Source organism: Emys orbicularis, chromosome 3, assembly GCF_028017835.1.
Source record: "Emys orbicularis isolate rEmyOrb1 chromosome 3, rEmyOrb1.hap1, whole genome shotgun sequence".
Classification (NCBI taxonomy): domain Eukaryota; kingdom Metazoa; phylum Chordata; order Testudines; family Emydidae; genus Emys; species Emys orbicularis.
Genome location: NC_088685.1, coordinates 112,890,208 through 112,952,010, shown reverse-complemented (window position 1 = coordinate 112,952,010; position 61,803 = coordinate 112,890,208). Strand labels below are relative to the sequence as shown.

Genomic DNA, 61,803 nt, shown 5'->3' with positions numbered 1-61,803 from the left:
TAATAAGCAATCCCTTGTGTTTAGCCCTATCTAATCTAATCTCAAGATTAAGTACACTTACTAAATGGATATTCTTGCCATAATTTTTATAATCTATCCTGCACAAAATAGACCCTTACGTCATAAACCAGCAGCAAACAGTTACAGTAACCTCTGGAGTTATTATTTCTGCTATTTATGCAATAGTTCAAAACATTGTTGTTCTCTTTATCAACAGAGTTTTATGTGATAACTAGCTTCTTAATTTGCTTAATAGTCTTCCCCCAGACATCGCATATAAAAGCTAAATTCTCCACTTCTTTTCTCTGTTATTGTGGTATCATTAGATTCGAGCAAACAGAGATCTGAAACAGTTAAGTCATGCAGTTAGATTTTAATTACAGGAGTTGGGTCTGTGCCTCATTTATTGGTTTAGGCAGTTCATTAGCTTCAGTTTCCCATTATTAGCATAAGCATTTTAACATCATATTTTAAATCCCTGAGTTCACTTTGTGATGTTTCTTTAAAAAAAGAAATAATGGTTGTAGAAATTTTCAGCAAAGAATCTTTCTTTGATTCTGGGTAGTGCTGTCCAATTAATTTATGCATCTAAAATCAAACATATAAATTAGACAAATACATTTGCATTCCTCCTAAAAGAGTGTGTTTTAGGTATAGGATGTATATATATATATATATATATATATATATATATATATATAAAGTGTACTGTCTCTCTTCCAATGGTCCTTGCCCACTTGCTGGAATTCAACTGAACATTCCAAGATGGTTCCTAGCAATCAAAATGCATTTACAGAGTCCTCACATGTTACCTCACTGTCTCATGTCCAACCACAGGCCTCACTTCCCCTATAACTCTGTATATAAAATAACACTAACTGAACACATTACCTAACATTCTCCACAGGCACCAATCCTGCAAACATTTCTAGTGTGAGTAGGTGTTTGCAAGATTGGGGCCTTAAACTGTAAGCTACTCTGTGTAGACACTATCTCTTTATTTGTATGTACAACACCAAGCACAATGGGGACCTAACCTCTACTGGAGTCTTACAGATTCTGTAGTATAAACAGTAATGTGAGCAATGCTATATTAAAAGGGGTAGTTGGTTACAAAACCAATATCTTTCTATATGAGGAAAGGAATAGGTATTATTTGTTTGACCTTGCTCAAACCTTTGTTGAAAACTTTAGCTGTGTATGTGATCGGTAGCCAAGGATAAAAGATATCAGGTATATTGAAGATATAGGGATGAAATATAAGTTAATTTATGCATAAGCCTCAGGCTTGTAAAATATTTAGCATAGCCAAATTAGACCTTAGTATAAGTTAGCTATATTAAAAAGTTAAATTAAGAACATAAGAACATAAGAAAGGCCGTACTGGGTCAGACCAAAGGTCCATCTAGCCCAGTATCTGTCTACCGACAGTGGCCAATGCCAGGTGCCCCAGAGGGAGTGAACCTAACAGGCAATGATCAAGTGATCTCTCTCCTGCCATCCATCTCCATCCTCTGACGAACAGAGGCTAGGGACACCATTCTTACCCATCCTGGCTAATAGCCATTTATGGACTTAGCCACCATGAATTTATCCAGTCCCCTTTTAAACATTGTTATAGTCCTAGCCTTCACAACCTCCTCAGGTAAGGAGTTCCACAAGTTGACTGTGCGCTGCGTGAAGAAGAACTTCCTTTTATTTGTTTTAAACCTGCTGCCTATTAATTTCTTTTGGTGACCCCTAGTTCTTGTATTATGGGAATAAGTAAATAACTTTTCCTTATCCACTTTCTCAACATCACTCATGATTTTATACACCTCTATCATGTCCCCCCTTAGTCTTCTCTTTTCCAAACTGAAGAGTCCTAGCCTCTTTAATCTTTCCTCATATGGGACCCTCTCTAAACCCTTAATCATTTTAGTTGCTCTTTTCTGAACCTTTTCTAGTGCTAGAATATCTATTTTGAGGTGAGGAGACCACATCTGTACACAGTATTCGAGATGTGGGCGAACCATGGATTTATATAAGGGCAATAATATATTCTCAGTCTTATTCTCTATCCCCTTTTTAATGATTCCTAACATCCTGTTTGCTTTTTTGACCGCCTCTGCACACTGCGTGGACATCTTTAGAGAACTATCCACGATGACGCCAAGATCTTTTTCCTGACTCGTTGTAGCTAAATTAGCCCCCATCATGTTGTATGTATAGTTGGGGTTATTTTTTCCAATGTGCATTACTTTACATTTATCCACATTAAATTTCATTTGCCATTTTGTTGCCCAATCACTTAGTTTTGTGAGATCTTTTTGAAGTTCTTCGCAATCTGCTTTGGTCTTAACTATCTTGAGTAGTTTAGTATCATCTGCAAACTTTGCCACCTCACTGTTTACCCCTTTCTCCAGATCATTTATGAATAAATTGAATAGGATAGGTCCTAGGACTGACCCTTGGGGAACACCACTAGTTACCCCTCTCCATTCTGAGAATTTACCATTAATTCCTACCCTTTGTTCCCTGTCCTTTAACCAGTTCTCAATCCATGAAAGGACCTTCCCTTTTATCCCATGACAGCTTAATTTACGTAAGAGCCTTTGGTGAGGGACCTTGTCAAAGGCTTTCTGGAAATCTAAGTACACTATGTCCACCGGATCCCCCTTGTCCACATGTTTGTTGACCCCTTCAAAGAACTCTAATAGATTAGTAAGACACGATTTCCCTTTACAGAAACCATGTTGACTATTGCTCAAGAGTTTATGTTTTTCTATGTGTCTGACAATTTTGTTCTTTACTATTGTTTCAACTAATTTGCCCGGTACCGACGTTAGACTTACCGGTCTGTAATTGCCGGGATCACCCCTAGAGCCCTTTTTAAATATTGGCGTTACATTAGCTAACTTCCAGTCATTGGGTACCGAAGCCGATTTAAAGGACAGGTTACAAACCTTAGTTAATAGTTCCACAACTTCACATTTGAGTTCTTTCAGAACTCTTGGGTGAATGCCATCTGGTCCCGGTGACTTGTTAATGTTGAGTTTATCAATTAATTCCAAAACCTCCTCTAGTGATACTTCAATCTGTGACAGTTCCTCAGATTTGTCACCTACAAAAGCCAGCTCAGGTTTGGGAATCTCCCTAACATCCTCAGCCGTGAAGACTGAAGCAAAGAATCCATTTAGTTTCTCCGCAATGACTTTATCATCTTTAAGCGCTCCTTTTGTATTTTCATCGTCAAGGGGCCCCACTGGTTGTTTAGCAGGCTTCCTGCTTCTGATGTACTTAAAAAACATTTTGTTATTACCTTTGGAGTTTTTGGCTAGCCGTTCTTCAAACTCCTCTTTGGCTTTTCTTATTACACTCTTGCACTTAAGTTGGCAGTGTTTGTGCTCCTTTCTATTTGCCTCACTAGGATTTGACTTCCACTTTTTAAAGGAAGTCTTTTTATCTCTCACTGCTTCTTTTACATGGTTGTTAAGCCACGGTGGCTCTTTTTTAGTTCTTTTACTGTTTTTCTTAATTTGGGGTATACATTGAAGTTGAGCCTCTATTATGGTGTCTTTAAAAAGGGCCCACGCAACTTGCAGGGATTTCACTTTAGTCACTGAACCTTTTAACTTTTGTCTAACTAACCCCCTCATTTTTGTATAGTTCCCCCTTTTGAAATTAAAGGCCACAGTGTTGGGCAGTTGAGGTGTTCTTCCCACCACAGGCATGTTGAATGCTATTGTATTATGGTCACTATTTCCAAGCGGTCCCGCTATAGTTACCTCTTGGACCAGCTCCTGCGCTCCACTCAGGATTAAATCTAGAGTCACCTCTCCCCTTGTGGGTTCCCGTACCAGCTGCTCCATGAAGCAGTCATTTAAAGTATCGAGAAATTTTATCTCTGCATTTCGTCCTGAAGTGAAATGTTCCCAGTCAATATGGGGATAATTGAAATCCCCCACTATTATTGGGTTCTTAATTTTGATAGCCTCTCTAATTTCCCTTAGCATTTCATCATCACTATTACTGTCCTGGTCAGGTGGTCGATAATAGATCCCTAATGTTATATTTTTACTAGAGCATGAAATTTCTATCCATAGAGACTCTATGGAACCTGTGGATTCGCTTAAGATTTTTACTTCATTTGAATCTACACTTTCTTTAACATATAGTGCCACTCCTCCCCCTGCACGGCCTGTTCTGTCCTTCCGATATATTTTGTACCCCGGAATGATTGTGTCCCATTGATTGCTCTCAGTCCACCAGGTTTCTGTGATGCCTATTATATCTATATCCTCCTTTATCACAAGGCACTCTAGTTCACCCATCTTATTATTTAGACTTCTGGCATTTGTGTACAAGCACTTTAAAAACTTGTCCCTGTTTATTAGCCTGTCTTTTTCTGATGTGCCAGATTCTTTTTTATGTGGCTGTTTATCATCTGATCCGGCCCTTACATTTTACAAATTAGCATAAGTAAGTTAATAATAAACTTGCTGAGCTTTTGCCTGTTTGTGATATACTGATATTTTGAAAATAACTCTGTTTGGATAATTGTGTCTACAAAAGATGACTGTTAGTAGCTAGGGTGAAATGTTAGAGACTTCCTTAAGGTAAACTTCCTGTGATGATAAGATGACGTAAATGTTAATAAGGGGAAACTCACAAGTTGACCTATGGAAAATGGGGAACCCCAAAGTAGTGGGGTGTGGAGGTTCAAGTAAGGAAAAGGGGTTAAAACCTCCTTAAATATATATGAACCTAACACATTATAAAAGCTGTATCCCAACCTGCGTGCCTTGAGGGGGAGATGGCAGGATCACAACAATGGTGTGGATGATGACTAACAGAGGATTTTTCCAGAAGATAGCATGCAAGTAATGCAAATACTAGACGCTCTGTATTGATCTCTCTGTCCTTTACCGGTTTGCTAGTAAAGGTGATCATTATGAGCAGACCTGAACTGTGTTGTCCCTGTTGCGGCCCCAGTCTGTTGATAACTTCTCCACTGTAGTCAGTGCTGGCGCGGAAGTCTCCCAGAGTGAGGTAGGTGTTCGCCCTCCCCTGGGGGTGGGTACCAGGTTGCAATCACCCACCGCCACAGAGAAGGCTGCAGCTCAGGATCTGTTGCAGAAAGGGCTGGCAGCAGCCACAATTTCACAGAGCTAAACTGCGCTCTGACAGCGCCTGACCCGCGTGCCCAGCGCCGCTCCCCGCGGTGGCAGCGCGCAGGGCTCCGCACCGCTCAGCAGCCTGCTCCGCCGCCCCCCGCCCAGGGGTTCTCTTCTCCTTCGCCCTGCACCCTACACGCGCTCACACCCACACTTCCGCCCTGCGCATGCGCATGAGGCGCGGCGCCCCGTGGCTCTACGAGTCACGTGCTATCTCCCCGCCCCTTTCGTGCCTCGCACCCATTTGCCAGCGTGCCACGCGTTTACGTGATGACGACATAACCCGGAAGTAAGCGGGGGCTGTGTGGTCCCCCTGGCGGCCGGGAGGTGATAAATCACTCGGGGACTTATTCACCTTCCCCGCGGCTGGGAGCGGGCCGGCCGCTGCCATGTTGTTCCGCTTCGGGGTGGTGCTGCCGGCCGGGCTGGCCGAGGGGGGCGTGGTGCTCATGGTGGCCGGCTCGCGGCCGGAGCTGGGTCACTGGGACCCGCAGCGCGCGCTGCCCATGAGGCCCGCGCGCCCGGCGGCCCCGCTCCCTGCCCAGGAGCCCGCGCTGTGGCTGGCGGAGGCGGCGCTGCCGGACGAGGAGGCCGCGGGCACCTTCTGGTACAAGTTCCTGCAGCGCCGGGGCGCGGACACCGTCTGGGAAGGTAGCGGCGGGGCGCGGCCGCCGGGATCCCTTCCCCCCGCGCTCTCTGCTGGCCCCTGTCCCGGGCGGCGGCGGCTGCTGCTGCTGCTTGGCCCGTGGGGGCGGGGGTGGGGTCAGCCAGCCCGGGCCGCGCTGAGAGCAGCCGCTTTGCGGGAGCGGGCGCTGCCCGCCTCCTTGTCGCTCCCGTTGCGTTTCGGTTCTAGGGAGCTTAGAGTCTCACACTCACACCGGGCTGTGGGGCGTCCTCCTGCTGCTCCCCCTCCGCCTGCACTCAGACCCACCTCCCCCGCTGCTGCACGATCCCCCGCTCAGCCTGGGGTGAGCAGCTCTGGCGGGGGCGAGCGCCCAGCGGCAATGCCGATTTCTAACTAGGGTGACCAGATGTCCCGGTTTTATAGGGACAGTCCCGATTTTTCACATTTGCTGTCTGGTCACCCGATTTGTAACCTAAGGCCTAATTGCAACTAAAGACTAGTTTGACCTCACTGTTTCACTCCAGGCTGCGAGCAATGTCACACAGTGTCACGCACTAAGGGTGTTGAGATGGCTCGGTCGCTGCTGGAAGAAGTCTTCCAATCACCTATGGATCAATTACAGCGACGGAAAACCGCCTTCCCTCCATACAGGAGGCATCTGCACTACAGCGCTGTAGGGGCACAGCTATGCCACTGTAGTGTAGAGGTGCCCTATGTGCCTAGGAATAAGGAAGGAGAGGGAAGAAGTACAGGATTTGGGGTGGGCATCAGCACTCTGTAATCCCTTTATTGGGATGTGTCTCATACACTCTTGTTTTGCACGTGTGAACAAGCTGTTCAGCAATGAAGAAGTTAAATTTCATTTATTGGATTATACCGTCAATGAAAGATGTCAAGAAAGGGAGCCATGTGCAACCACTTGTATAATGGTAAAACACCTTCTGCTGTACACCTAGGGTGACCAGATGTCCCGATTTTTGGATCTTTTTCTTATATAGGCTCCTATTACCCCCTACCCCCTGTCCTGATTTTTCACACTTGCTGTCTGATCACCCTGTGTACACCACAAAGTATTCAGTGTGTGTCCAGTACAAAGGCCAAGAGAAATCAACCTGTTAAGAGCTTTATCACAAAGTTTACCTTTTACAGAAGGAAATCAGCACATAGTGTAAAATTTGCTACCTAACATAACACAACAAGTCAAACTGCTATTTATAACCGTGGCATATCAAAATGTAGCTTTCAGTCAAACAATTAGTTTGACTGAATTGTTTAATCATTTTGTAATTATTATTTGTCCTGTGATAGCACCCAAAATGTGCTAGGTGTTTTTACAGAGAGAGTCTCTTCCTTGAAGAGCTGAAGACGCCAGACACTGATAAAAGGTGGGATTCTAGTAACATAGTAAATCACTAAGCTCAGTGTTTGACCCAAATAAATCTCTCAATTTATAAGAAATATACTTCCCTGGTAATCAGTATTTATTTAGAGCCCCGTTCTAATAAAACTGTCACTGTGGCTCAGATTTTATCCAACAGGGTTATAGCAGTCTGCCCCCAAAATATATAAATATGTCAATGTAGCTGGCTCAGCTTTCTTTGGAGCAAACTTGCAGCTTTATTTTTCTTGTCAAGGAAAGTTTTAGTTCAGAGGCGGTAAGCTTCTCAGTATTTTTCTCTTGTATATTATGCGAAACTCTGAGATTGGTTCCGAGTCCAGAGAAATACAGTAGGAGCTTTTTTTTCCTATCAGATCACTTACTTTACAGGCAACTTTAAGGATTCTGTCTTTATCGTGTATGTGTGAGGAATCCAGAAAATATGTGGTATGGTAGTAGTAAAGCCTTTCTGCCTTTATCAACCATCTGATTGCTTGAAAAATGTGGGTTTTCTTTATAAAGTGGAAGGATTTTGGTGCTCATCTTCTTGAAGGTATTAGAATTGTAGCTTCCACTTTTTTTCATGTAAACATAGAATAGTTGAATTATGTATCCACAGAGGATTTTCTAGGATTTCAATTACTTGCAATCTTGTTCCCTTTAAATTGGTAACAGAAAAAGTCAGATAAAGCATCCTCTTTTCTAGATTTTTAAGACTACCAGAAAACAATTCCATTTGTCATTCTTCCATATATTTTTTCTTCCACTTTGTGCATTCATAGAGTTTTAATGCAACAGGGGAAGATTATGATCATCTAGTCTGACACAACACAGGCCATAGAATTACACCCAGTAATTCCTGCTTCAAGCCCAGGATTCATTAAAATTTTTAAAATGAACTCAATATCTGAACTAGCGTGGTGGCCTTTCGTAGCTGGTGAGCTTTTCCATTAAAATAATCAAAGGCAGAATTGGAAAAGACATGTTACATCACTTTTTCTATTCTCCTGCCAATTCCCTGCACCATTTTCTAGTGCTTTAGGCAATCTAGTGTTTAAGGGGACTTTCACTTCCCTTAGGTTATATCTACAATACAAACCTGCAGTGGTGCATGTCCACACTACCCTCCTTGTGTTGGTGGTGTGTGTCCTCACCAGGAGAGCTTCCACTGACCTCAGAGGGGCAGTGTGGGGAGCTCAGAGCCTGGTCTTCCATGGGCTTCCAGTGGGCTTCCCCCCTTCTCCCTGTTCCCCACCAGGAGCAGGTGGAAGCAGCCACAGCCTCTGACCACCGGGGAATGGGCGGGGGGGTCGCTCGGGCTTCTCGCCCCAGTACCCAGCCTGGAGCGGGGTCCGAAGTTACCCCAGCTCCCTGCCAGGAGCAGGGTCCAAAGCTGCCTCAGATCCCAGGGGAGCCCTGGTTTCTTGTCAATTTCATGGCTCCCGCAGTGAAATTGACAAGACAGCAGATGTAAGGGCACAGTGTCTACACAGACACTGTTACCCTAACTACACCGACATAAGCCTTAAGCCTCTCGGGGAGGGTGGAGTTATGATGTCAATGTAGTAGTGCACTTGTTTGGGTGGGAGGAAGGCTGTAGTGTAGACACTGATATAATTAGGTCGTCATAAACTTCCTTATGTCGACCTAACTGTGTAGTGTAGACCAGCGGTTCTCAAACTTCATTGCACTGCGACCCCCTTTTGACAACAAAAATTACTACATGACCCGGGGGGGGAGGGGGCAGGAGGGGCTGAAGCCGGAGCCGAAGCTCCGGCTTCAGCCCCGGGTGAGGGGCTCAGGCTTTGGCTTCAACCCAAGGCCCTTGCAAGTCTAACGTTTGTCCTGGCGACCATTAAAATGGGGTCTTGACCCACAGTTTAAGAACCGTTGCCTTAGACTATTTCAGTGAATTTCACTGTAATATCTTGGACACGAGAGAATGGGCACTTACTTGTTTGCTTAATCTGCTAAAGATGTGATTCTGTGCCTTCTCAGTGATGGGAGCTTGAGACTTAGGCCTGGTCTACACTAGGAGTTTATGTCGAATTTAGCACCGTTACATCGAATTAACTCTGCACCCGTCCACACAACGAAGCTATTTAGTTCGACATAGAGGTCTCTTAAATTCGACTTATGTACTCCTCCCCAACGAGGGGAGTAGCGCTAAATTCGACATGGCCATGTCGAATTAGGCTAGGTGTGGATGGAAATCGATGATAATAGCTCCGGGAGCTATCCCACAGTGCACCACTCTGTTGACGCTCTGGACAGCAGTCCGAGCTCGGATGCTCTGACCAGCCACACAGGAAAAGCCCCGGGAAAATTTGAATTCCTTTTCCTGTCTGGGCAGTTTGAATCTCATTTCCTGTTTGGACATCGTGGCGAGCTCAGCAGCACTGACAACGATGCAGAGCTCTCCAGCAGAGATGGCCATGCAATCTCAGAATAGAAAGAGGGCCCCAGCATGGACTGATCTGGAAGTCTTGGATCTGATCGCTGTGTGGGGCAATGAGTCCGTGCTTTCCGAGTTGCGATCGAAAAGAGGGAATGCAAAGATCTACGAGAAGATCTCAAAAGCCATGACAGAAAGAGGATACAGCCGGGATGCAACGCAGTGCCGCGTGAAAATCAAGGAGCTGAGACAAGGCTACCAGAAGACCAAAGAGGCAAACGGACGCTCCGGATCCCAGCCCCAGACATCCCGTTTCTACGAGGCACTGCATTCCATCTTGGTGCGGCCGCCACCACTACCCCACCACTGACCGTGGACTCTGAGGATGGGATATCGTCGACGGCCGGTTCCTCTGAGATGTTAGCGGACGGGGAAGATGAGGAAGGAGATGAGGAGGACGAGGCAGTCGACAGCGCTTACAACGCTGATTTCCCCGACAGCCAGGATCTCTTCATCACCCTTACAGAGATCCCCTACCAACCATCCCCAGGCGTTAACCCTGACCCAGAATCAGGGGAAGGATCAGTCGGTAAGTGTTTTAAACATGTAAACATTTATTTTGAACAGAACAGGAATATTAACAATATTAACAATGGGTTTTTCATGATTACTTTGCCCTAGGCGCTTAACGTTTCAGTCCTTGGCAGTGCAACTACTGAAAAAAAATCTAACAATGTCCGGTTTAGCATGATTGTTTTGCCCTAGGCGCTCTACTGTTTAGTCCCTGCCAGTGCAGCTACAGTAAAATCCGGTCTATATGTCCGGGGATAGAGCAGAAATCCTCCTGAGACATCTCCACGAAGCTCTCCTGGAGGTAATTGGAAAGCCTTTGCATCAGGTTCCTGGGGAGAGCGGCCTTATTGGGTCCTCCGTGGTAGGAAACGTTTCCGCGCCAGGAGACAATCAAGTGCTCAGGTATCATTGCCTTGCAGAGCATGGCGGAATACGGCCCTGGTCTTTGCAGGCTTTCCCGAAGCATCCTTTCTTTCTCCGTCTCTGAAATCCTCATCAGAGTGATGTCGCTCATGGTGACCTGCTTTGAATTAGGTAGGGGAATGTTAGTATTGGGACTGCTTGCCTGTTCCTTTATAGAACTGTAACCGGCGGTTTACAGCCACGCGGTGGAGGAGGGAGAGGAGCAGCATACAGGGATCTTTCCCTGGGACAGCCACGAGGGGGTGGGACAGGGGCAGAGTTCATGCTTGCCGGATTGCTGGCAGCAGGGACTGGCATTGCTTTGAACATGAAAGGAGGCCAGTGCTGCTATTAAAGTTTTAAGCAGCCACAAGTCTACGGCTTACCATGTCAGCCTGTTACCCAAATTCCGCTGTCCTGTCCCGCTTGTCTGATCTGCACTGCAAGACCCCAGGCACTGAATGCGAAGGCCGAAAATTCGACCTTGTCCTGAGTGCGCATGTGATAGGTGCTGTGCATGGTCTTGTTCACAGAGAAAGACTATGTTCTTTGTTCACAACTAAATTTATCTTTCTGAGGAATTCACTCCCTTTTTCCCATCCCACAGCTGCGACTGTCTCCCGACCTACCCTGGCATCACACTCCCAGAGGCTAGCGCAGATTAGGCGTAGGAAGAAGAGGACACGGGAGGACATGTTCTCGGAACTTATGGGCTGCTTCCGAGCCCAGGCAGCCCAGCAGACCCAGTGGAGGAAGAACTTGTCCCAAATCCACCGATCGCACATGGAACGGGAGGAGAGGTGGCGGCAGGAAGACCAGCAGGCGACTCAAACGCTGCTTGGACTAATGAGGGAGCAAACGGACACGCTCCGGCGCCTTGTGGATGTTCTGCAGGACCGGAGGCAGGAGGACAGAGCCCCGCTGCAGTCTATCTCTAACCGCCCTCCCCCGCCACAAAGTCCCATACCCCCCTCACCCAAAGTCCCAAGAAGGAGGGGCGGCAGAGTCCGTGAAAACTCTCACTCCACCCCTGCAGACTGCTCAAGTACCAGAAGGCTCTCATTCCCCAAAATTTGATAAGTCCTTTCCTTACCGCCTCACCCAAGCCCCCGTCCCAGTTTCATTCCCCAGTTTCATGTGTAGTTGCTAATAAAAAATACGTTTCTGTTAATTACTGTTTCCATCATGTTCTTTTAGAGGAGAGTCTGTTTGAAGGGGGGGAAGGGGGTTGGTAATTGGACAGGACAGTCACCTTTACCAGGGTACAGACGCGGGGGCAGGTTCAGCAGCAGGGCACACACATTGCAGTCACTAGTTACCCTGGTCAGTCTGGGAGGTGGTTTTCATGTTCTGTGTGGGGGGGGCTATGTGACTTTGTGGCGGGGGAGGGCGTTTAGAGATCTTATGCAGCGGTCCTTATCCTGGATCACAGAGCCACGCAGCAGGGGATCTGTAACCGTCCTCCCCCTGCCACAAAGTCACATAGCCCCCACACACAGAGTCCCAAACAGGAGGGGTGGCAGGCTCCGTTGAAACAACCAGTCCACCAGTGCAGAGCCTGTCATTCCTGGAGTTTAGAAGCGTCCTTTGCATCACTACACTACACCCGCTCCCCACCACAGTCTGCATCCCAGGTTCAACACTTTACCGCAAAAACAGTAATAAAGAAAATGGTGTTCATTAACAAATTTCAAGTGATTTTATTTTTAAATGTGTGTTGGAAGGGGGTGAACGGGGTATGTAACTGGAGAGGGTAGTGAACATTTACTGGGTAAAGAAACGGGGGCAGTTTCAGCTTCTCTGTAAACAAACTTAATAGTCACAGGTTACCCTGCTCACTCAGGAACCTAGCTTTCAAAGCCTCCCGGATGCACAGCGCGTCCCGCTGGGCTCTTCTAATCGCCCGGCTGTCTGGCTGGGCGTAATCAGCAGCCAGGCTATTTGCCTCAACCTCCCACCCCGCCATAAAGGTCTCCCCCTTGCTCTCACACAGATTGTGGAGCACACAGCAAGCTGTAATAACAATGGGGATATTGGTTTCGCTGAGATCAGAGCGAGTCAGTAAGCTTCTCCATCTCCCCTTGAGACGTCCAAAAGCACACTCCACCACCATTCTGCACTTGCTCAGCCGGTAGTTGAAGAGTTCTTTTTCACTGTCCAGGGCGCCTGTATAGGGCTTCATGAGCCAGGGCATTAGCGGGTAGGCTGGGTCCCCGAGGATGACTATAGGCATCTCCACATCCCCAAGAGTTATTTTGTGGTCCGGGAAGTAAATACCTTCCTGCAGCCGTCTAAACAGACCAGAGTTCCTGAAAACACAAGCATCATGAACCTTGCCCGGCCATCTGACGATGTTTGTAAAACGTCCCCTATGGTCCACCAGTGCTTGCAGCACCATTGAAAAGTAGCCCTTTCGGTTAATGTACTGGCTGGCCTGGTGGTCCGGTCCCAGGATAGGAATGTGAGTTCCATCTATAGCCCCACTGCAGTTTGGGAATTCCATCGCGGCGAAGCCATCTATGATGACCTCCACGTTTCCCAGGGTCACTACCTTTGAGAGCAGTAGCTCAACGATTGCGTTGGCTACTTGCATCACAACAACCCCTACGGTAGATTTGCCCACGCCAAAGTGGTTTGCGACTGACCGGTAGCTGTCCGGCGTTGCAAGCTTCCAGAGGGCTATGGCCACTCGCTTCTGGACACTCAGGGCTGCTTGCAGCCGGGTGTCCTTGCGCTTCAGGGCAGGGGACAGCAACTCACAAAGTTCCAGGAAAGTCCCCTTCCGTATGCGAAAGTTTCGCAGCCACTGTGATTCATCCCAGACCTGCAGCACTATGTGGTCCCACCAGTCCGTGCTTGTTTCCCGGGCCCAGAATCGCCGTTCCACAACATCAACATGATCCATTGCCACCATGATGTCCTCGGCGCGGGGTCCCATGCTTTGTGACAGGTCTGTGCCACTCTCAGACTTCAGGTCCTCACCGCGCTGCCGTAGCCTCCTCGCCCGATTTCTCAGCATCTGCCTCTGGGAAAGGTGGATGATAAGGTGCGAGGTGTTGACAACGGCCATAACTGCAGCGATGGTCGCAGCGGGCTCCATGCTCGCAGTGCTGTGGCGTCCGCGCTGTCACTGACCAGAAAAGTGCGCGAACTGATTTCCTGCCGGTGCTTTCAGGGAGGGAGGGCGGGAGTGACGGTTGGATGACGACAGTTACCCAAAACCACCCTCGACACATTTTTTTCCCCAGAAGGCATTGGGGGCTCGACCCAGAATTTCAATGGGCAGCGGGAACTGTGGGATAGCTGCCCACAGTGCACCGCTTCCAATGTTGACGCTTGCCCCGTTAGTGTGGACTCACAAAGTCGAATTACTCTCCTTAGTGTGGACACACACGTTCGACTTTGTAATATCGATTCCACATATTCGATTTAAGTAAAATCGACCTACTCTCGTAGTGTAGACATACCTTAGTGTAAGGGGAAAAGATGCATTAAAGGATATTATCTTTTTAAATAAGGAGCAACTTGTATTTTAAAATGTATAAACTACTACTAAAGTTTAATTCTGTGCACAGAGGAAGCAAATGACAATACAGCTGTGCTTCGCACATTAGGGAGGATACATATCAAATTTCAGTCATCTGCACATACAGGTTATGGAGGAAGACATGCCATAATTATATACCAAGGAAAGCAAAATAAATAAATTAAAAAAGAATATATAGCTAACAATCTGTGTCTTTGAAAACAACTTTTGATGTTTTGATGTATTTAGGACATGTGACTAATGAAATTTGTTATATATAACAACTAAATTAGACATGCTCAGCCTGTTTTGACAATTTTTTTCTTTTGCAGAAGTCCAGGAAAGGTGAACTTACGAAATCAAAATCTCTCATCCATCCAAAGGAGCAGTAAATGAGGCCCTTTTCTAGAAGGGGCAAAGTCCAAAATAACTCATTACCTTATCAATGATGTGTGTAATGAAGGTGTGTAGGAAGGCCCGGCAGACTTCCACTCTAAGATTACACAGTATATGACAAGCAATAAAGATAAGTGGTTCAAACTTGCTTTGGTGTCAGTCTGAAGTTGTTATTCTGGAGCTTGAATGAGAAGAGACGCTAGGAAAGCGGGGGCAACTTTATCACCAGTTGTGTCAATACTTTTACAATGATTGACTGCTAATAATCAGGATAGGACCCAGGGCACATGCAAGAAATGTTCAAGTGAGGCTTTTGGGTGACTGATTTTGGATGATAGAATTTAGCTGCAGTGAGGCTAACCTGTACTTATTGGGAAATGTTTCTCCCCCTACTCTTTTACATTGTGAAAATGTCTTGAACTAATTTACATGCAACCATGGAGGCCCAGTTGCTGTCCAGTTCAGACATATGACAATATAAAAGCTTCTGTTAATCTCTGGGTGCTTGTTTAATGGGTGGTGTACTTGCCATAAATATTCCTTCAGGACTAACCTGTATGGAATTTTATTCTTTATCATGGTGAGTATTCAGCAATCTGAACTTCCTGCCTGGCTGCAAAGGTAGAAAACAGTCTGTGGATTGTCAACATACTGCTGAGCTTTTATGGTAGTCATCAGAGTGGTTCCTCCATTCTCAGTCACCAAAAATGGTTAGGTCTTTAACCCTCAGATTCCTGGATATCATTGTTCTTGATGATAAGGTGTGGAAAGGAGCTTAACAAGAGGTTTTCTCCTTCCAATAATTAAAAAAAGAACTGAAAGACACTCCTGTGTCAAAGATGGATCAATAAAAACTTTGCCTATTATATCAGTGATCCTCTGTATTCTGTTGTAAAAATTACAGTTTGAAAACAGATCTGGATTCTTTTCTTTAAAAAAGGTTTATAAAATATAAATCAACATGTCAGATGTTCAATACCATCCGTGTTTAAGGTGAAAACGAACCAATTCTCAGGAAAACATTTATAACACAGTTATTAGAATATCTGCAACTCTGAAGGCACACTCACAATCAGTTATGATGTAATGCTTATTTGTTCCACATTGACAGGTAAGAAAACTATTTTGAAATAGGATTTTAATCTGATAATGTTCCTTAAAATATACATCAAAATACTGTGTATAATACTTATTTACATCTTCAAAGTATATTGCAAACATAAACTTAACTAATCCTCATAAATATTCCTGCAGGATAAGTAGGTATTATCACTATTTTACAGATGAAGAAACTGAGGCAGAGAGATTATGGTTCTTCCAAGCCAGTATCAAAGCTAGAATTAGATAGATTTATAGATTTGTGCTTAGACCACAAATCTATATGCATTGTGGCCAAAATAAGGCTACTGCAGGTATATTATTTTGCTGAGCTTGCTTGTTATGGCCCTCACCCTCTTTACGTTCAAGTCTCTCCTGAATATACACCTCTGCCAAGATGCCTATGGAAAAATTGATGGCTGACAATGATAAGCTGGAGAAGTAATTTTGAAAAAGTTTGTTTCATATAAATTTATATATATATATTTGCCCATAACTATATATCCTGTGTACCTTCTACACTGTTTGTCTGCCTTTGTATTGAAAGCTCCTCAGAGCAGGGATTGTGCCCTTTTCAGTTTGTAAAGTGCCAGCATATTGTGGCTGCTACCAGAAACAAATAGTAATATTTGTGTTTATAGTTTCAGTCTTAACATCATACTAATATAGGGTTTTTTTTTTAGTGAATTCACTTATTTAAACAGTAGAGAATGGGCAGGGTCGGTTTACTATAAAATGACATAATATACACTCAAAGCACTTAATAAACACATTTTGGTTTTCCCAAAATAATTAATCTTGTTCACATTAATCTTCCCACTTTTGTTTTCTAGGGATTCTCTGGGTTCCAAATGAAATCTTGACGATCTCTCATTTTTCTAGCTTTCAGGAACAGCTGATGCCTTATGGCAAACCTTGAAAAACAATTCTATTTAAAAACAATTATGCTACAAAGCCTGGGGTGAGCATGCTGCCTCGGCAGCATCCCAGCCCCTGCCAAGTTGGGTTAGGCAACTGAAGTTGGATTTTTCTTGCTTGGGAAATGTACATCTTCTGAAAGCAGTTCAAAAAGTTTTGTAATTTCAGTTAGACTTAGTTAGTGTTGGCTAATAAAGTAATATAAATAGTGGAAAAAATAACTGAAGTAAAATATATTCATAATTTTCAAGTGGCTTGAGAATTTAATGGTCTGAAAATAATAGCAGTCATATGGCACATTACAGCTTAAATAACAGCAAACTGCATATTTATAGTGAGTACACTTTTTTCTAGTGCAGGAGCATTCAAGCAGGGTTGGCAACTTTCGGACCTATACTTGAGCTCCTTCCATTAAAATGTACTACTACTTCTGTCAGTATGGAATAAAAAGAACTCTCCATAAATGGTAGTGGATTCTTTGTCTTTTAAAACCTAGTTCTGTTGGCTACTGAAGAGAAGAGTGTACGCTTTCACATTAAACTAATTGGTTAAGTGTCAAGATGCTGGTGTTAGTGCCTACATGCCCGGTGCTTTAAAAGCACTGAGAACAGCCATGCCTGTGGGTTTAATTGTTGCTCTTCTTCAGACTCCAGTGAGACTTCTTGCTTCCCACTGCTAGGTTTGTTTAGTCACTATCTCTTATCAGTGCTCTGCTCCCTATCTTACTCAGCATGAATTATCAGTCCAAGTAGGGAGTGCTCCTGTGAGCAGTGCTCTATTTTTTTCTCCGGATTCTGTTGGTGTGGTTCTCAATATTTTGTGTCCACTTCTTAGTAGGTGTCTTGTTAAGTTACTCAAGCCCGGGCAATAGTACAAGTCGCTGCATTTGGATTGCCTAATTATATCCCTCATCCAGTCATCGTGCAGGGATTTGCTTTGAATGACTGTGTCCATTCCATTTTGAGTTAATGGGTAACTTCTAGATAAAATTGCAGTATTCCAAAAACATTTTCAAAGACTAGTTTTGGTTTTCTTCTGTTCTGAGCATTTAAGCAAAGGACTACATCAAGAAGTAGTTCCCAAACTTATTGTAGTCCCCCTTGCGATGGACTGGTGAATCCCCTTTAACTTCTCCCTGTTGCCATGTGCTTTTCTCTCGCCATCTCTCCTTTCCTTTTCTTCAGCTGTTTCATTCCCATCTTTCCTTCTCTTTACTTTCTATTATTTCATTGATTATTGTAGCTCCCCTCTTTCAATTTTCCCCCACTCAAGGGGAAAAAATTCATGCTGCTTGGAACAGGTGGTCTCCACTTTTGGCTCTGAGGGGCCAGCACACATACTGTCATGGCTGATTGAATGTTACAAAAGAAGATGTGCGAAGGTGCGGCCTCTGGGATTCTTTCTGAGTTTGCAGAACTCTGGGTGTGTGCTGCTTATAAGGACTCATTAATTTACTCATGGCATTGTGTTGACAGTGTGGAATTTAGTGACACTAGATCATGAAACTTTATTTAAATCTACAGTTTGTGCAGGTTTCTTCTCTCTCAGTGCTGTAGCAGAAGGCTAGTAGAACTCTCTGAAAGGGTAGACTTTTCAAAGGAGTGAAAGGTAGTTAGATGCCTAATTGCCATTTGTGTCTTAAAATCTCCTTTTATTTTAATCCTTGAGGGCAGTAGTAGCAGTAGAGCACAAGTAAGAATCCTTCATGATATCTCTAAGGAAGCAGAATTTCAGGCAAATAATTCTTTCTTCCCTGCCCTATTAGTCCTTTCTGGTGAAATGCACATCTCCTCCTTCCCCCAAACTAATATGTTGATCCCCTGAGTGGGGGAAACAGCTGTAGATTTAAAAAAAAAATTAAAAAACAAACAAACTTCTCAACCCTGATTTTAATGTAGATGTTTTACTTGCTGATTATTACTTCCACTAGGTGTCACCATTTTACTTGTATATAACAAATACCTCCTCAACCCTTGCAGAAGGCAGCTACATAGGAATTTAATCAATACCATAATTTATTTTGTTTTTTAAGGCAATGTAGGACTTTATTCTTTCCTCCCACACCGAACTTATTTTTCAATGAGTAATGTAAGGGAGGGAATATTAAGTATAACTGGATGTTGATGTTGACTAATTAATACACAATGGTTTACTGAGAACCTATTGCTTTGTTGAGAGAGAAAATGTTAGCTATATTAATGCCTTTCAGTTGTGAAGAAACATTATTGATATGAGTAAATAGGAATCAATTTGAAATCAGCCCCAGAATCATACTTTCCTTTTTTTTAAGTGACTGCATTTAAACACAGTTTCTCAGTAAATTTGTGCAACCACATTTTCAGCTTACAATAGCATATAGTGTTTTATCTTGTCCACCTAAAATATCACTGTGACTTAGTTATGACATGATTGGGAACTAATTTTCATTGATTGCTTCATATCAGTTTACTATATATCAGTATGTCTTGTAAGTCTTTAAGTTCTGATTCCAGATGGTAGTGGGGGTGGTTGTTTAAACTGATCCTTAAAAAGGAGGCTATCAGGATTGACTGGATTCAGTCCTAAACCCAGTGGGCCCCTGAATAACATTTACTGTTATAAATTATCCTCCTGATAAAATAACATCAGGTCTGTAAACAGAGTGCTGCAACAGACTTAAAATTCTACCTCAAAGATGGACAAAAAATAAATATCCCTGATCTTCAAGTGTATATGATACAAATGTGCACATTATACCATCCTTGTACTTTACTGGTATCTCTTATGAGTCAGCAAAGGATTGAAATTGACATGACTTTTACTCTGTCAAGTCCCTCAAGTCAGGAAATTTCTGAATTTCATTCTTTTATTATCTCAAAAGTTCCAAGCCCAAATACTCTATATTTTTCCTGTAAAAGATCATGCCAGGATGTACTGTGTGGTTAGTTCAAACTAATCACATGGTACTAGCTCATGAAAGGAGATGTATTTAAACAAACTACTGATCTAGAAGTGCAGTACATGTGGGAAATGAATAATTCTGGCATCATAATTAACCAGTGTAAGAAAGCTAGCTGCTGCTTCTGAACCTATTGGAAAGACTGTATAGAGACAGCAGGAAAGCCAGCATTAAAAAGCATAATAACTAAGTGTCTACTCAGGAATAAGAATCTTTGTATGAGATGTAGAAAGCAAGTGTTTTATCTTGACAACATTCATCAGCTGTGTGAAATCAAAACCATGTCTGAATTTTCATTGATTTAAATTTTCATATGTTGACATTAGAAAGACAAGAGTCTGAAGTGACCCTGAGAATTCCTAGCAGGATCAACTGCCAAAATATCTGACCCATCTAAATTCAGGTGATGGAAGTTCAACCCTCCCATACCTCTATCTTGTAGCAATCAATAGCAATTCCGTCTTGGTTGGGTTGAGGCAGAGCTTATTCCAAACCATCTAAGATTGAATTTCACTCAAACAATTAGATAGCAGGGAGACTTTCATAACAGGCTCTGGTGTAAAGGATAAGTAAATTTGAGTACTGTATGTGTATCAGTGGAAGTCCAATTGTGGTAACTGCTGATATTGACACCATACAGTAGAACATACAGATAACGAGAAGAATTTGGCCCAAAATAGAACTGAGGGTTTTCTTCATTGTAATGCAGTGGTCTCCAACTTTTTTGTACACAAGGTCACTTTCTGAATTTGAGATCAACCCAGATCTACTCCGCCCCAGTCACTCCATTCCCGCCCCCCCCTCCCCCGTTGCTCGCTTTCCCCCACCCTCACTCACTTTCACCAGGCTGGGGCAGGGGTTCGGAATGTGGAAGGGGGTTCTGGGCTGAGCCTGGGGCTGGGGTGCAGGAGTGAGGGGTGCAAGCTTTGGAAGGGAGTTTGGGTGTAGGGGTCATATGGACACACTGCACCTAATCTCATAGAATCTACTGGACATTTCATGAGTTTTACTTTTTATTAGTGTCATTTGTAGTTTATAGATCCAAAATCCTTCAGGGATTGTCACAAATCAGTGTAACATTCTCAATTGTGTCATGTGCATTGGCTGAGCCTGGGGCAGGGGGTTGGGGTGCAGGAGTGAGGGGTGCAAGCTCTGGGAGGGAGTTTGGGTGCAGGAGGGGGCTCCAGGCTGGGGCAGAGTGTTGGGGTGCAGGAGAGTGAGGGGTGCGGGCTCTGGGAGGGAGTTTGCTGCTGGAGAGGGCTCTGCGCTGGGGCAGGAGATTGGGGGGGCAGGAGATGGTGAGGGGTGTGGGCTCTGGGAGGGAGTTTTTGGCTCCGGGCTGAGGCCCGGAGTGTTGGGGTTGTGGGTGTGAGGTGCAGGCTCCGGCTGGGAAGTGCTTAATACAGGCGGCTCCCGGTCGGCAGCGCAGCGGGGCTCAGGCAAGATGTATATTAGTCAAGCCTATATCTGCTCATAAACTTATCCAGATTCTTTGTTCTTCAATTAGAAAGGCATACATGACTGGTTAGAGAGGTCTGTATATGGTAAGTAATGGATTAAATATTTGAAGAGCACTATACAGGCTGGGTTTTATTTCACAACTTTTTAAAAGTTTGCCTTCTCAAAAATTAAAGCAACATTTGTTCGCAGGGGAAAAAAATCAATACAATCAAGATTAAAGAAAAAGATCCATTTATAAAGTGGTCTGAGCTTTTAAAAATATATCCTTTTAGTTGTGTGTGGCCTTTTTTCCACAGGGTATTTGTGCTTGTTTTTGTTTTACCCCAAGGATAGAGGGGTGAGTGTAAACTTTGATTTAATTTTTTTTACCATTGGTTGTAGCAGGAAAACAAGTGAAAAACAAATCCTGGGGATTGAAACATGCAGGAACTTTGAAACTGCATAATACTGACTTTTTGTGATTATTCATAGATTCCAAGGCCAGAAGGGACCATTGTGATCATCTCGTCTGACCTCTTGTAAAACACAGGCCATAACCCCCAACCCCCCCCCCCCCCCCCAAAAAAATAAATACCTAGAGCAGATCTTTTAGAAAACAATCAAATCTTGATTTAAAAAATTGCCAGTGATAGAGAATCCATCACAATCACTGGTAAATTATTCCAGTAATTAATTATCCTCACAGTTAAAAACTTATGCCTTATTTCCAGTCTAAATTTGTCTAGCTTCAGCTTCCAACTACTGGATTCTGTTATGCCTTAGGTCTGCTAGATTGAAGAGCCCATTATTAAATATTTGTTCCCCGTGTAGGTACTTCTAAACTGTGACTAAGTTACCTCTTAACCTGTCAGCAGCTCTCAGTCATGGTAGTAGTGGCTGCATTCCTTCTAAGATCAGGAGTGTAGGTTTATCCCTATCTAAATGACTGGCTTGTCAAAGCGTGGTCTAAATGGCAAGTGCATAGCATTAACCTGATCCAGTCAATGATCCGGGACTGTTAATCAACACACAAAAGTATCTCCTCTCCCCAGTCCAGAGGATAGAGTTTATGGGGGCTGCACTGGAATCATCTCAAGCCAGGGCCTTTCTTCCATGTTCCAGGCAATTCGATCAATTGTCGTAGGTCTGCTGGTCACAACAACACCAAACTGAGGCTTCTGGGTCACATGGCCTCTTGCACCTATGTGGTTCACTATGTCAGACTGTGACTCAGAACTCTGCAGGGCTGGCTGGCATCTGTCTACCCACCAAACCGCCATCAATTGGACTCCCTGGTAAGAGTGCCCTCCAATGTCCTCAAGTCCCTTGATAGGCATTCCATTTGTTCACCCACAACTAACTTTCATGCTAGGGACAGATGCTTCGGTCCTCGGATAGGGAGCCCATTTTAGTTCTCTGCCGGGTCTCTTGTCCTCAGAGAACTTAGCTTTACGCATCAGTGTCAGAGAACTGAAAGCTGTGCAAGTATTTCTATCGCAGATCGGGGAAGCAGGCTGTTAGTCGTCACAGACAACATGACGGCAATGTTTTATCTCAACAAGCAGAGGGGAGCCCACTCTTCCCCACTCTGTCACGAAGCAGCCCTATGCAGGGAGCTTTGTCTTGGCAGCTCAGTAGATCTAGAAGCATCTTACCTGCGGGGTGTACAGAATGACTTAGCAGGCCACCTGAGCAAATGGTTTGAGTCACCACAAGTGGTTTCTTCACCTAGTTGTGGCCAGTTACATCTTCTAGCTGTGGGGTTTTCCCCAAATAGAGCTATTTGTGACAAAGTCCAACAGAACATGTCTGCAGTTCTGCTCCCTATGGGGCCACAGCTTTTTTATTATTGAAATGGCTCTGGAGGACAAAAACTAAGAGACATGAATGCTAAATGCTATTAAAAATAGTTTATGAATTATAAATGATTACTATCTCACTTCTTTTCTTCAAACTTGTTTATGTAGCTCTGTGTAGCTAGAACTTTTTCCTTGCATTGCCACTTTACAGTATCTAAATAATTTGGGACAGCCCATGAGAAATTGTGGCAGTAAAGACATCATATAAACAGATTCAGTGGTTTTTTTGTTTTATTTTTATACTCCCCTTGAAACTTGTATTCTGTACTTACCTTGTGAAACAAGCATATTTTAGGAGATCCTGGTGGAGGTGGCATCTTTTGGATTAGACTTAAAGGCGCAATCCTGATCACTTGCAATAATTACAGTCTCATGGCACTTCTTATATGAGAGGGATGTAAACTTCAGTGTCCTAGGTCAATATTGATTGGGTAACTTCATTCCACCTACCTACTTTCTTGTCTTTGGTTTCAATAGGATGCGGTACTTATCTTCCCTTCCTGTTTGAAATTGTTGTGTTGCTGTGCACTGTACGTTGTTGCTGTATTTCAATGGTGGGTGGAATGACGTGTGTATGATGTGCATGAAAAATTGCTACTAAAATAATTATTATAATTTGGTGTACTTTTGAATGAACTGCACTGTATGAATGGAGGGTGTTTGTTTAAAAAATAAAACCCAAATGAAAACATACCTCTTTTTTTTATTTGATTGTTTACTCCTCCACCTCTTTCAATGATAAATAGTGATCAGAGAAAGGAAGCTACTTGGAAGTGACAGAAGAGAGGGACCAATGCCTAGTGAAGACTTTACGTTGAAGGAGTGGCTACAATTTTGTGTATGGTTGTAGCTCCAGTGCCATGTGGGAAAGGAAGTGAATGATTGCAAAGTTGAAAGGATCATTAACACAGTGGCTGAAGTCATCAAGAATTAAGATGGAGGATTGGGAAGAAAGGAAAAGGAGGACCAGGAATCCAAGTTGAAGAGGAAGTAGGATGAGGAGACAGGGAAAAGTTAGTCAGCAGATGGCATAAACCTCAAGGGGAAGGAGGGAAAAGAGTTAGAAATGGGAGAGCAGGAAGCCAGTGCTTCTGCTATTGAGAGCATGATGAATGGGAACATTGCCTCGGTTGCTGCCTTCTCCTTTGACTGGCTCCCACGTAGGGGGAAAGCCAGTAAAAACAAAGATGAAGGAGGTGAGAGAGAGAGAGACATCACAGGTTGTGTCTGCTTTCTAAAAAGTAAAGCAGGAGCCCCAGAGGGAACAGGAAAAAAGGGAACTTGAGCAACTCTAGACTGCACTAAAGTGAGACAGAGGGGTTACTCCTGGGGGAATTCTGTGTCTAAAAATTCTGCCCACAATATTTTAAAATTCTGCATATTTTATTTGTCAATATAACACACTATAATCATGCCAGTTTCAATTATTTTGATAATTTATTTCAAAATACCTGTCAGCAAATATGTCTGTAACAATATGGACAACAAAAAAGATTCAAGTTGCAGTGCCCGGAGTCTGAAACTGTACTCAACCTGCAGTATGGTTCAGAAAATATTATTCAAATGGCCAAAGTTCATTGTCCATTATCTTGAAGTCACTTTGAGTAAATTAATGTTCAAAACTAGTGCACAAAGTTTACAATCCAAGAAAAAAATTCCTCTATGCCTGTTTCCCCCCAGAAGATAAGATCTATGGTAGCCAATCTCTGTGTTTGGTAAAAGACTTCGATATAAGCGGTGAGGCAAGTGCAGTCTTGTTAAATGAGCACCAAGCTAGGAACCGGGAACTCCAGGGTTCTTTCTGTGGACACTCACTTGCTGTGTGACCTTGGGCAGAAGGTCACTTACGCTTTCTGTGTCCTTGTTTTCCAGTATATAAAATGGACAATGATATTTCTGTACCTCTGCAGAATGCTGTGCAGTCTTGTCAGGGGATGATGTTAAAGCCCTTTGAGCATATTAACTTTAGATAGTGCTAAGGATACTTCGCATGGTGAGTCCAGGGAATCGGACTTCTTATACTTGTACCTTTAATGAATTAAGACTGTTTTTAACTGAGGGGATGGGACAAAAAGAGAGCATGAAGGGAATAGGAGACTGAGAACAAAATGTCCAAACGTGGGTGGCTGCGTGTACCGATTCCCACCCGCTGTGTGTCTCCCTTTTTCTTTATAGCATCAGGTGCTTCCCAACCCTCTTACTTGGGCAAGTGGAAGCGCCTGTTCTGGCAGAGGAGAGCTAGATCTACTTCATTTACTGAGGCCAGCCACCCTGCGACACAGTCCCTGTTCCAAAGACCTTACATTCATATTTAAATTCACATTTACTTTGATTCCATGTAAACAGTGTTGATTCACAAGCTGTGTATGTTGCTGCTTCTGTTTCAGGTAATGGGCCCCATCATGACCGCTGCTGTGTCTACAATGAAAGCAACTTGGTAGATGGAGTTTACTGCCTGCCAATAGGACACTGGATCGAAGTCTCTGGACACACTGATGAGATGAAGCACACAACTGACTTCTATTTTAATATTGCAGGCCATCAAGCCATTCACTATTCCAGGTAAAAAAACAAACAATGAGTATTCTCAAGGGCTTGTTCAATCCAGGCAGCTAAAGAGGAAATCTGAACTGAAAGGATGGATAGAGACTTAGACCATATGGTGGCAAATGGGAATTTGTGTGGAATAGAAAGTAACGACCCATTCACATACACAGAGACGCAACTCAGAAGGCTAAATTTACAGTCCCTCAGAAAAGCTTAATGCAAATTAACTGCCCCTAAGCAGGTAAAAATCAGATATGTCTTAAGGTTAAAAACTTTACAGAGCTGTTTTAGTTATTCCAAAACCAAGCATAACAAACCCAGAAAACTTGCAGTTAAGGTTATACTTAAAACACCCAAATATGTTAAGTATGAGAGTGCACAATTAATGCACCCAAACAACCTTCACGTTGCAATGTAGTGATGCCAAGCAAATAAAGGAGAAGCAATTTCATTGCAAAGACTGTGTGTGGATTTCGGGTTGCATCCTGTTAGCTATGACCAAATGGTCACCCCTCCCCCACAAAGTGTGAGGGTCCACTGAGCCACAGCACAAGCGACCTTTGGGGGTTTGCCGCAAGGAATTCCTCTATTAGAGATCTGCAGATGGCAACGTGGGGCTCTGTAGGTATTTTTACTAAGCATTACCCCCTTATGCAAGCTTCATCCATGGAGGTTTCCTTTGGAACAGCAGGCCTGTGATCTGTAGTGCAGCATCGTTCCTCACACCCTCCTCCTCAATGTGATGCTGTTTGTGAGTCACACACAGTGAATACTCATAGGGACCTGCACTTGTAGAAAGAAAGGTTACTTACTTTATAGTATCTGTAGTTCTTCAAGATGTGTGGTCCCTATGTATATTCCACGACCCACTCTCCTTCCTCTCTGCTTTGGAACCTTACTATAATCCACAGTACAGTAAGAACTGGAGAGGCAGGCAGGCAGTCCGTGCCACCTCATTTGTCCCCAGTTTGGAGCACGAGCAGGCACAGGGCACAGGCACAGACCAGTGGACACTGCTAGTGAAAAATCTTTCAGTCTCAGGCACATGGAGCACACCCATAGTGAGTGCCGAGTGGGACCACACATCTCAAAGAACTCCAGTTACTAAAAGGTGAGTAACCTTTCTTTATGTAAAACATCTTCTCATTCAGAATATCTGCGCCTTGTTTATCTTTGACGTCTGTCGGTTTAATTTGATGGGGAAAATATTTTTACCGCTCTATGCATTACAGAGCTAATAAAGCTATGGACGAGTGAACATGGTTCTGTAAAGCCTCAGACAACATCCAGAAATCTTCAGCTGAGCTGTTATTGCAGTATTTTTACTAATGGTGATAACTGTAGAGGCAGAAAAAACATAACCTGATTTTTAAGTGTCGGGTTGAATTTGGGAAAAAAGTGAATGTTTGATTTTTAAATTGAGCAGATAAGATAGGGAAGTCACTGAGCAAGACTAGTCATGGAACCCCACCATTATTTGGCAGGGGTGGGCAGGGTTTTATGGGCATTTATATGTATTTTAAATACCATGGTGTTATTTCAGTCAGTGTAGAATATAAGTGACGGTTCTGTCCAGCTAAAATATTAAACAAGTGACAACATAGTCATGTGGTTATTTGGAAGTGTCATGTAAATGAAATCTTTTCAATTTAAAGAATAATATGTACTACTAATAATACCATTAAAGTTACCTGTTGTAAATATCAATAAACTTTTTTTTATTTCAAAATGTTCTTGAAAAGGAATTGTTCAATACGTCTCTCTTTCAGGGCTGGTTCCCTCCCACAGCCAAAGGCAGCCCTACTACACTATAATGAAACATCACCAGGCCCACCATGAATTTGGGCTGCTGCTGGGGGGAGCAGAGCCAGTGACCCATGGCAGAGAGCTTAGGGAAGGGGCTCTGGGACCCCAAAAGTTATGGTGGCCGTACATGTGGCCGAGTTGTGGTGACCATATGGGGCTACCGTGGCCACACTTGAGAATCGCTGCTACAGAGCAACAGCATCAGTAACAGGACTAAGAAATTATGAGCTACAGAGCAAAAGAGTTGTATGATGACATTACTGGTATCTGCTGTGTGGGAGAGAGATTAAATGCAGGAGATAATTTTTAAACAATTTATAATTTAGTTATTTAAAAAAAAAGTGTGTGTGTGTGTGCATGGGGGAGGGGAGGAATGAAGAAGAAGACCACATTATGGAAACAGAGCCTTATCTGTGTATCCCGGGCTCATTTATTTAGATGTATTTAAAATTGTGCCTATCCCTAACTCTTGTGCATGAATAAAATTTTGTTCCAAACACATACAAATCAAAATTGGATTCTCACCGATGAAAGACCTTCCCTAACCTACCCAAATTGAAACTCTCCTTTCTCATTAACTTCCCACTGTCAGCCTTTTCCCACAGAGCCTAGGGGGCTTGTCTTCACAAACATTTAGTTCACAGCAAGCTGGGGTGAGAATCTACCCCCACTAGCCTGCCACAGTCCGACTGTTTATGTGGATCCTGCTGACATGCATTAACAATCTGCTAATGTTCTTTGATCTAGACCTGTGTCAAAGAAGACTAGATCAAAGTGCTCTAAATCTCCCTCCTCATTAACTTCCCACAGCCCTCCTGTACAAAGTCTAGGTAAATAGATAGGCATTGCAGTGTGGCTTGAAGGTAAGCAAATTCAGACTGGGGGAGAGAGAAAACAAGTTTCAGAGATAAGGGATCCCCTCACTGAGAACACCTTGTCCTCAACTTCCTCAGGTGTAAACTCAGCTGATTTCAACTTCTGTGGTATTGCACAAGCAGCCTGACGGTTTCTAAAATAAGCAAGACCTGACCTTTTTATAGATTCAAACCAGCCCCTTGAATTGCAACCAGAAATGTATGGGAAGCCTGTGCAGGTCAAGGGGCACAGGTATAACATGCTGCCTGAGGGAAGTACTGTTGAAGAAGCAGGGAGCTGTATTCTGTACTTCCTGACGTTTCTGACTGGTCTTCAAGTGTAGTTCCATGGAGAACACATTGCAATAAGCCTTGAAGTTGACAAAAGATATAGGCAAAGGGGGGCGGGAGAGGGAGTCTGCATCTAGAAAAACAAGTCACAAATGGAAAAGGGCACTGTTGGCTACTCTCCCTTCCCACTGGCCCCTGAGATTGGTTAGACATTGGGACAACCAATCAACTTCAACATCTGGATCTGATTAACTAGTAAGGTCAGTCAGAGGAGGTTGTTCAAGAGCAATGGGGGAAACTTTTTTGGCGTTTGGGACCTAAATTTGCACCTTCTGCGTGGCAGTGCATTGCCTTGCCACTAAACTACCGGCTAGTTTCTTTATGATGCCTGTTCTAATCATCCTTTAACTATAGTACACTATATGTGTACACAATATGTATGGATGCATAAACATACAGTTATAGTTAGGCATGGAAGGATTAGATTTTTATTGGTAAATGTCAATTTCACCATAGGCACACAAATGAAAAAATATTTCCATTCAGTATCAATTTACAGAGAGGCAAAATAAGAAACCTGCTGCTTAAGAACTTATTAGAGTTTGATTTAAGGATATTTAATCATAGAATATCAGGGTTGGAAGGGACCTTAGGAGGTCATCTAGTCCAACACCCTGCTCAAAGCAGGACCAATTCCCAACTAAATCATCCCAGCCAGGGCTTTGTCAATCCTGACCTAAAAATCTCCTAAGGAAGGAGATTCCACCACCTTCCTAGGTAACCCATTCCACCACCCTCCTAGTGAAAAAGTTTTTCCTAATATCCAACCTAAACCTCCCCCACTGCAACTTGAGACCATTACTCCTTGTTCTGTCATCTGCTACCACTGAGAACAGTCTAGATCCATCCTCTTTGGAACCCCCTTTCAGGTAGTTGAAAGCAGCTATCAAATCCCCCCCTCATTCTTCTCTTCTGCAGACTAAATAATCTCAGTTCCCTCAGCCTCTCCTCATAAATCATGTGCTCCAGCCCCCTAATAATTTTTGTTGCCCTCCGCAGGACTCTTTCCAATTTTTCCACATCCTTTCCACTGTCGACTCATATCCAGCTTCTCGTCCACTGTAACCCCTAGGTCCTTTTCTGCAGAACTGCTGCCTAGCCACTCGGTCCCTAGTCTGTAGCAGTGCATGGGATTCTTCCGTCCTAAGTGCAGGACTCTGCACTTGTCCTTGTTAAACCTCATCAGATTTCTTTTGGCCCAATCCTCTAATTTGTCTAGGTCCCTTTGTATCCTATCCCTACCCTCCAGCATATCTATCACTCCTCCCAGTTTAGTGTCATCTGCAAACTTGCTGAGGGTGCAATCCACGCCATCCTCCAGTTCATTAATGAAGATATTGAACAAAACCGGCCCCAGGACAGACCCTTGGGGCACTTTTCTTTATGTATCTTGACATGATGTTGACAGTTTGTGTTTTAACTGTTATAAAGTTTTAACTTTGCATCTCAACATCTACTGTCATTAAATAATTGTCTGACACCCGCCCCCCAATTTCCCACAACTGTGAAAATATAAATAGATAAAACATTGAAAAAATGCATAAATCCCATACTTTTGTGCTACTGTGAACATTTAATAAATGCTTAAAAATAAACATTGATATTATCATTTAAACCAAGCCTAGTTATAGTTGTTAAATAACATGCACAGGCTACTGAAAGTTTAAGAATAAGACCAATGTTAATTATAATACTGCATAACAAAAATATATAAATACATCAGATGTAACAAAATACAATTGAAAATAATTTCAGAGAAACTATTTAAAGATAATAGTTTCTATTTTGATGTTGAAACAGATTCTAAACATTATTTAAGCCTTACAACATTCCCGTGAAGCAGCTTGATTTGACAGATTAACCAAAGTGGGCAAGCCACTTATTTTGTTTTCTGAATGCAAACAAGAAGTTCTTATCCACGTAGCCCTAGACTTGTCCACTGTCACATAGCAAGTCAGTGTCAGAATGGGGAAGGAAGTTGGGACTCCTGGCTCTCAATCCTGTGCTCTAGACATAGTTCTGGTGAATACCACAATTATAAGCAGTCTGGTATTACAGAGCAGATATTATAATTTTAATTGAATAGAAGACCATAGGGCAGTTTAGTTTAGGATTGTCCAGAGGTGGAGTAATTTCAGAGTAGGATTTTTGCTTGACTCTTATCAGTTGTTAAGCTACTGTTATTATCATTATCTGCATTATGTTTTCTATTAGACCTGAAGAATGTCCACTCTCTAGTACTCTGTCAGATTTATTGTGTACTGTGGTATCAGCGGGACACAAAATACTGTCTAGACACTGGAGTGACACTGTGGAATTAACTACCGAAGAATGGTAGATTGTCTGTATAAACATGATGAAATGGGAGAAAAACTGTTGTGACAACAAATGGGTCTGTTTAAAAACCTTGCCAACTTTGGCAGACATTAATTATTTTTTTTATGTCAAGCTATTTATTAAGTGATATCCATCAGTATTGTTAATGTTCGCCTGGTTTGAGGGTATTTTGTTTTCATAGATTCATAGATTCTAGGACTGGAAGGGACCTCGAGAGGTCATCGAGTCCAGTCACCTGCCCGCATGGCAGGACCAAATACTGTCTAGACCATCCCTGATAGACATTTATCTAACCTACTCTTAAATATCTCCAGAGATGGAGATTCCACAACCTCCCTAGGCAATTTATTCCAGTGTTTAACCACCCTGACAGTTAGGAACTTTTTCCTAATGTCCAACCTAGACCTCCCTTGCTGCAGTTTAAGCCCATTGCTTCTTGTTCTATCCTTAGAGGCTAAGGTGAACAAGTTTTCTCCCTCCTCCTTATGACACCCTTTTAGATACCTGAAAACTGCTATCATGTCCCCTCTCAGTCTTCTCTTTTCCAAACTAAACAAACCCAATTCTTTCAGCCTTCCTTCATAGGTCATGTTCTCAAGACCTTTAATCATTCTTGTTGCTCTTCTCTGGACCCTTTCCAATTTCTCCACATCTTTCTTGAAATGCGGTGCCCAGAACTGGGCACAATACTCCAGCTGAGGCCTAACCAGAGCAGAGTAGAGCGGAAGAATGACTTCTCATGTCTTGCTCACAACACACCTGTTAATACATCCCAGAATCATGTTTGCTTTTTTTGCAACAGCATCACACTGTTGACTCATATTTAGCTTGTGGTCCACTATAACCCCTAGATCCCTTTCTGCCGTACTCCTTCCTAGACAGTCTCTTCCCATTCTGTATGTGTGAAACTGATTTTTTCTTCCCAAGTGGAGCACTTTGCATTTGTCTTTGTTAAACTTCATCCTGTTTAACTCAGACCATTTCTCCAATTTGTCCAGCGTGTTATACCTGTGCCCCTTTGTTCCTTTCTCCTCTTTCCAGGAAATTACCATGCATGTTGCTTGCATTATTCATATATTCATAGTCCAGTAAACCTGAGATTTTATATTGGGATTTTGCCTACCTTTGGACATGGAGCAGTTGGAATCATTCTTGATGTACAACAGGAATTTTTTCCAATGACATTTCATGATTTATTTTGTGTAATTGCCCTGGTACGTGTGGCACAGATATGTGGCTATCCCTTTTTAACCATGTCATTGTCATTAAATGAATAATTCTTTTTACAGTTCAGAAATAATTCAAACCCATTAAAAATGTCAAGAGCTTGTTAAAAAGAAACTTCCTCCCTTACATCTCCTTTCCCCTCTCTTTCTTTTCCATCTGTTTCACTCTTCTTTTGGGGGGCAACACATTTTGTGAAGGCCTAAGTCTTCCTCCTCCCTGTACAAATACCTTTTGTGGTTTATACTTCTGACCCCTCCCCCACCAAAGTGGGTTGTTCTCAAAAGCATTCTGTGCCACATTCAGAAATGTCAAAACTGATCAACCCTTTTAATTCCCATGTGAGTCAGCCCTAGAAGAACTGGTCTGGTTGGTTTTCGCAGCCTTACATAGGTGGGGAGGCAGAATGAATGTGCAATGCCTTCCTGACATTATTGCTAGGGATCCGGTGGAATGGTGTCAAGGAATCAACCCAGTGGTCAGAAGAGGGGTCTTGTAGTCACATAGCTGTTACGTGACTTGCGATTAAATGTGGTTTCCCTCTCAGAAGTAAATACAACTTCATGGGCCTGGAGTAAGGATGAGCTTTCAGAGGTCTGTTTAGCTTTGCACATGGAATTTGGCCACATGGATGGCAGTTACAAAGAGATTGGAGCTGAAACATACATTTTGATGGTCATTTAAACAGAATTCTTCTCATAACCAGATGGGTTCTGAAGTTCAAAATGATATCATTTGTCATATGCAATGTAGCTGTGTCAGTCCCAAGATAATAGAGAGACAGAGTTGGCGAGGTAGTATCGTTTATTGGACCAACTTCTGTTGGTGAGAGAGACAAGTCTTCGAGACACAATGAAAATAGCTGATAGTAAGGTCATTGTTCAGCTCAGCTGAACTAGAAGTGGTGGTATTGGGGGAAGGAAAAGATGCATAGGATTGTATTAAAAATAATGCTACTATTTCACAGAAGCAGCTGGCTATTTATACACCACCAACAGTATGCCGGGTGCTTGACAGACAGATATGAAGGCAAAGCTTTTGCTAAAAAGAGCTTACAATCTAACCACACAATCTACAACCCCAGGAGTAGGGAATGGGCAGTAACAATGTAAAATGAGTGAGCGATGAAGTTTAGCACTTAGCATATCCAAAACAATGACAAGAGTGGCCCCTTGACTTAAGGGGATTATGGGATGTTTCCGGAGGCTGATCAGAGCACAGTAATGCAACACCTCGTTCACACTGACATTGGGGCGCTCCAGCGGGGCCGCATCAAACGTTATTCTACTCGCCGAGGTGGAGTACCAGGAGCGCTCTAGCCATGGAGTCAGAGCCCTCTACGTGCCGTGCCAGTGTGGACGGGTAGTAATCTAGGGTGCCTGGGGCCCCTTTAATGCGCTGTAACTCGCAAGTGTAGCCAAGCCCTTTAAGTAGCTTTGTCATTGAAGTGTGTGGCTTGTTTTTGGCTTGGTGAGTGGCAGTAGGCGGTGCCTCCGAAATGGGATTGGCTTGGTTTGGGCTTGCTCTGAAAAGGCAGTGCAGCTTTTTTTATCTTGTAGATCTGGGAGAAAGAGGAGAGAGACAGAGGCCTTGTCTACACTGCCACTTTACAGCACTGCAACTTTCTCACTCAGGGGTGTGAAAAAACACCCCCCTGAGCGCAGCAAGTTTCAGTGCTGTAAAGTGGCAGTGTAAACGGTGTACCAGTGCTGGGAGCTGCACTCCCAGCGCTGGTAGCTATTCCCCTCATGGGGGTGGGTTTTTTTACAACTACACAGCCACAACACTACACTACTCAGCCATGTTAAAGCGCTGTGAGAGTGAAGAGTTTTGTTGCCAAAAGTGTACACCTCCACTCTTTTGTTGCCAAAAGCTGCCTTTTGCTGACAAAACTCTGCAGTGTAGACAAGGCCTTAGAGAGATGGTTGTGAGTGAGTCACTATGCAGGGTAGAATGATCTCCCCACTGTAAAACGACAGTGAGCTGAGATTGGCTGGCGATGTCAAAATGGTTATTTTCCTAAATTAGCTGCCTATGTGTAACATTTGCTTTAAAACATTGCTGCTCTTTGAAATGGAAATTCACACAGCTGTGTTGCTGCATAAGATCTCCTTATTTCTTAAGGAAAATAGACACTGATTCCATTTCTTCAGGGGAAAAAAGCAGAGGCAAGAACAGGAACCCTCTTGGCAAGGAAACCACAGGTGTAAACAAAGTGATTTGCACTGTTTTCACCCTGTGGGCTATCAAAAGGCAACTCTTGATGGTCCAATTAATCAAATATTAGGTGAGATACCATGGTTAGAGGGAAAATTGGTTTAGGTCATTACTCTTGTAGTTTCTCCTTTCCTCTTTCTTTGTTAGTTGTCTCTCTGTTCCTCACTCTGTTTTTCTTTTGATTGTTTTTTCCCGTTTTACTGCCTTTTTATTCTTTAAGGTCCAAGCTGTCAGAGACAGAGTAGCATTGTGCTGCTTACAGAAGCAGTTTGCCTACATTGCCAGCTGTGAATGAAATTGACTAGGATTCCAAAATCTGAGTCATTTTCACTCACAGCCAGCACTGTGGGGAAAGTCTTGTAGGCTAGAATGCAGCACTATCCTTTCTTGGAAACTGATCGACCATAATCAACAAGCTGATATGATTACAAATGGACTTAGTTCTTTTGCCATGATTTTTTTGTTAGGTGCATATTGTATTTCTGAAACAAGTATCTTCTAAATTACAAAGGCCCAGATTCATAAAGGGACATAGGTGTTGCAACACTCAGCATTGCAATGCTTAACTTTTAAGTGCCTAGAAAATGACTGGAACACAAATGGGATCTGCAAAGCCTGAATTAGGTGCCCAGACGTCCTGTAAAAAGAATGGGAAGAGATAGGCACCTAAGAATCTGATCCAAAGAAGCCAGCATGCTAGATGGAGATCCACCTAACCTAACAAGCTGATGAGAGGCGAGGGGTGAATCCTAAACCTTGCCCCTCTCTGCTTCCATCACAGCCAGGAGCCGCTCTCCTGGAGTAAGCTGTGTAGGCACCTAAGCCATTTCTTGCGCACATGCCTAACTCTATCCAAAAGAGCCCAGCGGGAGAGGAGGAGGGAACACCTGTTATTCCCTGGTTTGTAGACCATGCTGAGGCTTAGGCAGGCGATAGGTGTCTGGATGTCTTGGGGGAGGAAGCAGTGCTCATGCTCAGAGGTAGAAACTTAGGCACCTACAGAATTTTTACAGCAAAAATTTAGGTGCCAAGATAAGTTTAGGCATCTACAGCGTTGGGCAGCAACTGAATGGGGCGGGTTGTGGATCTCAGAAGCACCTTCAACTGGGCTTTAGGTACTTAAGTCCCTTTGTGGGTCTGACCCAAAATGCCTTACATAAAATAAGCAAACATTGCTTAGCTATTGTAACTATAGAACTAGAGTAGAGAATATCTCTAAAAACTGGTGAACTACAGCTAATCTGCAAAATTTCCCTCATGCCTTAGGAATTTATAAAACAGACAACAAATATAGATGCAGGTTTGCCACTTAAAAACCCTTGATGTTTGAAAGACAAATTCAACAAGGTTCCTCTGTGTAAAAAAAGAAACTTGTCATATTTTAACTGTAAACAAAAAAGCTATTAGAAATGAAACCTGAATATCTCCTTTAGTTTCCCTGAAGTTTAGTTTCAGAAACATTACTGTTTTATTTCCTGAGAATAAATAAATATTACAGAGTTACTGCTATATTTTCTTGAGTTTTGTTTTATTTCTGCAGAAGAAAACAAAACAAAACAGATGAACGGCTGCTGCCTTCCTAGAGAACAAGGTAAAGGGCTCTAACTGAAAATCTCTCATTTTCTGCTTTAATGCTGTGCAGTGGAAAATTTCATTTCAAATTCAAGGAGTTAGGTGCGTAACTCCTATTACTGTGAAAGTCCTCAGTGAACCATGACAAAAATTGAGCAGAGTGTCATGCAGGTTGCCAACCTATATGAAATATGGATTTCAAATCCTTTTTTATTAGTGGGGGGAAAACACAGACCAAAAAGAGTTGCAAATTAGAATGAAATGTCTTAGGGTACCTTTTTTATTTTATATTTTCCTGTGGTAAGACTGCATAATTTGAAAATGATTATAAGGATCCAGGGAGAAAAAAGGGAGAAGAGGGAGGAAATGCAATGAAAACATGAATTTAATTTTGATGTGCAGAAAAGTGAAATGCAAACAAGATTGTGAAAGCGATAAATGTTAGTAGTTGTAGTTCTTTTTAGGTGTGCTCTATAAGGGTGAAATTTACCCCTTCAAACACACAGCCCAAGTATTTGGACTTTGTACAGGGTGTTGAGTGAGGAAGGAGGAGCAGTGAGATAGCCACATTCACCGATAGAGTCTGTTGGTGGGCTGTGGCCACGAAACCGACTCTCTCAATGGCTGCTGCCTCTCTGCCCTGCAGTTTTGGGCCACTGGATATGTATATCTCTAGCCAACCCCAAAACAGGCATATTCAGAGCCTTTGTGGAAAAACACCCCGCTCTCCACCAGGTAGTTGTGCAGAGTTTCCCAGCATGCTGTGCCTTTGGTGCCCCTCCCTCTATAACAGGCTTCAGAGATGTGGAAGGCCTTATGGGGACCCTTCACATTTATGTGAGCACAACATAGTCCATTGTTATCACTACAGAAGGCTAAATCCTTTATTGCTGAACTTACCGTAACACTGAGGTGCTTCTGTGATGTCCACCTTCCTCGTCTCCACATGGGGGATTGAACCAGGGATCTCTAGAGCTAAAAGCTACAGTTTGAGCTACAGGTCCAAGGCACTGTAGCTGTGGGCTGCAACAGCTCATATCCTTTATGGTCAGCCCAGAGAGGCATTTTCATCACTCTCCAGTGGGTAACATTTCCACCACAGGAGACAGAGAAAATAACAAACAAACCCAGTTTCCTTACTACACTTGTGGTGTAGGCTGTTATCCACGGCTGAGTAACACTTTACAGCGTTACAATAATAGTGTTTGGCAGAGGATCTAGAGGTACTTACATAAACTACAGTTGATCACTTTTAATACCTTTATCAAAGTGCCCACAGTTCCTATTTCAAAGCAGATGAAATCATAATCCTAGGCAACAAAATACATCTAAGTAATCAGACAACCACTCCTCCCTTCCCAGCACTTGTTAACTTTATGCTCCCAAAGAAACAAACCGCTGTAGGCCAGCTTCCTAAAAGTTCTAGTCAAACTAATTATTTCCCCTTCTTGACTTCCAAAGCTTTCTCAGGACTCCACAATATGGTTATCAGTCCTGGCTGAAGAGGACTGGACACAGTTCCTCTTGGGGTCTCTCTGCCACTGGAAAAAGCTCTACCTGTTACTGCACTTAGCCCTCTTTGAGGCTAGGACTGAGCCTCTTGCTACTGCTGGGGGAAAATTCCCTTCCCTACCACCTCTGAGAGTACACCTCACATTATCACCCTTCCTATTGCTCCAGTGCCAGAAGAGAGTCATAGATTCCAAGGCCCGAAGGGGCCATTGTGATCATCTAGTCCAGTGGCTCTCAACCTTTCCAGACTAGTGTACCCCTTTCAGGAGTCTGATTTGTCTTGTGTACCCCCAAGTTTCACCTCACTTAACTATTTGCTTACAAAATCAGACATAAAAATACAGTGTCACAGCACACTATTACTGAAACATTGCTTACTTTCTCATTTTTACCATATAATTATAAAATAAATCAATTGGAATATAAATATTGTACTTACATTTCAGTGTATAGTATATAGAGTAATATAAACAAATCATTGTCTATGAAATTTCAGTTTGTACAGACTTGGCTAGTGTTTTTTATGTAACCTGTTGTAAATCTAGGTAGATATCTAGATGAGTTGATGTACCCCTGAAAGACCCCTGCGTACCCCTAAGGGTTCATGTGCCCCTCGTTGAGAACCACTGATCTAGTCTGACCTCCTGTATAACACAAACCATAGAACTTCCCCAAAATAATTCTTAGAATTTCTACGGTCTGTGTTATACAGGAGCTCAGACTAGATCAGTGGTTGAGAATCCAACGTGATCCTTCATAAATTGTTCCAAAAGTTAATCGCACGGTCTGTTAAGAATTTACACCTTACTTCCAGTCTGAATTTGTCTAGCTTCAACTTCCAACCATTGGATCATGTTATAGCTTTCTCTGCTAGACTGAAGAGTCCATTATTAAATATTTGTTCCTCACATAGGTACTTACTGACAGTAATCAAGTCATGCCTTAACCTTCTCTTCGTTAAGCTAAATAGACTAAGCTATTTAAGGGAAGAGACAGGGCTCTTCTGCTGTTGCACTGAATTTGAGTCCTGCAGCCCACCTTTCTCCTCACTGCTGTCTATTATTCTCAAACCAATCCTCACAACTCCAAAAGTACTCCTCTTCTCCCTGCGACACACACCACCTGAGGTCCTCCTCCAAGAGTCAGGAGAAACCCACTCAAATCCATCAATTCCACCCCACCGCAAATCCAGTCCCTCCCCACATAACCCAGCCCAATACTTCTTAATACACCATGCTTCCCCCTCCCCAGTACCTCATGGAGGCTCCTGTAGGTAGCTTCCCTATGTGACAGCTGCAGTGATGATGGTGGTAGTGGCATGTAGGACATTTTATGGCCTCTGGCTATGGAATAGCTAGTTGGGTATCCAGTCATCTCTGGTAATAGGCTAGGTGGTAGGTTGGAATGAGTGCTGAAGGTGTCGCTCAGGTGGTGTATAAAATTTATTTAAAATTCAGAGAAGAGTATGTACTCAGAGAATGACATGTGTATGGCTGACTGAGGCAGCCCAATGTTAAAATTTTGGCAGCACACCATCCCTGTCAATATTGCTCTTCCTGGGTTTATAATTTAGCAATTGATTGGGACATTATATACAATTGAAGTGTCCTGCCATCTTGTCCCTATGATTGTGCTTTGGGGTGTAACCTTGTCTTAGAACTTTTTGGAGTTCTCACTGTGGTCAGATGAGTTAATTTCAGATTTTTTCTATTAGTATTTATAAGGCCTAATGCTCCCATCTGTAATTCTCTAGCATGTGTCTCTAGCTTTCTTAACAATTCTTACTATTCACTATGGTGTTATTTTTTAAAAATATGAATAACTAAGACATTTTAACTACAAATAAACCTGTCTGAGGGATTGCATTTGAGTGACATTAAGTGGGCCATTTCCATCCTCTTCACATACCACAAATTCTGAATGTGCTTCCTCAGAAATCTCTAGGCTCTTCATGTCCAGCAGAGACTTTCAGTCGTCTTCATATTTATACACTGGGACTAGCCCACAAAGCCAATTCTCAACCAAAATAAGTTAATTTTCAATTACACAATTTTCATCTCATTATTTGGGAAGTTTAGATTGGGAAGTTAACTTAGCACAAAGTTAACTGGGAAGTTAACTTAGCACAAAGATGAAACAAGACATTTTCACCAGCAATGCCTTGGTCTTCTGAACTGTTTGCTTAATTTTCATCCTTAGGGGCATTAACCAATTTTGTAAGGCATTTTAACTTTAAAGGTGCTAGTAGTGGCATCAGTCCCATCATTAAGCACTAATGTTAGAAATTCTGGTTCCTGATGCCAACAGATTCATGGCTCATTTCTATCTGGCTTAGTTAAGCAGCCTGTTGTACCTCACATTCATCATTATTAGTTCTAATTCAAAACAAATTTGAATGCTGGCAATGTGATGAAGACATATGTAGCAAGTAACTGTTGGCAACCAATGCACTAAGCTGTGTTCTGTAATCAGAGTATTTACATATTAATTCTCTGAAGCCAAATGAGAAACCATCTTCATGACTAGCTCCTCAGCTCATTTGGCCTGAGCCCACGGGACCTGATTCTTCTTTCACCCTGGCTTTTCACCAGTGACATGCCATTTCCTTCAGTGGAGCTACACCCAGTTTATACCAGTGAGAGAGAGGGAAAAATCAGGTCCCAGAGGATCAAATTCTGTTTTCTGCTGTATATAGTATGCAAACATCTCCCCAGAGTCAATGAGACCTGAGCATGGATGCTAGAAGGTAAAATTTGACTGCAAATTTCACAGGGCTAACTTTGGACATCAACTCCTATAAGGCACTGGAGTGTATATAAATAACCATCTGGAACACAGATTTTCTTAACTTTTATGCACAAATGCAAAATCCAGCCTGATGTAACATAGCTTATATATCAGGTGATGGGGAAGAGAACGCTTAATTTTTCAAAGTTGAGGATGGTCACATACTTAAAGCCTTGCATGACCATGCCAGGTTGTGCTAGGACATTCCCAGAACAGAAGACAGAATCAAAGTAGTTTTATTCTACCATATACCATTTTATAGGGTTGGTTGCATCTCATAAAACTCTAACACAGCCTTATAAGATATAAAGAAACTGACTAAGGGTTTTGTTTTTGTTTATTTATGTATTTATTTTACTTACTTATTTTGTAGGGCCAAATTAATTGGGTTGACAACAGGAATGTCTCAATTGAATTCAGTGGGGTGTGCCCTCTGCTTTTAGAGGCTTAAAAAATATTGGGCCAAATCCTTGGGTCCAGCTGAGCTCTGATTGGGGCAGAGGAGCAAAGCTGGCTTAAATACACCTTTTCACTTCCTCTTCCCTTGGGGTAAGCCAGGTTCAGGCTGTGATGTAAAAGAGCATAGCTACTGGGATGCTTTAATTTATGCCATCAATAACTGCCCCTTAGGGGTAATTCCATCAACCCAGAATGACTGGAGCATGCTGCACTCTGGTCATGCCTCCTTCCACATCTTATATTTGGGAGATGCATCAGGGAGTGGTATAAAGGAGAATCCCTAGCCACCTTGCTAGGGCAGTTTTCCATCCTTTTTGCATCATTGGAGCAGTGGGGGCTGCAGGTTTGGCCAAATTCCATTTCTGGAATTTTCTAACATATTCTTCTCCTCAAATCAATATAAGTTGAGGGTGCTCTGCACCTACACGAGCTGCTTAGCACCTTGATGTCAGCATAGGCTCATGTCTCAGTTATCAGCACAGTATTATTTTTATATCTTAGCCTTTGTTTTCATTTGATTCCATTGTTAACTTAAGATTGATTGGCTTAATGCCTTGTTCATCTTGCAGATCAGTGAACCAGGCTCTCTGATGCCATATTTCATAAATAAATTTGTGAACACTGAATAAATAAGTTTATTAAGCATATCAACCAGTGTTCAAGGGCTTCAGAAATTTTGCAGACTGATAAACTGTGTTGTTCTGCAGTAACAAAAACAGGTGTTTCCTTTCAGTTGCCAAGTCTGCTCCCATCTGAGAATCCCAGATAAGTAGTCTAAATTACATCTAAGAAGAAAATTTGCCAGCGCTTAATTACTTTTCATCAGGGTGCCACAAACAATGAAAGGCGGGGGGAAAAAAAACCCATTGGAACTATATTGTAGTCTATTTAATTCTCCTAATTTAAAAACCTGCAGTTGCATTCTCTACTTAAAAATAAACCTTACAGCTTTAGTAGTAAACTAGGATGAATTTCTAATCACCAAATTATATTCCTTCTGCTTGTGGCATTAGATAAAAGTAAGCTTTTGTTCTGCAGCGTAAGTAGCCTTAACAAGGTTGCTGCTATGTCATTTCAGCAGTATATGTTTTCCCCATTAATCAGCTCTTTTCCTGTGTTGGCTTTTGCTCAGATTATGGCCGTTTTATGTGTCTTTATTGATAAAATTGATGTTATCGTGCCTATTAGATCATAGTTTTCAATGAATAGATCATACTGGTGGCAAATCCTTGTATCTTCTTTTAACTCCAGTCAGTAGTGTTTCTGCTCATGCTGTCAGTAGTTCAGTGCATCTGGCTGCTTTCGCTCAATCCTATTCAAGTCAAGCCTCTCATTGTAAAACTTTATCTGACTGGTCTGCGGGTGGACTTTATCAGTAAGTCACTAGCAGAATGGGTCAGGTCTTCAGAGTAAACAATTGCAGCTTTGAAAAGGCTGGGCCTCATCTGCCAATTCTACTCCACTGTTTCATCAGATAAGGAGTTATTTTGATTTGTTTTTTTATTTTCATGTAAAGTGTATTTAATGGAACACAGGAATTCTCATACCAGATCAGACCAGTGATCCAGATGGTCAAGTATCCTTCAGTGGCCTGTACCAGATACTTCAGAGGAAGACAAAAGGAAGGAAATATGTGGAATAACCATCACATAAGGGGATTTTCTGCCTCTCAATGGTTTGTTTATGCCTGAATCATGAATGTTTATATCCTTTATATTTTTATTATATGTATAATGGGAGGATTCAATTATATTACATAAAACTGTCTAATCCTTTTTTGAACCCTGCTAAGCTCTTGGCCTTTGGTAGTGAGTTCAACAGGCTGATTATCCTGTGCACAAACCCCCCCCCCCCAACTTTGTATCTGTTTTAAATGGGCTGCCTTTCAATTTCATTGGATATCCCTTTGCTCATGTATTATGAAAGGATTAATAGGATTATCCAATTGACAGGGCTGCACAGAGGTTTAGAGGGGCGTGAAGCAAAATCTGAAACTGAGCCCCTCTTTGCCTACCCCCCGCCCCCCCAAATTACCACTGAGGAGAAGTAGAGGGGGAAGGGGAAGTTGGAGAGCAAGTTTGCTCCATATTCACCCTGCAGTGGTGGTTCAGCTCCTGTCCCAGTTCCCCACTCTGGACATTGTGACCAGGTGCGTGGGGTTATTTGGGTTTGGTCTGGCTGCCCTTCCATCATGATGGAGAGACCACTGGGCCAAACCCGAGTGGCACTGTGATCCTGCACACTAGGTTGCAGCACCACTCTAATGGAGGGCCCAGGGCAAAATGTTCCTTTTGCCCTCCCTTCCCCAGAGGCCTTGCCAATTGGCCTTCTCTATTCCAGTCATTGTTTTATATACCTCTGCCATGTGCTTTCTTATTTGTCTCTATGTCATGCTCTGTCTACCTCTAACTAGGCCTATTATTTTCAGTCTCCCCTCATATGGAAATCTTTTCATGATGCCAATCATTTTTATCTCCTATCTCTGGACCTTTTCAATTTTTCCTGTATCTTTTTAGAAATGGTATGACCAGGATTGACTGGAGGACTCCAGACGTGAGTTTACTATTGATATGTAGAATGATGTTACCATATTTTGAGTATTACTTTAAATGCAGTTATTTGTATAGTCTAATGTTGCTTTCTGACCTCCACTTGGAGTAATATTTTCATTTTGCTGTCCACAGTGACACATTGTTTTCTTTCCTGGTTGATTTTAGTTAATTTAGAACCCAGTTATATATGGGAGTAGTTCATATTATTTATTCCAAGGTGTATTGCCACCACTGTTCTGCCTATTTGTTCCGCTATGTTTGGTACCTGTGGATTTTTTAACAAACTTCTCTAGTCCTGACTATCCAGAATAATTTTCGGTTGTTTGCAGATTTTGCTATCTCACTGTTTACCCCCATTTCTTGTGAAAAATGTTGACTGAGAGTCTTAGAGACTGAATTCCTCCATGTATCCACAGAATAGGTGTAGGGCAGGCAGTGGCATTCCAAGTCAAACCACAGCACAGAGTGTTTCAGTTCTTGATTGGAGGGAGAGGACATCTAGCTATGAGAAAGTAGGTCAGTCATCATACCCTCTCAATCAGTCTTTCTAAGTCTGCTGGGTATGAGGAATTAGATTTTGGAATAGAGCTGCAACAAACAAACAGAAGAAGAAGATGAGTGGTGGAAGCCTAATCACTGGAATCATTTAAAACTAAGATGGATAAAGTAGGAAGTAATATATCATAGGGGATAGTCTTCATTGAGATGATCATGGACTAGACCCAATGGATTTAGCTACACTGATGTAAATCTGTAATAACTCCATTAACAGTAGTAGAGTTACTCAGGTTATACACAGATGTAGCTGAGGTCGTAATCCAGCACTGTAGGTACAAGTCATCTGTGATCTCTGAGATACTGTGCTACAATACAATTTGATTAACAGAGTAAAATATACCAGAGATCTGACATTTAATTTGTGAGAAGAAAGTGAAACTAATCTGTCAGCTTCTTGTGCATCTTAGTTGTATGGGGTTGAAAAGATTGAAACATCTGCAAAAACAGAGTGCTCCATACATTTTAGGATAGGATGTTCAAAAGCACTCAGTGTTGACCTAACTCTACTGCCCCTGAGGTTGTTGTTAAAACTAATAGCCCAGCAGATTAGGCTATTACCTAAGTAATTTTTCTAGATTGCTTTGAATATGTCCTCCTTTATCATCATCATTATCATGACAAGGTGCAAGGACCCTATCTGGACACTAGCAAGCAAACAACTGTTACTCTCACATAGGTTGTCAGGGAGAGGGAGCTCGGAAGGTGCAGAAGCAACAAGAACAATTAGCTACTCAGGTGGGAGGCAGGAGCCAATAGGGGTTAAAGAAGGTCACCGCAAAGGAGGGAGCTCACAGATGATGATAGCTATGGGTGGTGATGTGGTGGTGATGTTGCACTATGGTATGATGTGATGTAACACAGAAAAGAGATGTCACTAGGTAGAAGGCAAAGGTAGGATGGCAGAGTTTTGTGACGTCATCAGGGAAGGATTCAGAAATGCACTCTGAGCTGGAGCCCTGAGCAGTAGGTAAAGTACAGAATACCCATGGATTTTGTAAAGGAGGTAGAGATACAGCCCTACCTTATCCTCTGGCTACCTGCCAGTATGTGTGTGTCAGGAGTGTTTGCAGAGTTGCTGTAGCCTTGTTGGTCCCAGGATATCAGAGAGACAAGGTAGATGAGGTAATATCATTGATTGGACCAACTTCTGTTGGTGAAAGCTTCTCTCTCTCACCAACAGAAGTTGGTCCAATAAATAATATCAGAAGTGGAGAGTTGGCAGAGATAAAACTCCATGTACATCTAGGCACTGTAGAAGTCTGGTGTAATGCAGACTGGATTATTTGTATTGCTTTTCTTGGAATGTAAAATAAGTTTTTCTTTTGCTATAAATATTGTATCCTTAGCCCCTCGGGGAATAAAAGCCTTGAGGGAAGGCTTGGTCAACCTGAAGACTGTTTTCTTTGTTACCTCAGCTGAATCACGATGCCTTTTTATCTGTATATATTAGTATTCCTCTTGGCATCCTCAGATTCTTATTTTGATCTTCTTTAATCCAAGTGAGGTGGTAGTGCAGTGCCTGAGTGGCCAAGTGAAGTGAATTTCAAGTTTCGATGACATTAGATTACATCTTGAGTGGGCCTCAGAGGAAGAATCCACTGCCCTGTGTTCAAAATAATGTACGGACTGATCTGAATGAGATCAGCAATATAAACAAATTGCAGGTTGAGAGTGACTTTATGGCCAATTACTTGTGTGAAGTACTTTGACTTTGGCAAAGTACTGTTCCTTGACTGAAGCTGTCAGCCATTGGTATAAGCAGATCTGGGATATTGTGCCAGCTAATAGATAGACCTTGAAGGCTTGAATCATGCTGTTTTCTACAAGGCCACAAATGCTAGATTGGCTTTAGGCTGCAGATGGAGATCTGGATTGAAAGGCACAGTGGTGTGGCTCTTTGGTGGAGAGGGTTTATCAGAGGGTGGAGATGGATGACAGGAGGGAGGTCACTTGATCATTACCTGTTAGGTTCACTCCCTCTGGGGCACCTGGCATTGGCCCCTGTCAGTAGACAGGATACTGGGCTGGATGGACCTTTGGTCTGACTCAGTATGGCCGGTCTTATGTGCTTACGTTTTTAGCTTGAAAGTGGCAATCCACTCTGTAAAAAAGTACCAGGATGCTAATCTTTCACTGCTCCAGACTCAGTATGGCCTTATGGGTGAGCAAACTATTGCATATGTATTGATTACATGAAATAAATGTGTGGTTTCAGCTGCCATAATTTAATCAAGACTATAAAGAGTCTTGGGGGAGAATCATCCAAGCACGATATATGTTTGCATCGTTGAAAATAATTAAAGTGTGGAAAAGTAAATGTACAAGTGACTTCACAAGGTTCCATGTTTGTTTTCTATGAGTGATGATTCCACATTGGTTGCCTTAGTTTACAGGTCAAAAGGACGCTTTAGTCCGCACCAAGGGGGTGTTAATGTTAGTCCTCACTAGCGTGTCCTGCAGTTACTGGTCCATGTGGACCCTCCTGCCATCCACTAGAACAGCGGTTCTCAAACTGTGTCAGGACCCAAGGTGGGTCAGGACCCTGTTTTAATGGGGTCACCAGGGCTGGCGTTAGATTTGCCGGGACCAAAGACAATGCCTGAGCCCCACCACCCGGGGCCAAAGCCGAAGCCAGAGGGCTTCAGCCCTGGGTGGCAGGGCTCAGGTTACAGGCCCTTCAGCTTCGGCCCCCCAACCCAGGGTGGCGGGACTCGGGCGGGCTCAAGCTTTGGTCCTCACTCCTGGGGTCATGTAGTAATTTTTGTTGTCAGATGGGAGTCGCGGTGCAATGAAGTTTGAGAATCCCTGCACTAGAAGTTCCTTAGTGTACACAAAGGTAGTACTTTTTGAAACAGGACTACGTTGGCATGCACTGGGGAACTTTTAGGGTCCACACAGGCCAGTCAGTGCACAACAGGCTAGTGCAGACTAACACCTTTCTGGTGTGGCCTGAAGCAATGTGTAGACAAGCCCTTAGATGCTGGACCCTAAGTGACTTGCCCAAAGTCACACAGGGTATCTGTGTCTGAGCTGGGATTTGAGCACGTCTTCTGAGTCCCTATGTAGTGTTTTAGTCTTAGCCCTTGTCTACACTACAAAATTAAGTCGACTTTATCTAATTCGACCTCGAGCCCCCGAATTAATGAAGTCGATTGTGATGTCCTGTGACCCACAAGACACCAGGGTTAAAAATATTTCCTGGCTCTTGGGGAGAATGGATCCACCACTCGCCTGTCTCCCATTCTCCTCCTCCTCCTCTTCCTCATCCACCATATCATCCTCCTTGTTGTCCCTAGACTCACACACCTGTGAGCTGTCCACGTTGCTTGTGGGGGTCACCCCCAAGAATCGCATGCAGCTCGTTGTAGAACCGGCATGTGTGGGGTTCAGCACCAGAATGACTGTTCGCCTCCCTTGCCTTCTGGTACGCTTGGCAAAGTTCTTTTATTCTCACATGGCACTTCTGTGTGTCCTTCGTGTAGCCCTTCTCCCCCATTCCATGAGCGATCTTTGCATATATGTCTGCATTTCTTCTGCTGGATTGGAGCTCTGCCTGCACAGACTCTTCTCACCACACAGCGATGAGATCCACCACCTCCTGTGCAGACCAGGCTGGAGCACGTTTGGGGCATGTAGTCTCCATGATCAGCTGTGCTCAAGCTGGCATGCTCCCAATGCTGGTCAAACAGGAAATGGGAAATCAAAAATTCCCGGGGCGTTAGCAGGGGATGGGCTGTTTTCTGTTTACCTGGCTGCAGTGCAGCAGAGTTGAGAATGATCTCCAGAGCAGTCACACATGAGCATTGTGGGATACCACCTGGAGGCCAATTAAGTCGAATTACACAATGCTGCGCCTGCACTACCTCGCAGTCGGCCCATGGAAATCAAAGTAAGCGCTGCAGAGGTGGATTACAGAAGTGAACATCAGAGGTAACTTAGGTTGACGTAAAGGACACGGTAGTGTAGACACATTCATTAACAGGTCAACTTAAGGTAGCTTCCTTCATCCTAACTCTGTAGTGTAGACCAGGCCTTAGTAACACACAGTGCACAAATACATTGAGTAAGAAAGGGCCATTTTTACACTGAGAGACAAGATGGGTGGGGTAATATCTTTTATTGGACCTTCTTCTGTTGGTGAAAGAGACGAGACACAGAGCTTGTCTCTTTCACCAATGGGAGTTGGTCCAATAAAAGATATTGCCTCTCCCACCTGGTCTCGCTAATGTCCTGGGACCAACACGGCTACAACAATACGGCAAACAACATTTTTACATTGACATATTCTACCTATAATTCCTCTTTAAAAAACCATAAAGAGTGTGTCATACTTTTTTAGGAAGAGAAAGGGATTAATGGTTGAAATGATCTTACATTTACATATCCCCTTTAATCTGTAAATGTTTTTCAAATTATATGGAAGGGTTACTTAATCTACCAGTGTAAAGTAATCACTTCTGGAGCTGGAAGGCAGCAACTGTTGAGCAGCTCAAAGCTGAAAATGAAGAGGTCGCTCACCCCGGTACTAACCCAGTCCAAACCAAACCTAGTGAAATAAAGTGGCGACTTCCAGAAGGAAACAAGTTCATTTTTTTAAAAAGGGCATACTTTTTGGTAAGGGAAGTGAAACTGTGAAAGGATCATTCCCTAGCATTAAAATTCTTTAACTTCCATTATCTATCATACAGTGAAACCGTTGTGAGGAATATCTGGCATAAATATATAGAATACAATTACTGAACTGTTCATCAGTTTCTGCAGATTGTATTTGAACTAAAACCCTCTTTTAAGTGAAGAGAAAATAAAGGAATGAACTTGATAAAGCTGAATGAAAGCCCAGGCACCAAAGAATGAAATAATCATAATTAGATCTCTTAAATAAATTGACTGAATAAACAAATCTATTTGGTGTCATTGTGCACTGCACGTTATCTATAATGAATGCCGTCCTGATAAAAGAACAATTAAACCCAATTAAGTAATACATGCACTGTATACCAAGGCTTTATAGCCATTACTGGTAAACAGAGGAGGGAAGACCAGAAGCCAAATCCTGATCCTATTGACTTCAGTGGCAAAACTCCTGGAGCTGGTCTCAAGGAACCAGTTCATAAGAGTCATCTGGTCTAAATCCAGGCAGTTGACAGCCCTAGTCTTGGCTCTGCTCTGTGTACTGCCATTTTCCTCCATTCCATTGAATGGAAATATGGTGATGTTCAATGGTAAAGCCACCAGATGATTCACTAATTGTGAACTGAGGTACAATGGGGACTCTAGAAGGTCCAAAAATTCTGTTGGACAGTCTCAAAGCACCTGGTAGATAATCTGGATATAGAATATGTTGCACCCACAGATTTTCATCTGGATTTCATTTTCACGTATGCTGGATAAGCATAGGAAACGATTTCTAAGGTAGTGTTTTCTCTGTAGCCCAATATTTATATTGCATTATTGGTCTAATGACTCTAGTCCCTCCTGGTTAAATCATCTGCTAGAATCTCTGTCCCCTGGAAGAGATGATAACTCTGTACATTAGTTGATTCCCAAATCATAAAACATTGGGGGTTTATTATATGAATGTACTGAACTCTCAGGAAAACTGTGAAGAAAAATACCAGGTGCTCTTGTCCTCAGAGAACACATTTGTCTTCTCATCATGTACCATGAAACGCTGTGGCCAAGGGGCACTCAGCACAGCTTGGTATAGGGAGAGGAGCCACAGAGGTGGCATTAAGCCACCATTTTGCTCTCCCAATCGTGGGGTCATCCAGGCACTGATCTAGTCCTCAGTGAAAATTAGCTGCTTCAGTTTATACTGACAACCAAGGGCCCTTAGGGGCCATGATGATATTGGCAGATCTCAAATGTGTAAGCAAGTCCTGACTAGGTCCCCTTTTCTATACAATATCCCTTATGTGAGTGGAAGGTGGGGTGGTGTAGCAGTGACTATGGTGGGTCTGTGTAGTTTAAGAAATGAAGGGACTGCATTCCTGACCATCCCATTTCAACTCTTTCCCCCTCCACCACAGACACCTTGGAAATGTAAAGTATGAAGAACAGGTATTAGAACAAGAGAAGTGACAAGTGAAAAGAGTTTTCTGTGATGTAAATGCTAGTTTCCCATTCCCAGAGCTGACATGTTAAAGCTTGATTACTGTCAAGAGTACTAGGTGAACCGTGTTACTTCCACTGCATCATCTACCACGGAGGGGAAGCAAAGCCATCACGTAGGCCAGGGCATTTATATGGAGCACTTTAACTGTCTCCCTAATGCTGAATCAAATGAACTGTGTCTATCCAAACAAGCTCCCACACATAGTCACCTGGGAGAAACTGCTATCATAACTTAAACTGACAGTCCTTAAGGTACAGCTTCTGCCTAATAAATGTGCCCCAATTAACCATTTTTATTAGTTCTCTATAAACTGGGGAGATGGGGCCCTGCTGTAAATACAGAATTTTAAAATCACACTCTTCATCTTCATATTAAAAGAGGTGCCTCGATTGTAACCTCTTCAAGGCAGGGACTGTGTGTTCCCATGTGTTTCATGGGTGCCTAGCATATTGTGGGTGTTAGCGGAATACAGTTATAAGCAGGGCCGTCTCTAACTTTTTTGCCGGCCCAGGCAAAAAAGAAGAGCGCCGCCCCGCCGTAACCCCCCCCCGGAGCGCCTCGCCGGGCCGCCCAAACCCCTGCCCCCCCCAGAGCGCCTTGCCGGGCCGCCCAAACCCCCGGAGCGCCGGGCCGGGCCGCCCAACCCCCCCTCTCGAGCGCCGCGCCGGGCCGCCCAAACCCCCGCCCCCCCCCCGAGCGCCGGGCCGGGCCGCCCCCCCACAGCGCCGAAGCCCCTCCCCCCCCCGCGCCGCCAAAACACCCCCCGCGCTGCCCGGCCGAAACAAACAAAAAAAACCCCCTCGAGCGCCGCCCCGCCGAACAACAACAAAAAAAACCAACAAAAACACCGCAAGCGCCCCCCGCCACCCCAACATTGGCCGCCCCTTCTAAGGTGCCGCCCCAAGCACGTGCTTCGTCGGCTGGTGTCTGGAGCCGGCCCTGGTTATAAGGAATACAAACTGATGACACTGAATTCGGCTTTCTAGCAATCCTACAGTAGTAGTCTGCAGGATATAATCATTATCAAAGGCCCATTTCCAGAGCCTTTACTCCTATTAGTGACCATTTATTCTTGCGGGTAGCACCATCAAATTTAAGGGGGCAGTATTCGCATGAGAGTTTAATGAGACTACTCAAGTGAATATACACTCATTTGGGGGAGCAAGAACTCCACAGTCTGGCCCCAAATGATTAGAATTTGCAAAAAGCTGTGGGCCGTACATCATTGGCCTATTTCATTTTTGAAGCACTTATGTGACAGCTGCTGTCTTGGCCAACACACTGGGGATGAAACTAGAGCTGAAAGCATGAGCAGCTACAGCTTGAACTAAAGGGCCAAGGCTCTCTAGGTGGGAGCTGTAACAATTCATATCCTCTGTGGATTGGTGCAAAGTGGGACTTCTAACACACTCACCAGTGGGCTACACTTACTTTCATCATAGGTTGAAGGAGTCATGGAAGCTGACTCTTAAAGATGCCATATTTTTTTTGCTGTGAATAACTAAGGGCTTGATTTGCAAAATTACATGTGCAACTGTGTGCCTATTTTGCCTGTGTGGTTACTGTAACTGCCTGTGCAAACTGGATATTTGTATGTAGCTGCTGATTTAAACATGTAAATACTCTATTGGGAATGCAATCACATTAATTGCATGTGCAAATTAGGCAGCCACTTCTGTGTTTCAGTTTGTTTATGTACCAAAGCTTGCTAAGACATATAATAGTTTTTATGATCATTAGAGATGGGAAAACCACAGAAGGTTTGGAGGTTTGGTTTGGCTAAGTACCAAAAGGTGTGGCTGTTTATACAAATTATTCAATCCTCTTGAGTTTTCTCGCAGAATTTCTGGTTCTTCCAGCTTCCAGGGAGCCCAAACATAGTTCAAATTTCTGTAGCTGGTCCTGGCTGGACTCCAGAATTGCAGAGGCACGTGGGGAAGAAATAATCCAAACTCTTTTGATTACCACAGAAAATATGGCTTAGGCTGGCGGTGGCTTAACCTGATCTGATTTGCCCGCTGCGATGGCAGTAGCTATAAAACAATAATAGTTATATGGTTTACAGATTGTTACTGTAACATTCCACCTTTGAATGATGTGAGCCTGTTGGGTTTCTTTCTACATAGAGATTGTGTGAGTCTTCTGGGTTTCCTTGTTCTCATCAACGCTGCTAGTAAGCTTCAGCTGCAGGATTGAATGACTGGTGTCTTTGAGACCTGTGCTACTAATTAGGCCATGGTTTGCTAGGGCTCCAATCTACACAGGTGAAGTGAATTTGGCTGCGTGTGCTAGGTTTAGAGTTTGGTTCTTAAAATACAATATTATGGGTTAAATTGTAATAAAACAAGAAGCTTTTTATCACCTGACACAAAACGGGTGTGTTTAACAACGTATCTCACATGCTGATGCTGCCAGGTTTTGAACTAGAATGCCTTTTAAGCTGACAGAAAATGTGAGTTTTGGGCAGGGGTGGGGAGTTCCTTTGTTGAAAGTGCTTAATGAGCTATGCTACCATTTTTTTTCAATGCTAGGATTCTGCCAAACATCTGGCTGGGAAGTTGCCCTCGGCAAGTGGAGCATGTAACCATCAAGCTAAAACACGAACTGGGTGTTACGGCTGTAATGAACTTCCAGACTGAGTGGGATGTTGTTCAGAATTCCTGGGGCTGCAACCGCTATCCAGAACCCATGAGCCCAGAGGTCCTTATGAAACTGTATAAAGAGGAAGGTCTCGCTTATGTCTGGATGCCAACCCCAGACATGAGCACTGAAGGTAATGTTCAAACCTGTCTTACAACTGGATAAATAATAACAAAACCTTTCAATGACATGATTACATTGCTTTAGTGTTGTTTTTTCTGAATAGCTTTTGTTTATTGTTACTTTGTTGTGTTGTCCCTAATGAATTCTGTACACTTTGTCATATACAGAGAGGTCATCCAAACGATTTCTGATACATATCTTCCTCTCTCGGTATATCCCCATCTCCAAAAATTGATGACTGTTTGAAAACCTTTTCTTTCAGCACTGATTTAGTGAGAATACAAATTCATCAGGTTGATGACCATTGGCTTGCACATCAAGACTCTGAAATTGCCATAACTGCTGGTTTTAACCAAAGAGGCAGTGCTAGGTAACCTACTCTGGCTCCCTTAGTACACCACTCTCTCTTTACAGTCGTGTGCCAGTCTATTGAGCCACTGTATTATCACATACAATAATTTGTAATCATATAGGATATGCATAGCACGCCAAATTGTAACATAAATTAGGATATGTTATTTGGCCGTTACAATCCTTGGTTCATTGATAAAAATAGATTGAGTGATAAGAAACCATGTATACGCAGGAGGCTGGAAAACTTGAGTGGTTTGCCATACTAGAAAATATACAGGATAATTTTTAATACAGTCAAATATTGGTGTCACAAACAGAGAATTGTCATGTCAGTTATATGCATCAAGAGAGGCAGGAGACTTGAAAGAAAAATGAAATCAAGAATATGGATTGGCTTTGTGTTAATGCTCAGCTATGCCATGAGTAAAAGCGAGGGTTTGAGTCTTGTAGTCTCACTCTTTGGACTGATAGGGGCTGGGAGTTCTCAACCCTTGAGAGGAAAAGATTTTATATTGCTTAACCATGTGCTTGATGGACAATTAAAGGGCAATGTTGATGAATTTCAAAGAAAATCCCATCTAGTCCTCCGGGGGGAGGGATAGCTCAGTGGTTTGAGCATTGGCCTGCAAAACCCAGGGTTGTGAGTTCAATCCTTGAGGGGGCCGGGGGCGGGGAACTGTCAGGGACAGTACTAGTGAAGGCAGGGGACTGGACTCAATGACCTTTCAAGGTCCCTTCTAGCTCTATGATATAGGTATATCTCTATTTCTATGTCAAAAGACCTAGTGACCCTCAACACAGAGCTATGGGAGGTGGCAGCATATGCACATAATTGAAGAAAATGGGTCATGAGAACCTCATGGTTCCAGCAACACCAATTCCACACCCCCTCCACACACACCAATTTGTCAGTAGGAGTTTTGCCATTTATAGGCCCTAAAAACATATAAGTAGAGAGAGGTGTATGAGGTGTATAATTAGGAGGATTTCTTTGTTACTTAATGTTCAGAATTGAGCATGATATGAAAGGTATGTCAGTGCTGTATACAGAATGTTCCAATAGATTGCTAATGTATTATGATGGCAAAATATAGCATTTTTGTAGGAGAGACATGTGAAGGCTTAAACTACCACAGCTGCTAATTTTGCACATTTCTAAAATTTATGGGTTTATGGAGATGATCTTGTCCCCATCATTTTGGATAAAATATGAAGTATATTTTCCATATTCTTATTTTAAATTGGAAATATAAGAATACAGTTATAGTTCAGTTAAAAGTTGATTTTTGGAGGGGAGGAAACTGTTCAGATTAAATACTATACAACATCCATATCTGAACTGATGACAAACACCATCTTTGTTTTGGCAATGAATTCATTTAATACCTTAATTAGCTAAATTTAAAGTATATTTCATCTAAAGTAACCATACTATTACATAAATCAAGTTAGTACCTATTTTCCTTATGACTCTGTGGACCGATTCTGCCCCTAAATTGGTTGAAACATTTATACTTCTCGTATAAGTTGTTATTTTTTTTTTATTATTCTTTGAATGAGACAAGAAATGAAAGGGAATCTGGATGGCTTCGCAAACATAGTATGACAAAAGCATTTCACTTCTGGCTCTACTGTTTTAACAAATCTATGGTGGTCTGTGAAATAAAATTGGTTGCCTCAACTCAGTCTGTATTGGACAGTGAGCCATATAAAAGTAACCCATGGTGGTTCTCAACCAGGTGTATGTGTATCTCTGTGAGTATGCAGAGGTCTTCCGGGGGTACTCAACTCATCTAGATCAGTGTTTCTCAACAGGGGGGTTGCAACCCCCAGGGGGGTCACGGGACAGGTTTAGGGGGCGTTGCAAGTGCAGGGCCAGCGTTAGGAGGGTGGCAAGCAAGGCAATTGCCTGGAGTCCCATGCCACAGGGGACCCCTGCAAAGCTAAGTTACATGCATCAGCCCAGGGTGATGGGGCTCAAGCTTCAGACAAGGCTCACAAATGAAAAACAGGCGCAAGTATCACACTGAAATGTACGTACAATATTTATATTCCAATCAATTTATTTTATAATTATATGGTAAAAATGAGAAAGTAAGCAATGTTTCAGTAATAGTGTGCTGTGCCACTTCTGTGTTTTTGTCTGATTTTGTAAGGAAGTAGTTTTTAAGTGAGGTGAAACTTGGGGGTACACAAGACAAATCAGACTCCTGAAAGAGGTACAGTAGTCTGGAAAGATTGAGAACCACTGATTTATTAAACACGTTTTACTGCAGATCACCATTTGTTGCCAAAGAAGGTCCTGGGTCCAAGTTCTATGGACTTTTGTATTACCTGGACCTATTACTTAGCAAAATGTGAGGGTTGAAGGGCATTTGGGGAAACTGACAGTATAGTTTCATATGTAGGCCATGATTTTCAACAGAGATTGGTGATTTTGGGTGCTCAACCAGATGGGGCCTGATTTTTAGGAAGTGCTTCGCATCCACCCTTTAAAAATCAAGCCTCTGTAAGGCATCTCAGTGTGGACACCCAAAATCACTAGTCACTTTTGGAAATCTTAGGCCTAGCCTGTGCAAAAGGGTACTTAATTTCTGACAGTGCAGAAAACCTATGTAGACATTCATATTCTCCTACCAGAGAAAGAAGAGAAACTAGCTTTAATAGATTTCTCTTTGCCTGCCACTAAGATTTCACAGCACAGCAGAATAGAGAAACATATTGTTAACAGTGATCCTCCCTTTCTTGTGTTCATGGGAATGTGCCCTGTTTTTAATCCTAGGAAGAATACAGATGTTGCCTCAGGCTGTCTGTCTCCTGCACGGGCTGCTAGAGAATGGACACATCGTCTACGTACATTGCAATGCTGGTGTTGGCAGGTCTACAGCCGCAGTCTGTGGCTGGTTAAAGTATGTGATGGGATGGAACCTAAGGAAAGTGCAGTACTTTGTGGCCTCCAGGAGACCAGCTGTCTACATAGATGAGGAAGCTCTGGTTCGTGCTGAAGACGATTTCTATCAGAAATTTGGACCTCTTCGCTACTCATGCAAACCTTAGTGGCAGAAAAGCTGATTGGAGGAGGGGAGAGATTCCTCGCAGTGTTGCCAATCCCAAACATTCAAAATTCATAGTCAGACCACCCAAATTCGTGTGTGTGTGTGAGTGAGAGAGAGAGTGAGTGTGTGAAAAATCATGAGATTTAAAAACAATAATTAGTTTAGTCTCTTTTTATTTGCCTTCTGTTTTTTAGCCTTTGGGGTTCTTGTTTTCAAACTTTTCTCTGCAACCAGGCGGGTTAGGAACTTACTTTGCAAAATGAAAGCTGAGATTCTCATGTACTCATGTGACTCCAGGAGCTGGGACAAATATCACAAGATACAACCATGTGAGATGGCAAGACTGTGGTAGGAAGAAGGTGGAACAATGCGGAAGGGCTACATAAAGAAATAAAAGTCAACGGTGTGCAGTTTTTGTTTTTTTCTGGCTTGGGTAGTCAGGGTTGTTTGGCCGTTTCATGTAGAGCCTTCTGTTTTGGTGTGTTTATAAAGATGTTTCTAATGAAATGGTCTGACTGAGAAAAAGAAGGAGGAAATTGATTTACGCAGTTGTGTTTCTGTAACAAACAGCAAGTTAAATTCAATTCATTAGGCAAGAGCTGCCCTTTCTCTCTCATTTAGGTTTATAGTTAATGTGATTTAGTAAAATTTACTGCTGTACTTTGTTATGGTGCTGAGGGTATTGTAGATGCTGTGCATAAAGGTGGGGGAAAGTTCCACTTATGCATATTTAATCTACTGCAAGGCAGAACTCCTGGTTTGTTAAATTATCCTAGATTGTAAGATTTCTGGGGCAGGGACTGTTTTTGTTTTCCTTGTCTGTACAGTGCCTAACACAGAGCCACGATCCTTGATTAGGGCCTCTTGGTGCTACCACAAGATAAATAACAATAAAGAAAATTGAGTTAAAGCAGAAGATATGGGAGGTGGCCTGGTGAGCCTATATGCAGACTATGCTGCCGGGTTTAGAGTCCCAGGTGCAGTGTCCGTCTCATTCCCCTACTTGGTGTTGCCTGGAAGTTCTGCAATAGCAGACATCTCTTGCTCCTGTGGAAGACAAGTGCTTCCACTGCTGCTCAGATGTCGCTGTCCTGTTAGCTAAACTAGGAAGGGCATCACTAGGCTCCAGAGTCCAAACAAGCCCCCCTCAGCCAAAAATAGGTGCTGCAACTCATGACCTTGAGGGGAGGAAGTGGAGAAATTCCTCCGCTGAGGGTCTGATTGGGTGGGAGAGTTGCTTGTTAAGGACACAAAAATTAAAAAACGAATTTCTAGAGGCAAATGGCTGAGCTAAATCCCTTTTCCAGTTATTTTTAGAAAAATGATTTGTCTATATAGAGATTTATTCCGTGATAAAGAGGTGATAAGAGACACATGACCTTAATTATAAGGAAATCCTACTATTGGAGACTTGTTAGCGATCTCACTGTTACAATATCCTGGGCACTGTTCATGCAGAATGTCCATCATAATATATTTTGCTTTATCTTTTACCCATCAGATGCCCTCAGATGTGAAGAAGCCACTGGAAGTTATTTTAAATTTATGTATTTGATCATCACTTTATTTCTGATTTCTGTTTTGAAATAATGTATGTCACCAGTTAGATACTGGATGAAACTATAGCCCAATGTTAAATAAAAGCCTTATGACACTTCCATAAGTGTGTGTTTTCTCATGTGTTTTGCTCACGTTTGTTATTTGTACTTAAGAGCGGACAGAAGCCATTAGAGCCATAATTGTTTATTTCTAGTCTCCCATGGTCTGACTGGAACAAGAATGGGTTTTGTATCTATGTGCCTGACCTTGTGAACTAAAGGGTGTAGATGATGCCCATCCTACTCATGGAGCACAAGAGTGTGTCAAAATGCAACTCAGCTAGGGACATACGCTTAAGGTTAGAATGTGACTTTAGGCACAGTCCTGAGCAAGCAGTGGTGCCCTGGGGAGACACTGCGTGGCAGTAACTCACACCTGACTCCTGAATCCTCCTCTTCCTCCTATTTGCTCTTAGGAGGTAGTTATTTACCACTGGCCTATACCAGCAGTAAATTACACCCTACCCATGCTGGCTTAGCTATAGTGTCTGGTGAGTAAGGGAAGTGGGTCAATTCTTTGCTGCTCCCCAACTCATTCTCTGCCTCTTGCTGACCACTATCTCTGGGGAGGGAGGGAGGGAGCGGGCAAGTAGCCCTGCTTCTTACTATGTGCCTGGCCCCAAGATCTGGGTAGCCCATGTAAAGGGGATCCTTACTCCTCTACTCCCTTGCATGGAGATGGAGTCAGAGTCACAATCTGGCCTTTGATATCCCTGAGAACTTCTTGGACTTGATTCAGTACAACTTGTGTAACAGAGAGCGCCCCACAAAGATCAAGCCCTGAAATCATGAGGTTTGCATGAGAAACAAAAATTTGAATTAACACCAAAGTTATAGTTTGGTCAGGATGCTTTTGAACCCACAAGCTTAACAGATATTCCATGTGTCCCTGCTGTATAGCTGTGCAGGGTACTGCTAATTCTGTTTTCAGTGGTTACATTTGTAAATGTTGCAGGCTAAGGCTAATCGAATTCTATACTTCAGGGCATCCACTGTTTGGCAACAGGAGCCAGCCAGGAATACCCCATGCTGTGCAGATCTGATGTATAAGTTTATACTACATTGTGTTCCATGTCTTTTTGGACAAGAATGTCAGTAATTTAAAATCCAATGGATACCGTCAACATCAAAGAGCTGCAAATAGCAAAGAAATCGTAGTGCTACATATATGATGGTTCCAGACTAATACTTCTATTTTTAAATACTGATGAGGCACTGAGATACAGTGTGATGGGGGCACACAGTAGGTGGATTACATAAATAGATTAGATAGATGAAACCAGCCTGCCAAAAATGTACTAGTAAATGGCACATAGGGTTCCCGAGGGTTGTAGACCCACAGTGCATAATCTGTAACATACCCACTTGTCACATTGTCCCCAGAGCACTGATTCCTGCCTCCCTATTGAAAGCCACTCTACTAGGTAACACTAATTGAAAGTCCTGCCTGTCAAATGCAATTAGTAAGCACCAGACATTTAAATAATAAAGAGCCCATTGCAAAAGGCTACAGCAACAAGAAAGCAAAGGTTTCAAAATATTCCATTTTTCCAGCTGCATAATGACATGATAAGCCTGTATCTAATGCTTACCTATTAAAATTCTAATTTGAAATGTGTTCTTGTGGTGATTGGATCATCAGCCATTTCCACACACTAAACTGTTTATGCAATTTGGGTGAAAGGATGAGGGCACTGCTGCTGTTAATATGCTTGTATATTTCCTCTTGAGAGTGGCACCTTTATGGCTAGACTATATTTAGAAGAGAATAACTCCTAAGAAGGGAATTAAGAATTGATAAACTGCAGTAGTTATTTTAAAGTGGGCAAAATAAACCGAAGTAGTGTACAGGACAAAGAAGGGAAACCGATGCAAGAGCTCATATAGGTCATCATCACTGGAAGGTATCATTGGAGAAAACAGATGTCAATTAGAATTGGCACATCAAGTATTTGGTGCCCAGGTAGAAATAAAGCCCTTATATTATTTTATCTAGTTTAACTGAAGAAGCAAATGGAATTTGCTGAATGAACCTGGGCCATTTACAACTCCAGGTTACTAATGATATCTCAATATCAATATTAGGATATACATAATATACATATTTATTCCTATGGCCAAATATTGCAAGGCCCCAAGTGCTCTGAACTCCCCTCAATGTCTTTGTAAGAGGCACTCAGCCCCTCAGAGGGACTTGCTTAATGTGCCTGCGCTTTGTGACTTCATGAATATTTTTCCTTCTGAGACCAAAAAATGTGACCAATGAGGAAATAGGGTACACTAACTAAGTTAATTAGAATGGCAGTGTGATCTAGTGGATAGGGGACTGGGTGTCAGGAGCTCTGTAATCTATTCTTGGCTCTGCTGCAGACAGGTTGTGTGACCACTGGTAAATAAATTCACTACCCCTGCTTCCTTTGCCACCCTTTGTCAGTCTCACCTGTTAAGAATGTAAGCTTCTCGGGGCTCACTCTATGTTTGTATAGCGCAGAATGGGGCCGTAATCTTGGCTGGGGCCTCTGGGTGCTTTACATTTAGTTTCAATGTCTCATTATTTTTTTCAACTGTGTTCTATGTACTGCAAAAGTTACCAAAGAAATACAGTCCCTTCCCTCAGGAGCTTACAATCAGACACCTGCACACACTCCTCATGCAAGAAAACCCATGGTGGGAGCCAGGTGCCCAGGAAAACACTGATGTTCCCCTCACTGAATTTAATCCAACTTTTCTGGGTGCACGGTGCTGGGAAATGTGAGACCTGTGTGTGTCTGGAATAGTCTCCCAACAGAACTGATAGAAACCCAATCTCTGAAGAAGCACAAGCACTAGGAAAGATACCATAGGGAATACTCTTTCCCTGACAAAAGGATGGACTTTAGCACCTACCACTGTAGGTTTTTTTTCATCTCTACTTTACAGGATTACACACTGACTTTACTGTTCTGCAATTGGGAAAATTGTTGATTTGATATAGTAAAAAGAAAATTTCCATAAAATCTCTGTTCCTCTCTCCTTTTATTCCTTCTCACTAAATTGCAGTGAGATGTTGCAAAGCCAATGTAGAATTTAAAGCAAAATAACCCCATACCACTAATCAAAGAAACACCAGAGCTATGTAATGGGAAATCATGACTATATAAGTAAAAGCATAAGGACTGTAGAGAAAGCACATATCTGGCAAGCAGATATCCGCCTTTAAAATGAAAACAGACAAAAGTCTGCTCTCTGCTTAATAGGAATCGTATCCATGTAGCTGAGAGCAGAATGTAGGTAAGTGTTTCTAATTCTCAGCATTTGTGTTCTCATGGGTAAATGAACAGAACTGTATTTTTTAACATATTCAGCTAAGGGAATTTGTTTTTATTTTTTTCTTTTCTCTGGTACTCTTCAGGGAAAGGCACTATTTTAGGAGGCACAGTTTTCAATATAGTATTTATAAAGGGGTTAATTGAACCCATTCTTCTTAATGTCAATGGCAAAACTCCCATTGGCATCACTGTCAGTGAGTTCGTCATGATATGTATTACTTCTGAACAAATTTTATTCTCAAGTTTAACCACAGAAAGCAAATTTTAAAAGTCAATGGCAATGCCCTGCATGGTAGGTGCTGGGTGTGAATGCACTTTTGTAGGTGGTGATTTTTTGAGCATTAAAATCAACTTGTTTAATAAAGTCAAGCCCCAGGAACAGGTGTTTTGATCCTAAACAGGATGTGTGGGATTGTGTTTCAGAATAGGGTAAGTAGGTGGGGAAGGCACTTCCTAACGTATGCCTAAACAAATAGAAGCATCAATATGTGTGTGACTTGATGCACTCTTTGTTGTCAGACAGAAATGGTGCTGCTACAGCACAGCCTCTCAAGTATCACTGGGAAAAGGACCCCCAAGTATTAAGCCAGAGCCCTAGAGTTGGAGAGCGTAGTTGAAGCAACAGTAGCTTCAAAGTCAGTTAATTATAAGTTGATTGATTTTTATATTTTGCACAGGTACTAACTCCCCCTGGCATAACTGACCAGTTGCATAGAGGACATGTCGTGTAGTTGGAAGAGATGTGCCAGGGAGAGAAGCAAACTAGTCCTTTTAGGAGCATTGAGGTGGGGGAGGTCCAGTGAGATCCAGCATTCAGGGGGCCAGCCTGGAAATCATTGACTTGTGCCTGAGCGACCCTGTCTCTAAAAGGCTGATGATAATGCTAGTCTCACCTGGGGCTTATAGCTGGGTAGGGAGAGAGAATCAGTGACTCCAGCTATAGTGGCAGTAAAGACTCCACTGAGAGCATGGCTCTGTATTAACAGAGTAAGCTTGTAATTAGAAGTTAACGGTATATTAAGGGTCTACGTAATTGATTCAGCTATCACAGGGACCCCGTCCTTCCCTCCAAAACCACCAAACCAAAACAAAATATTGCCAACTTGATTGCAGCCACAGATACCCTGTG

At 42.8% G+C, this 61,803-nt stretch overlaps 1 protein-coding gene across 1 annotated transcript; it reads left to right on the top strand.

Annotated features, from left to right (window-relative positions):
- The first annotated feature begins 5,545 nt into the window (after positions 1-5,545).
- On the top strand, positions 5,546-55,769 carry EPM2A (EPM2A glucan phosphatase, laforin). The gene is made up of 4 exons (XM_065401971.1): positions 5,546-5,807; positions 25,092-25,266; positions 52,127-52,368; positions 55,495-55,769. The coding sequence occupies exons 1-4, from the start codon at positions 5,546-5,548 to the stop codon at positions 55,767-55,769; spliced, it is 954 nt and encodes a 317-aa protein (XP_065258043.1).
- The last annotated feature ends 6,034 nt before the right edge of the window (positions 55,770-61,803 follow it).

Coding starts and splice junctions, on each gene's coding strand:
- EPM2A (XM_065401971.1), top strand. CDS start 5,546: ATGTTGTTCCGCTTCGGGGTGGTGCTGCCGGCCGGGCTGGCCGAGGGG. Junction 5,808..25,091: donor CGCGGACACCGTCTGGGAAG/GTAGCGGCGGGG, acceptor CTTCTGTTTCAG/GTAATGGGCCCCATCATGAC. Junction 52,369..55,494: donor CCCAGACATGAGCACTGAAG/GTAATGTTCAAA, acceptor TTTTAATCCTAG/GAAGAATACAGATGTTGCCT.